This window comes from Theropithecus gelada, chromosome X (assembly GCF_003255815.1).
Source record: "Theropithecus gelada isolate Dixy chromosome X, Tgel_1.0, whole genome shotgun sequence".
In the NCBI taxonomy this organism is placed as follows: domain Eukaryota; kingdom Metazoa; phylum Chordata; class Mammalia; order Primates; family Cercopithecidae; genus Theropithecus; species Theropithecus gelada.
Window position 1 is genome coordinate 24,937,702 of NC_037689.1, and position 72,089 is coordinate 25,009,790.

Genomic DNA, 72,089 nt, shown 5'->3' on the forward strand with positions numbered 1-72,089 from the left:
CTGCATTGCTCAATATATATATATATGTATATATTGAGCCAGTTAAAATTGTGCATTCAGAGTACATTGTCTGGAAGGTCATCCATGTTGTTGCTTTTCATTATGACTGACATGCAGGAACCACACCAGAAATCCTAAAGGTGATAATAATTATCATTCACTATGGAATAAACCTAAAACATTGTTGAGATTTGTTGTTTACAGGCAAGAGTGCAAAACTCAGCTTCACCTCTTCCTAGAAGTGCCACCTAAAACTAGTTCCCTTCTCTCCCTCAACTTGGGCTTGGGGCCATGTAGTGCATACACACCTCTGGGGTTTTCTGAAAGACTGTAGACTTCAGTGCAAAATGCCCAGCCCAGTGCCTAGCTCAAGATACTCAGTCAAGAGTCATTAATATTCTAAGTAATGTTAAGGAAAATATCAGAAAATACACACTAAAATATGGTTAAGGAAAATTCCAGAATGGAGCCACTTTATTTGACCCAATAGAGACATGACATGTTTAGAAGTCTTCTGTTTGCATGAACTATTGGGAAAGCAGCTACAAGTTGATGTCGGATCCTGTTTAAATGCTGAAGTACATATACTAATTCTCCTGTTTCTGTGTCAGACTCTCTGCAGGAGGATCAAGGAGTAATAAAAAGAGCAGAATATCTGCAGCTGCCAAGACCTCAGCTCTAATTCTAGATTTGCAGCCCATGGCTGCACAATAGGCACAAGAATGAACCAATATCACCACCAAGGAAAGTGGCACAGCTGAGCTGTACCCACATCTGACTCCAAGGGACCAACTTTTGACAGCTATTCACATCATCTGCTTTCTGTGAGTCCCAATTCGCACACGGAAAACGGACAAATACTATCTGCTTCATCAGGCATTCCTGGGAACCTAGAGGAAGCACTAGTCAATATCATTCACTTAGCATACTGGAGTTATCTTTCCATTTTCTTAATTCAAGAACCCTTGCTCTTTTTGCCAATTATCTTAGTAGTTTTTCAATGATCTTTCTGCAAAAGCAATATATTTTGTAGCCTTATCTTTTGCAGAAATCACCTTATAAATTGTTTGATGTACAATTAAACAAAATCTTTATTTCTGCATTGCTCAAAGAATATATATTTCATTTGTTATAAAATATTATAGCATTCAGGTAAGTCTCATACATTCATTGATTGATTGATTGATTGATTGTTACTTTTTCTCTCCAACTTCTATTTTATGTTCAGAGAGTTCATGTACAGGTTTGTTAAATAGATAAATTGCACGTCACAGGGGTTTGGCGTACAGATTATTTCATCACCCAGGTAATAAGTATAGTATCCCATAGGTAGTTTTTTGATCCCCACCCTCCACCCTCAAGTAGGAGTTGGTGTATATTGTTCCCACCTTTGTGTCCATGTGTACTCAATGCTTAGCTCTCACTTATAAGTGAGAACATGTGGTATTTTGTTTCCTGTTCCATTCCTGTGTTAATTTGCTTAGAATAATGGCTTCCAGCTCCATCCATGTAGCCGCAAAGAACACAATCGCATTCTTTTTATGGCTTGATAGTGTTCCATGTTGTATATGCACCCACATTTTCTTTCTTCAGTCTGCTCTTAATAGGCATCTAAGTTGATTCCTTATCTTTGCTATTGTGAATAGTGCTGCAACGAACATACACGTGCATGTGCCTTTATGGTAGAACAACGTTTATTCCTTTGAGCATATACTGAGTAATGGGGATTGATGGGTCGAATGGTAGTTCTGTTTTCATTTTTTGAGAAATCTCCAAACTGCTTTCCACAGTAGCTGAGCTAATTTACATTTCCACTAACTATGTATAAGTGTTCCCTTTTCTCTGCAATCTTGGGAGCATCTGTTGTTTTTGACTTTTTAATCATAGCCATTCTGGTGTGAGATGGAATTCCATTGTGATTTTAATTTGCATTTCTCTGATCATTAGTAATATGAAGTATTTTTTCATGTTTGTTGGCTATGTGTATGTCTTTGTTTTAGATGTGTCTGTCCATATCCTTTGCCCATTCTTTCTTTTTTTTCTTTCTTTTCTCTTTTTTTCGGAAATAGTATCTTGCTCTGTTACCCATTCTCGAGTGCAGAGGCATGATCTTAGCTCACTGCAACCTCTACCTCCTGGATTCAAGCAATTCTCCTGCCTTAGCCTGCCATGTAGCTGGGACTACAGGCATGTGTCACCACACTTGGCTAACTTTTGTATTTTTAATAGAGACAGGTCTCGCCATGTTAGCCAGGCTGGTCTCAAACTGCTGGCCTCAAGTGATCTGCCTGCCTCAGTCTCTCAAAGTGCTGGGATTACAGGTGTGAGCCACTGTGCCTGGCTGTTTGCCCATTTTTTAATGTGGTTGTCGAACATTTCTTTGACATCAACACTGTACACTGCAACAATATCAGTAAGTGTTTATATATATTATTTTGATTTTTTTTGCCTTAATAATGCTCTCTTATCACTTCCATCATAGGATTCCCTTCTGTCTGTCTGAATGTTTTCTTATCCAGGCTTCATCTGGTCATGTGTTGTTGCATGACTTTTGTTAAATCTTTTAGTATCCTTGGTCTACGTGGCTTCTGTCATTACACATCTTCTAATAAAATGAGAAAATTATAATGAAGGGTTTTTCAAATCTTACGGCAGTACTTCTTGTTCTGCCTGACCTTCCTTTGTGCTCCCATGGTTACAGTTACCGAAAAATAAAATAAAAAATCTGATGGACTGCAACTGCATACAAGTATATAATTCATCTCGACCTCTTACTTTACTAGTGCACTTACTAGAGATTTCAGCTCCAACGTGATTCATTCTATAGGCATGTGGAAAGAGCTTTAAAGAGATTTGGGAGAAGTGCAAGCTTTTGTGGGCTCCACCCTTAACACTGAAGCCATGCACCAAGCCCGAACGGGTCCAGCTTGCTTTATTTATCCTGGCAAATTAACTGGCAGTGGGCAGTTGTTTTGTGGGCATAAGGGCTGCACCAAGATCAATTAAACCTTTCAACTAATGAGAATTTCCTTCATCTCATTGAACATATACCATTCGTGATGATGAAAACTGAACACATTGAGTCTCCCCTCTCTTGAAAAGCAAACGTGATTTTTTTTAACCCTTCTTAATTTTTCTTGTGCTAATTTTGTGGCTCACAGCGGAAGAAGCAGAGTCTGAGTCATGTCCATGGACTCAGTAAAAGCTGCACCCTGAGGTTGTCTCCATACCTCTATGAGTCTTTGTTGTGAATACCTGCAGGGAGCCATTATTTCTGGGCTTTCCTTCCAGTGGGCTGCGGTGCCCCCAATTCCTGCTGGATGACCCCATGGGCCATGAATCACAGTGGGGTCTCAGCAGTAAAGGGTGCAGTTTTGCAGGCCAGCTGGGACTGTTCTCTGGCCTGTGGTTCTCTAAGCTGATTTGAGTGCACTTTTTGACAAAGGCAGATTTTCTTGTTTGAAGCTGCATTGCCTCAGTTTGGGCTAATAAAGGAAGGTTTTACAGGAAGCTAATAAACCTTTCAGCAACTGCAACCAGCGCACACTTGGGGTTATAATAACTGGATCTCAAAACCCAAATAAAAATTCCCAGTGTACTTCCTTCAACAGTTTGCTCTGTGTCTCCAAATCCTTTTTGTACCTGGCTACACTTTCATTTTTGTCCTCATACTCTAAGCTTTCTTCTCTTTGTGTCTTTGGCTTCGAACATACTAATAAATATTGAACAGTCAAGGAAACTGAACTTTAAAATAATGGAAAAGAAAAATCATTTTAATGTGATTGTTTCTGAATCTGGTGATATTGAATGGATATCTGTCTTTGTTATTTTTAATTGTTTGCATGATACCCTCAATTCATTATCTAGAAAAACAGTCCCCCTTTCAACATCCCCACCCTGGTTGAATGAGACCTGTTACTCATAGTCACCCAGGTTCAAATATTTTTTGAAACTTATATTTCCTCTTTTACAAGCAGACAATCACCAAATTCTAAGAAGCTCTCTTATATTTTGCAACTATTTTCCCCAATTTCTATTTTCTCTAGAACCACTTTATATCAAACTTTTATTAATCCTTGTCTAAATCATGACAATCACCTCCTAACTAATTTTGACCAGGTGATCAATTAATTTTGCATAATGGAAATCAATCCAACTCAATCCCCTATTAATTTTCGTGAAATTTCTCACTGATCTGACAAGCACCACCTAACTAATTTTTATGAGGAAGCCAATTAATTTTGTCTAATGCAAATCAATCAAAGTCGCCATGCTTAGTTAATGTTATTTAATGTTGTTTAAATTCCTTACTGATTACATATTCCAAAGTATCTTGCTAAACCAAACAAAAACCCCACAACTGTTCCATATTGACTATCCAATTAATTCCAATATGGAACATGCTTTAAAATGCAGTACAGGGACTGGGAATAGTGGCTGACAGCCATAATGCCAGCACTTTGGGAAACGAAGTTGGGGTTATCTCTTGAGGTTAGGAGTTTGAGACCAGTCTGGGCAACATAGTAAAATCCTGTCTCTACAAAAAATTTAAAAAGTTAGCCAAGCATGGTGGTGTGCACCTGTATTCCCAACTACTTGAGAGGCTGAGATTGGAGGATCATTAGAACCAAGGAGGTCAAGGATGCAGTGAACTATGATCACACCACTGCACTCCAGCCTGAGTGAGAGCGAGAGCCTGTCTCTAAAAATAAATAAGTAAAATAAAAAAGTAAATAAAATGCAGCACATCATGTCCAGCATTTTCTTCTACCCCAAACCCCATACAACCCATCTTTAAGCCAAACTGAACCACTCATTCTTTCCCAAAATCACCCTAAAGAACCACATCCCTGGGTCTGGCTCAAGCTGACAATTCCCTTCTAAAGGGGCTTGTACAAATCAAAGTCATCCTTGAGTGACTTTTCTTCTAAGACCCCGTTTCTAACCCAAATTTATTCCCTTTATAGTTCCCTCATCTACCTCTGCTAATGAGCGTATAGGAGGTCATCTAGCCTGTCAACACTCACTGGGGCGTCTGTCTCATTTCTTCCACCAGATGGTGAATCATGTTCAATGGTAGGTATTCACCCAATATGGAAAAGTGTAAATGACTGAAACTAAAATATATGGAACAACATTGAATTATCACATCCCTTTTTGTTCAAACTGTCATGCAAGGCCAACTATACTTGGAATTCTGTCGCTAAGAACTAAAGTTTGAGTTCAATTAAAAACAACTCATTCATAAACATGTTGTTCTGATATTTCATCAGCTATCTTAACAGCAAATACAATAGAAAAATGGTGCTTCTATTGCATAAAGGGAACATGAATAATGCTTGGTAAAGTAAACCCTGTTGGTACCTTGGGTTATTGACAAACTGAAAGCAAAAAAGGCAGTCATGGAGGGGGGAAAATTCCAAGAACCTACTTAAATATGTATGTAGAATTAATTTGGGTGGAAAGTTAGAGAATATGAAGAACTCCGAGTTATATTTTTATTTCATTTCTTTTCAAACCATGTGAAATTCATTAGTTTTTTTTAACTTTTATTTTAGGTTTGAGGGTACTTGTGAAGGTTTGTTGCAATGGTAAACTTGTGTCACAGGGGCATGTTGTGCAGATTATTTCATTACTCACATATTAAACCCAGTACCCAAGAGTTATCTTTTCTGCTCCTCTCCCTCCCTCCCTCCCTCCCTCCCTCTCTCATCTCCTTCCTCCCACCCTCCCCCCTCAAGTAGACCCCAGTGTCTGTTGTTTCCTTCTTTGTGTTCATAATTTCTTATCATTTACCTCCCACTTATAAGTGAGAACATGCAGTATTTGGTTTTCTGTTCCTGTGTTAGTTTGCTAAGGATAATAGCCTCCAGTTCCATCCATGTTCCTGCAAAAGACATGATCTCATTCTTTTTTATGGCTGCATAGTAAGCAGAAATTCCCTTTGACCCAGAATCCCATTACTGGGTATATACTCAGAGGAATATAAATCATTCTTCCATAAAGACACATGCACGTGAATGTTCATTGTAGCACTATTTACAATAGCAAAGTCATGGAATCAACCTAAATGCCTATCAATGACAGATTGGATAAAGCAAATGTGGTCCACATACACAATGGAATTCATTCTTTTTATTTTCTGGGGAGCAGTCTGCCACACAGAGAGAATTATGTATCTGAACACCAAACAGCAAAACTTGGTGGTCACTTTATTTGTGAGAAAGCAAACCTGGGAAGTCTTGAAATGGCAAACCCTTCAGAAGAGATGGCAGAGACTCTCCTGCATATTCTACTCTCAATGCTCTATCTTGTTCTTTCCATCTTAGATCTCCCTCCTGCCAGTCAATCCTGAGACCTGGACGTACCCACAGAAGTGAGTTCTATTGATTGCGGTAAGCTATTAAAATAAAATATGCTTTCCTTGAATGTGATGCAGGTAAATCCAGTCAGGAAACAACTGTTTATGTATTTATGAGATAGACCAAGAGTCCTGCAAAGTGGCATGGTCAAAGTCGACACGTCATTTCCTAGGGGAAATCTTGCATCAGATTTCACCACACATCTGTTTTATAAACTCTGACAGCATCTGACTTTTATAGTACTGATCATAACTGCTTTATCAATTGGTTATTGGCATAATTATTCATTGAAACTTTGCCTTAATTACTGAAATTTTTATTAAACTCTTTTTACCTTGTTTGGCATATAGAATATGCCCCTTATTAAATAAAGGCATGGATGAGATTATCTATATAATAGGTGATGTACTAAGCAAACCAGCTCTCAAAATACACACACACTTATTAATGGTGTTTGCCAATTCCCATGGTGTAAATTCTCCCACTATGTTCATTTCGAGCTACAAACGGTTGGACAGATGGCTCACACAATTCCTGGATGTTTCATGGTTAGCTCCTAAAAGTCAGAATGAGCCCATTCCAGAGCACTGCTCATGCATAAAGGTGTGAGGATGCCCTTGCTCAATTTCAACAACCTTTCTCAAAAACAGAGTACACTTAGTAATCTAGACTTGGGAAGATTCTTCTTAAAGGCGATGAACATTTTCTTTTGGCTACAGGTTGCACATTTTCTTCAACACAGAAGTCCTTGTTGTTTCATTTTTTAGACAATCTGCTAAAATCAGAACCAGAGTTCTGAGCATTACCTACAAAAGACTGTCCTAGGGACATTTTTCTTCTCTAAGAATCAGAAACATTGCCAACCACAACTTTGGAAAGTGGCCAGTAGAATAAAACAAGAAAAAGAAGCCAGAGATATAACTATGGGAAGAGAGGGAAAGCTATATTTTTTCACAGGCAATATGACCAATTAAGTAGTTCAGCCGAAAAAGATGCAAATAAACAAGACCTTCCCAAGAAAGTTTAGCAAAAGCGTTCAAGGCTTCTACAAAGATGCTGAAAACCTGGAAACATATATGTCCCTGCATGGGAAAACACAATGTTATAAAGAATACATACTAAAAATTTGATTCATCTTTTAGAAGAAATCCAATTAAAATCTCAATGATTTTTGGTGATAAATATTTAGTAAATGAAATTTATTTATAGACAAAAATTAGTGTGAACACATATAACAATATGGAAAACATAAGAAAGCTTGGGTTTTCACACTAAAATATGTTGTAAGACACCCTACAATAAAGCAGAAAACAGAAACTCACATGGGTATTTAATGTGAGTGACATTTATGGTCACTGAGGAAATAATAAATTACTTACTACATGGTGTGATATGGTTTGGCTGTGTCCCCACCTAAATCTCATCTTGAATTGCAGTTCCCATAATCCCCACATATCATGGGAAGGACCCAGTGGGAGGTAACTGAATCATTGGGGGTGATAGTCTTATAAGGAGTTTTTCCTCCTTTGCTCAGCTCTCATTCTCTCTCCTCCCGCCCTGTGAAGATGTGCCTTCCACCATGATTGTAAGTTTCCTGAGACCTTCCCAGCCATGCAGAACTGTGAGTCAATTAAACCTCTTATAAATTATCCAGTCTTGGGTATTTCTTCATAGCAGCATGAGAACAAATTAATACATGATGTTAGAATAATTGGTTTAATATTCAGGTAAAACAAAGTTAGATCTTGATTTCACACCATATACTCCAGTGAGTTCCAAATGCTTTCAGTTTATATACATAATATATAATACATTATATATATATATATATATATATATATATATATATATATATATATTTTAGAAGCAAGGTCTTGCTTTACCACCCATGCTAGAGTGCAGTGGCACAATCATAACTCAATGCAGCCTCCAGCTTCCGGACTCAAGCAATCCTCTTCCTCTGTTTCCCAAGTAGCAGGGACTACAGGCATGCGCCACCACACCCATCTAATTTCTAAAAAAAGTTCTTGTAGAGATGGTTTCACTGCATTTTCCAGGCTGGTCTGAACTCTTGGCCTTAAGCAATCCTCCCACCTTAGCCTCCCAAACTGCTAGGATTACAGGTGTGAGCCATTGCACCTGACCAAATTCTAATATTTAAAGATGAAAAATATTATAAAAGTACGTGAGCAATATCTCATGTCAGAAAGAAGAGTGACTTTCTAAACACAAAGAGTGAATAACAAAGGAAAAAAACTGAAAAATACAGCTACAAACAATTTAACACTACTGTACCTTCCAAAAATGCAGTTCCATAAACAAAATAGAAAAATGATAACTGTGAACAAAGTATGTGTTATATTTAGAACAATATTAATGCCTTCTTATGTATTTGCTGTATTTAAGGCTTGCTATGTAGATTAATTCTTACTGCTCAGCAAACTAAGGCTGAACACCTCAGTATATAGAGGATACAAAATTACAGCTAGAAAGGAAGAATAAGTTCTAGTGTTCTACATCCCTGTAGGATGACTATAGTAATACAAATATATTCTATAGTTTCCAATAGCTAGAAAGAGGGAACTGAACGTTCCCCACACAAAGAAATGATATGTGTTTGAGAAGATGAATATGCTAATTATCCTAATCTGATCAGTATTCATCATATGCATCAAAACATCACTATGTACCCCCTATATTATCCTATGTCAGTTAAAAACTTTTAAAAAGAAATGTAAGGACAAAACAAGAAATAAAACTCTTCCAAGAGATGGCCAAATTAGGTTGTTTGGCAAAGAAGAAGGGGATCGGGAGGAGGAGGAGTAAAAAGAAAGGGAGAGAAGAAAAGAAGAAGAAAGGAAGAAGAAGGAGGAGGAGGAAGAGGAGGAGGTCATCGAGACAGGTGACTTTACAAAAGGTGGGGTGTGTCTCAGTGCTGGTGTGCATAAAATAAGTTGAGGCAAAGTAGGGATGTTGATGGCTCAACTCAGCATAGTGATTGGAATTTGGGGGTTTACTCCTACCATTTGGGGGAATGAGAGGTTGGAGTAAGATTGCATCTAAAGAGTCAATCTAAGATTTCATCTTATAATAAAAGTAAGGAAGTAGAGTGAAGTCTACAGAGACACAAGCTAGAACAGCAGTACTCAATCTTGGCTGAACATTAGAATCACCAGGGAGTTTGCACAAATACCAACACCCAAACAAAAAATAACCAAGATCTCTTTTTAAGTTATTATTTGTACTACTGCAAGAAGAGGAGGAGGAGGAGGAGAAAGAAGGAGGAGAATGAGGAGAGTGAAGAGGAAAGAGAAGAGGAGAGGGAGGAGACAGGAAGAGCATACCGCTTTGTGGCTATCAAATTACGAGTTGTTAAAATGATAGTAATTCTTGGGAAGCGTGGAGGTAAAATGTACACTCTCATAGGCTGTCACGGAGACAATACAAACTGGAAAAATCTCTTTGAAGGGCATTTTGGAAATGTTTTGCAAGAGCCTTAAATATGCTCATACACTTCACTGTGGCCATTCCATATCTCAGAATTTCAGAGACTATGGGGATTGTTTGCAGAGGTGGGCAAAGTTGTGAAACAGTCTAAGTGTCCCCCAAGATAGGATTAAATATTTAATGACATATCTATACATCCGTAGGATGGGGCTGACTAATGTTGAGCTATGCAAATCACATATTGGGGTTTTGGGAGGCGGAGGTGAACTTTAAATCACATGATCTGATTTATAATCCAAACTGCAATTACATAGTGTGCATGCACACTAACCAAAATCTGGACTTGTTCAGAATATTTATATTTGAGGAATGAGATTGCAAATAATTTTTATTTTTTCATTATCTTCTATTCTAATATATATTACATTATACAGAATATCATATTCTAATATATTTCTATGTCTTGTTATTTATAACAGTTACACTATGAAATAAAGGCTTTTCACAAAGTCAGAGGTTAGTTCCAGCTATGTGTGTGAAGATGCTGGAAACTTGTTTTTCCTCTCCAAACAGGGGCCGATTCTCCTCCTTAAATGCCCTTAAAAGAGGTTTTTATTTTCAATTTATATTGTCACTATGCCAGCCTATGAGAGTGCACATTTTACCTCCACGCTTCCCAAGAACTGCTATCATTTTAACAACTAATTTGATAGTCACAAAGGGATATACTCTTCCTGTCTCCTCCCTCTCCTCTCCTCTTCCCTTTCCTTTTCCCTCCCCTTCTCCTCCTCTTTCTCCTCCTCCTCCTTCTCTTCTTCCTCCTTTTCCTCCTTCTCTCCTCCTCCTTCTTTCTCCTTCTCCTTCTCCTCCTACTCTTCCTCTTCCTTTCCTCCTCTTCCTCCTCCTCCTACTTCCCCTTGTCCTCCAGCCACCTGGCTGCAGGGTGGGTTTTTGTGCCTGCTCTTGTTTCAGCAAGGAGGACATCAAGACAGATTATCTTTCCCTGTTTAAGAATGTATTAAATTCAGTATTTTCTGTAGCAAAATATCAGTGGGTTTTTTTTCCTATTAGTTTAAATCCTTGCCTAATAAAAGTCTCACTTTTTCAGAATCAACACTAAAAAAATAAAACTGCAGTGGGTTTTAATCCAGTCATCTGAAAATCATTTTTTATCTCTTCCTTTAAGTACTTACTTAAAATGAACCTCAATCTCCTACCATCATCTAGAAAGTAAGATAGAAAATGTTTATACACATAAGCTATTTTTATAATGATTCAAAGCCAAATCTTGAGGAAAAACTGTAAACTTCAACCCCTCAGCCAAGCCCAGAAAATGTGTGATTGCATTATGTTGACATATTTCACAAAAGCTTATATAACATAAAATAATGAAAAAAGACTGTGTGAGCCTCCTGCTATACATGGAAACTCTTAGATTTTTTGTTTGCTTGTTTTTCTCTTATTGTCTTAAAATTCATGTTGCTGGACATTAATGAAAAATAGCTTTGCTTTTTTTCTTCCAAAAGCCACATGTCCATATTTCTTTCTCACAACAGAAAGTTGAAGCTAGATTCCACTAACAATGCTTCCCTATTCCCCAACCTCTTTATGGTTTTTTTAAAACATAAAATATACTTGTTTAGAAATCTCTTAGATGATAAAGAGGGCTAAGAGTCTTAAGATTGTGAATGGGGACTTGTAGAAAATTGTAATGTATGCTGTGATTAATAATTCAACTAAATTGTATCAGGGACACTTGCCTGGGCTGCAGACAACATTTCTCTATCACTTACTTGTGGGGAGAACTTAAGTTGGTACATAATCCCATGAACCTTAGTCCTCTAATCTGGAATAAAGAAATAATGTTCCACCTCCAGTATTATTATACCCTTTAAATGGCAGTATAAGGGAATGCTTTTAAAAAATTACAGTTCATTGTGTAAATTGGAGTTATGCCATTAATACCATTGCATCAAAGAAATAATAATAATCATCATCATAACAATAATAGATGGTATTTACATATCATTTCTAGGGGAGGCTTTCACAAATATTATTTCATTCAAACATGACAACATTTTGTGGCTCTGTGGAAATATACTATGGGTAAAATAAACCTCAGTCTAACAAAGGCATACCTTGATAAGTATTGCTTTCTGATGTCAAGAGCAAGAGTGTTTCTCAAGAGGTATGGCAGCAGTAAGGGTAAGAAGATAAGGTATAGTACGATAATAGAGAGACTTTGTGGACACCCATTGAAAGTGCTCTGAATTCATTCAAGAACTCAAGTTCTTCCCACCTTGCCTTCCCCATCCCCTAGTGCCTTATAATCCCTTTATTGAGTGGGGAATGAGAACAGAGAGGTAGAAAAGCGTCCTTGCTTCTTTACTCCTGAGCCAAGAAAGGACACACACCATTGACGGGAATTCATCACATCACCCCATTGGCGGGAATCCATCACATGACTCCACCTCAGAGCAAGGGAGCATGGGAAATGTAGTCTTTGCCTAGGGATCTACGTTCAATATCGCAGGAAGTGCGTGGCGCTTGGTGGACAGGTAGCCACCTCTGCCTCAGGGCAGTCACATCACCATCAATGTTGCCGGTCAAGGAACTGGGCAACTCAATAACTGGGAGTCAGATGTAGGTCCAGGCTAACATTATGGCAGAACTGCTTCTTTAACACATGTTTTCTTTTGCACTCAAAAAGGAGGAATGTGTCAAACAAAAAATAACCAAGATTTCTTTTTAATTTATTATTTGTACTTGAAAATGTCCCCCAAATTATGTTTTCCCTCCTACATGTGACTGTTTGGATTATCCATCTCTCCACTTGGAATCCCATCTCTTCATTTCTCCATCTGTTATTCCATAACTTCCAAAGAGAAATAGAAAAAGACTTTTAAAATAAGAATGAACAATTTAGGCTACATTAAGATGTGTCCGAGAACTTGGGTAATATTCATGAGTGTGGTATTCTCTTTTACACATAGGAAGCTTTTTATAAACAGATGACAGACATGCTCAAATGAAATTCTTTAACTGGGTTTAATGAATCCTAAAGGTGCAAGGTATGCTATTTTTATGGTGTGGACTAAAACAGTCAGCAGTAATTACAGTGTGAGATTTGGGTAAGTGTTTGTGTAATAAAGGATTTAGCAGGTTATTTTAAAATGGATTTAATTGCAGTCTCAAAAATGAGTCCCTCAATCTTGAATCTATTGATACACACACATACTCATATATATAATTTTATGCTTATATTTTATATTTATGTGTTTTATATTATATACTATATATTCTATCTATCTACTTATCCCAGACTAATAATTATTTTTAAAATGGCTCAAATAACATATATTCTGAGGGTAGTTTCTCTTTAGAAGGAAAAAATACTATTTAAGTCAGTGCACTAAAGTGCTAAATAATTCTATTTGGAAAGAAACTTGTTCTTTTGGGAGAGTAAACTAAAATGTCAATGAGCCTTTTTGACTTTGCAAAGGGTGGAGTGTGTCCCAGTGCTGGTGTGTACGGAACAGGTTCAGGCAAAGTAAGGATGTTGATGGCTCAGCTCCGCATAGTGATTGGAATTTGAAGGTTTACTGCTACCAGTTGGGGGAACAAAAGGTTGGAGCTTCAAGCAAGATTGGATGTAAAGTTCTTAGAATGAAAGTAAGGAGGTAGAGTGAAGTCTACAGAGACGCAAGCTAGAACAGAAGTTCTCAATCTTGGCTGATCATTAGAATCACCAGGGAGCTTGCACAAATACCAACACCCAAAACATTCCCCAAACTAATCAAATCTGAATTGCTAACAGTGGGGTAAGGGAAAGAGAGAGATGTTATCAGACATCAGATTTATTAAACTCTTACAATGATTTCAAAGTGCATCCAAAATTAAGAACCACTGATGAGGAGATTTATCAGGGTTTGACATTTCCATTGCCTTAAAGAGTGGTGATATTTGAAGTTTTATTGTCCCCATATGCCCCATCCTATATGATATTGCCTTTCATTATCTTCTAACCCACATTCATGTGACAAGATTGTACAGAGGTTAAGATAATGGAATGTAGCGCAGAAACTTCCTAGGTTCTGAAGTTCTCATAGAACAGAAGAGGAACATGAATATAAAGCACAGTCTTTCTAGATTTAAAGTTCTCATTAAGAAGGTAGGAGGGTGGAATAGTAATTGTACCATTTTCGAACTGAATGACCAAAGGCAAGCTGTTCAAACTCACTGTGCCTCAACTTCCTACTAGGTAAAATGGGAGCAGTGGTATCGGCACCAACTTGCAGGGTGGTTGTGATAATCAAATGAGTAATATATGGAAACTGGCCAAGACTGTCAAGACTCTACATAGATACCAATTATTATCATCAGTATTGAATTTTGGAAGATGAAGGAGAGAAGTTGAATACGAGATTGGGACAAATTTACCCAGTCATTGAGACAGAAGCCTTCCGTGGTCATACGTTGGCAGGTAGAATTGATGGAGAATTTTACCAGAAGCTGGAGACCGAAGCAAGAGGAGGCACATTGCAACTCAGTGGCTATGAGAACAATTATTCGCCTTTCTCCCACCGAAGCACCTCAGAATAGGAAGTAGCTATGGGCTTTCTGTAGTCTTCGGGAGAGTACCTAAATCATTCTACCGGCATGTTTAAGTGAAGGGCAGAGGGAGAACTTGTCATTTGGGTGACATATAATAAGCAAAGGCAGTTTTTGGGAATTCTAGAGGCAGTAAAAGTCAGGAATGTAGGGGAAAGTGGTATAACAGGGAATATTCGTTTTTAAATCACCATCATAGAAAAGTCAAAGGCCATAAATATGTGAAGGGATAAAGACAGGAGATAGAAAATGATGCACCTGAGTGTTATACACTTAGCTGCTCACCGAGCCTGGAAGACCCTCCCCATACCCAGCTTCTGAAAAAAGTATAATAATAAAATAAACTTTCAAAAAACAGAAAATAAACCAGTACCATTTTTTTTACATTTATCAACAACTGATAATTCTCATCTAATTGTTTTCATAATCTTTGTCCTTTGTACATACATCATTAGATGCTTACCTTATCATGTTACAATTAATGTCTGAATCTACAACTTGCATTATAAGTTAACTGGGATACAGGAATCCCATGCAATTCACTTTTCATTCCACTGTCTGACTCAGTGCTTATCCCATGCTACATCTCAGTAAATGTTGACCAAATTCTGAGAGAATGGTGAGAGTAAGAAAGACAAAGAAATCTTTTACAAGGTCTATGATTTTCATTTCTAGTTTACCAAGTATGTTTCAAAGAGGCAAAGCTTTATTTCCAAAGGGAAGCTTTTGCACAATTTTACCTCTGCTGATGTCCAGTCTAAGACTGCAGGGTGTGAAAGTGTGATGGTGAAAGGGAGCGAGGAGTAAGAGGAGTGACCTTGCAGTTGATAAACAGGATGATGATGATGATATCAATAATGATGGTGATCATGGTGATGGTTGTGATGATGATGATGATGCTAGTGATGGTGAGAAAAGTCTTTGATAGAGGGTCATAAATGTTTGGGTGACAATAAGAATCCTTCTTGTGTTAAAAGATGGAGTAAAAAATGAAATGGAAGACTTGAAAGGTAGCTGAAGCCCTTGTTTACTAATCCAAAGTGGTGGAGTTTATTATGTAAATTTGAAGATCCAATCTGAGGCTTTTTGACTGAAGTAGCATGACTGGAACTCTAGAGCATAAGACTAGCTTAGCAGTATTGTGTGTTGAATGCATTAAGTTGAAGACTTTAGTAGGCAACATCAGCAATAATCCAAGTGAGATCTCAAATTTGGCATCAGCTCCAGAGCAGTGATAGACCAGGAATAGGGAGAAATAGAAGGATAAGATCAGTGTTACAAAGGTGTCTCAACATAGTTTGGTGAGTGATTGAAAGGAAAGCAAGGAAGAGTAAGTATCATAAAACATTCTAGCTTTATGAACTGAAAGAGGTGGTGGCATTAACAGAAATAGCAAAGGAGGAAAAGCTAAATTTGGAAGAAAGATGGTGTATATGTCAGCTTCTGCTGCAGTAACAAATACTCCAATTCAAAAATAAATGTGCTTGTGTGATAGGAAGGTTGCAGGTCAGCTACAGCTCAGTTGGGCTCTGCTGGGTTCAGCCGGGCTGGGTTCCTATTTTGGAGCCAAAAGAAACATTTCCTTTTGCCCTCATGGTGGAGGGCTGGAGGTACAGGGTTAAGGAATGTCTTGAGTCCTCTGCTTGGATAAAATTTACATCATATCCACTTACATTTCACTGGTCTAAACATGTCATATGATCATGAGAGAATCTGTATAATTTCCTTCTTATCTGAGGAAGCAGCTCATTGGAAACATGATCTAATTTGTCCCAGATGGTGAATGCAGTTTGGAACACAGTGGAATATTCTAGTGAGTACAGAGTGAGAGAGAGAGAGTGGCAGAAAGTTGCAGAAAAACAAGAAGAAATGGAACTCAGGAAAAAGAAACATAAGTAAAATCCCTTAATATATAAAAGTTATGGTTGAAGCTAGTGGGATTTATGAGTGAGGAGAGAAAAGAATGGATTGAAGATAGAAAAGAATAAAATTGGGTAAATAAAAGTTGAGGAAGAAAAAAGACATTGCAGTACAAAGAAAATCAGCAGTGGCAGTTATGGTGGGACCCTACCCTAGAACAGATATAAAGAGTAAAGGAATATGTAGAATTTCCAGATTGTTCTCAAAGGTCCCTTGGTCATAAAAAGCTTAGACAATATCATGGATGCTTGCATCATGGTTATACTCACTTGCCCACACATGCACAGAACTGGGCTACCGTGAAAAGCTCGTATGAAGATCACCCTTGCTTTTCTTACATGCTGTAGTTCATTTGAGTGGGTTTCAGGTGGGAAAGGAGAGATAATAAGGGCAGGAATCATTTCCTATCCTTATGGCATTCTACAAGCATCACAAAAACCTAAAAAAAAATTGTATCCCTGAAGATACCCAGCAGATAAAGCATTACATTGGGTTAAATGGCAGTGGATGCTTTCCTGGAATCAAAGAAAAGATGATAGTGGGAAAGGAGCATCCTTATTTATGAGAATCCATGATGAGGCAGACATGAGATAAAGGTTTTATACCCCTATCTAAGGATTTTCCGTTTCGCCAGCCTTCCAGGGACTATCCTTAATTAAATGACGGCATACATTGAGTCAAGTTGAGTGTCAAGCAGATTTGCGGTCTTTCCTAGTACTTCAAATAGTCCACAGGCTCTGTTTACTTTCTTCATCTCTATCTCATTTTGATAATCTCTCAGATCTTTATATTATGTTTATTCAGGTTGCTGCTTTTCCCTCTCAAAGTCTTCATCAACAGAAGAGAAAGCAGCCATCTTTCTTCATGCCCCAACACACCACCAACCCAAGGTTGCTTTGTGTCACAGAACTTTACTAAAGTTTTGCCAATATTGGAGAATGAAAATTGTGCGTAAGTGGGAACAAATTAAGAAGTAATTATAAATATAACAGTTCATGTGATCCTTATTACTGCCATAAAGCTCAGAATTCAAGGCTTTCCCCAGAGGAAGACAAAATGAGTCAACTTCAGAATCATCTCCCAGCCAAAGAGAAAATTCAAATACCTTTATCATAGCCACTCAAGACATTTTTTAGTATCTACCATGTTCCACGCACTGGCCAGGTCAATGCACACACAGCACTGAAGAAACTAGACACATCTTCAACCAGACATTGTGAGTAGTGGTTCTCTTCTATACCAGTTTTCCTGTCACCCGTTTCCCTGGTCTACTTCCTATATATCTTCAGCTCTGCATGGCAAGGAGGACGTTCCCAACAGAGCTTCTATCAGCTGGCTTGTTACTGAAGTCAGCAGTGGGACCGGTTAGCAGGAGTTTGGAGGAGAAGTGGGAGGAATGGAAGGTGGGTGCATCTCCTCTGTTTCAGCCTTGGGCAGCAACGTTGCAGCAACGTGATACATCGTGACTCTGCAACTCACTCTCTGGGATGCCTACTGCTCTAGTTGGGCTCCTCAGCCCTTCCTTTCTCTCTGCAGACAACACCATATAGTAATTTCCCTTGACTGAAAACACTGACTAGCCCCTGAAGTTTTTTCTATTTACATAATCAGAAAGCATCATAGAGTGTTTTCTAAAACAAAAAAGGTACTTTTTCTTTCAGATAATTTATACTACCCTACCAGGGAGTGGACACAGCTTCAGTGTTTTTCTTCTTTTTTTAATGGAACTTTCAAGTTTTGTCCCACCAGCTATATGCAGTGGTTTTCCCAATGACCCGGTAAAGTGAGTGGTGTCATCCCCATTTGACACACACAAAGAAACAGAAGTTTAAGTAGATGACATCTACATTCCCACAGCTATTCAAGAACAGGACCTAATTTCAAGCTTGTGTCTCATTCACTTGAAGTCTTATTTGGTCAGCCATGTTTTCCCAAAGCTCCCCATTCACCCAAAACCTTGTTTGATTGGCCATGTTTTCCCAAGGCTCTTCACTCACTCAAAGCTTTGTTTCATGGACCATGTTTTTCCAAGGCTCCTAATCGACTCAAAACCTTGTTTGATCAGCTATGTTTTTCCAAGGCTTTTCATCCTCTCAAAGCCTTGTTTGATTAACCATGTTTTCCCAAGGCTCCCATTCACCCAAAACCTTGTTTGATCAGCCATGTTTTCCCAAGGCTTTCCATCCACCCAAAAGCTTGTGGATCAGCCATGCTTTTCCAAGACTCCTCATCCACTCAAAGCCTTAATTGGCCATGTTTTCCCAAGTGTCCCGTCCACTCAAAACCTTGTTTGATCGGCCATGTTTTCCCAAAGCTCCATGGTTAGGCACAACACAGCACAGCACACACGTTGGTTCTAGTTTTGGTTTCTAGTTCTGGTTATGCTACATGGCTTAGGATGCATAAGCTGCAGCTGAAGTTGGATGGTGTAGGATTGGACCTACACCAATGCTCCAATCTTACACCATTATAGTGGTCATATCTAAGCACCCTTCTTCAGAATTCAACTCTCCCAAGAGTGGTTGTGATTCGTAACTTGAACACACTTTGAAAACCATTGCTCTTCAAAATACTGGAGAAATAATAGCAATAAATATGAAAATAACCAACATATACTGAGTACTTGTGATTGGACAGGCTTTGTTCTAAGAACCTCATCTTCTATTTTCACAATGGCCTTATGAGGTGAGTGTCCTATAAGTTTCCTCTTTCCCACAAATCTGAAAACAGAAGCATGCAGAATTTCAACACCACACCAAGGTTCTAATGTCTTCATGGGGGGAGGTATCACACAATATGGTATAAATTAGCACAATAAGTTGCCCCATAGAGGGTTAAATAATAAGAAATATGTGATGGATCACAGTATAGTTTTGCCAAACCACTTCAGGAACAAATGAATTCCAGCGCTAAAGATGCCACTTCCTCATCACATTCTTGCTGCACTTTGTACTCACCCAAGCTTCTCTCTCAGAGATTCTGATTTGTAGGTCAGAGTCTGGTGTAACAGGTGGAATGGTGGCTCCCAAAGATGTGTCTATCTATGTCATAACCTGTGGAACTTATAAATGTGAACTTATTTACATAAGATATAATTGTCTTAAGTATCTCAAAATGAGATCATCCTGGATTAGATGAGCCCTAAATCTATGGACAAATGTCCTTATAGTAGACAGAGGACTGGGAGGCTGAGGCAGGAGAATCGCCTGAACCTGGGAGGTGGAAGTTGCAGTGAGCAGAAATCACGCCATTGCACGCAGCCTGGGCAACAAGAGCGAAACTCCGTCTAAAAAAAAAAAATGGGAGAGAGAGAGAGAGACAGAAAAGGAGACACAGAGGAGAAGGCTACATGGAGATGGAGGCAGAGACTGGAGTGATGAGGCTACAAGCCCAAGGATGCTTGGAGCCCACGGGAGCTGGGAGAGGCAGGAAGGATCCTCCCCTAGAGCCTCCAGAAGGAACGGGATACAATTGTAATGGATTGAACCATGGTCTCCCAAAAAGATATGTCCACATCCTAACCCCAGAACCTGTAAATGGAACCTTATTTGGAAATAAGGGCTTTGCAGATATACTTAAATCAAGGATCTCAAGATGAGATCATCCTGGATTAGTGTGGCCCTAGAGCAAATGACAGGTGTCCTTCTAAGATACAGAAGAGGAGACACAGATGGAGAGGAGTAGGCCACATGGAGACCAAGGCAGACACTGAATTGATGCCGCCTCAAGCCCAGGGATTCCTGGAGCCTCCAGGAGCTGGGAGAGGCAGGAAGGATCCTCCCCTAGAACCTCCAGAAGGAGCGCAGCTCTGGCCACACTTTGACCTCAGACTGCTGGTCTCCAGAACTGTGAGATAATCAATTCCTGTTGTTTTAAGCCACCAGTTCTGTGGTCATTTGCAATCGCAGTCCCAGGAAATGAAGACACTTGGACATGAGGATGTTTAAATCAATCCAGGAGATGATAACATAAAGCCAACAAGAACCAAAGGTTAAAAAGTACTGCTAAAAAGGAAGCCAAACAGCCTCTCTGGATGAAGGTAAACCAACGTTTTTTTTTTTTTTTTTTTTTTTTTTTTCCAAAACAGAGTCAGTTCATGCTGGCCATCCAGAAACTCACTAACACTACCCCTCTTAGTTTCATCATTAATCTGTTACTGAACTTCCACCTCCAAAAGACTTGGGTCCTTTTCTTATTTTTGGAGACCGTCTTACGCTGTCACCCAGGCTGGAGTGCAGTGGTGCGATCTCGGCTCACTGCAGCCTCAACCTCTCGGGCTCAAGTGATCCTCCTACCTCAGTCTCCAGAGTAGTTGGGACTACAGGCGTGCACCACCACACCCAGCTAATTTTTGTATTTTCTGTAGAGATGGGATCTTGCTATGTTGCCCAGGCTGATCTTGAACTCCTGGGCTCAAGCGATCTGCAGGCCTTGGTCTCCCAAAGTTCTGGGATTACAGGTGAGACTTGGGTCTTAAATGACAAAAGTTCAGAAAAGGATCTTGTGGGGTTCAGTGTCTTGCAGACTGAATTCAACAGCAGGGTTGGGGTCTTCCTCATCTTGTCCCACATTCAGCCAAGCTTCATTGAAACAAGAGCTGCCTTTGCAATTACAAACCAGACTTCAAGGACTAGAACCTGGTTGAAGTTTTGTTTTTCTGTGAGGTCCTGAGAGTAATTAATTGGTAACAGTGGACTGTTAGCTAGGGATTTTGCTTGTGTCCACAGGTTTACAAGCACATATACTAGATGGCAGAACTTAGCCATTTAGGGAGAAAAAACAACTATCTTCCAGTTAGTGTATTATTTACAAATAATGATACAGCCATATGTGATTCTGATTAATGATCTGCTCAAATCACACACCTTCGTGTTCTGGACACACTGGTTTAAATGGCTCTTATTTTACCTAAGTCATGAGGTGCTAAGTATCTCTCATCATGACCATCCCTACAAGAAAATTTAAAATATTTGCATTTATTTCTTAGGACGTCTGTAACCAATCACCTCAAAATAGGGGCTTAAAACAACAGTAATGAATTCTCTCCCAGCTCTGGAGATGAGAAGTCTGAGATCAAGGTATCTCAGAGCCATGCTTCCTCTGGAGGCTCTAGGGGAGGATCCTTCCTGCCTCTTCCAGCTCCTGGGGGCTCCAAGAATCCCTGGGCTTGTGGCCATGTCACTCCAGTCTCTGCCTCTGTCTCCATGTGACCTCCTCCTCTGTGTCTGTGTCCCCTCATCTGTCTCTTATAGTGACACTTATTGCATTTAGGACCCATCCTTATCCAGAATAATCTCATTTCCAGATCATTCACATGATCACATCTGCAGACTCTTTTTCCAAATAAGGTTGCACTGACAGGTTCCAGGTAGAGATAATTTTTTTGCAGAATGTTGTTCAACCAATTACAATATCCTACCATGTTCAACCCCAAATGAAACACATTAGACTGTAGTCCAAATATGTCTATTATTTTTTAAAAATTAATTATTACTTTTTAATATTCAGAGACAGGGTCTCACTTTATCACCCAGGCTGTAGTGCAGTGGTGTGATCATAGCTCACTGCAGCCTCAAACTTTTGGGCTCAAGTGATCCTCCTACCTCAGCCTCCTGAGTAGCTGTGACTATGGGCCTGCACCACTATTACATTTTATCTATCACTAGGCCCAAGGTCTCCTTGCTTGAGGCTCGAACTTTTTTCATGATGTTTTTGCTGCCAGGAGAACACGTCCCCCGATTTGTCCATATCATTCTGCCCAGCCATTCTTCTATTCTTGGCTCCATGAAAATGCTATCTCAGCCATCAAAATATAGCTCTTTCTTAATGGGACTACAATCCCACCTGTTTTTTCATCCCCTAGAATCTGAATGCTCTCTGAACCACTTTGAATGTTTCCAAATGCCTCTTCAGCCCATCACCTCATGTGAATGCAGAAATTTGGGTTGATAGGATGTTTTTACCATTTTTTTCCAGGTAAAATTTCACCAAGGTATGTCCTGCAGAAACATTCTCTACCCCTAGGAGAATTTACCTCCCCAGATCTCAGTTTCCGCATCATTCACTGAAGCAGGGAGTCCAAATGAATGTGTTTCTAAAACCCTCTGCTGCGTGTATTTATCTAGCACAGTGTTTTCTAACCAGGGATGGTACAGCCTCATGGGGAGAATGTGACCATGTCCAGAGACAGTTTTGGTTGTCACACTGGGGTGGTGGATGCTCCTGGCATCTGGTGGGTGGAGCCCAGGGACGCTGCTCAACACCCTACAGTGCACAGGACGGTCCCACCACAGAGAATCTTCCAGCCCCAGATGTCCATAGTGCTGAGGCTGAGAAATCCTTAGCATGAGAAACTCAATCTATTATCTATCTATCTATCTATCTATCTATCTATCTATCTATCTATCTATTTTCCATCCATCCATCACCCATCCAACCATCCATCGTCTATTTTTCTATCTACCCATCTATCATCTACCCAACTACCTATCTAATCCACCCAACCATCTCTCATCAGTCTATGTATGTATCTATCCATCTATTGATCATCCATTCAATGATTTATTACCTATCATCTATCTATAATTCATCCCAACATCCATCATCTATTTATCTATATACCTATCTATCTAACATTCACCCAACCATCCATCATTTATCCATCTGTGTATCTGTCATCCATCCAACCATCCACCATTTATCTATCAATCAATCATCCATCCAACCATCTATTATCTATCGACCTATCTTACTCCTTTCTATATTTATTATCTATTTATATCTATAAATCATCTATCTGTATCAATCATTATTTATGTCTCCTATCCATATATATTATCTATCTGTCATCTATCTACCACCTATCTATCACTTATCTATCTATATCAATCTTCTGTCAGTTATCTATCTACCAATCTAATCTGTTCTTTATGTCAGTGGCTCTCAGCTAGGAGCAAGTTTGCACTCCCTAAAGGGGCATTTGGCAATGTCCAGAGACATTTTTGGTCATCACAATTTTGGGGGGTGGAGGGGTACTAGTATCTGGTGGGTAGAGCCCAGGGATGCTGCTCAATACCCTACAAAGGACACCCCAGCCCAGAGAATCATCCAGCCCCAAATGTCATTCATGTGCATTTTGAGAGACCTTGCATCATCTGAAGAGCCTGTCTATTGAGGATAAACACTGCAAGCACCACCTCCTCCTCCACCTCTCTGCCTCCTCAGGCCTCTCTTGATATCCAACACACAGTAAGGGCTGTGCAGATATATTTAAGCAGATAAGTGGATTGATGAATGAGAGACAGGCTCTTTGCCTCCCACAGAGTTTAAAAAAAAATGCATTCTTTAGTTTCCATGACCGACATTCTTTAACAATTGGCGACAGTGCATTTCTTGAAATGCTGACAGTCATATTTTTCCCAAATGTTTATCTTGTCTGCCTTTTTCCTTCCTCTCAGGGGAAGCAAAAGAAGGACAGTTTTGCATATTTGTGGAACACAGTACATGTATTTCCAGATGTCTCTTTGACAAAAAATTAAAAAAGAAAAATCCTGAAGGATTTCCTAGAACACTGCTTCTCAGTCCCCACACTGTCTTGCTGCATACCGAAATTGTCGCTACATGCAAGTGACACTCATACTCTGCCTTCCTGCCTGCCAAATCTGTCATCAGAAGCATTACCTTTGACTCAGTTTCCTTGCCTGTTAAAAATGTGTAGAGAAGATAATCATTGAGAGAAGGTGAATGAAAGCAGTTTTTTCAACCACGCTGATGGAAACCCAAATTCATGTGACTCTCTTTTGTTTGAAAATAGCATTGTCATCACTGCCTGGTTTTTGGGAGAATATTATTTTATTATCAAATGTACAGTATATTGACCTTAAAAATACAGTACAGCAGTCATGGAAATAACAAGTCTTGTATTATTCATGGGCACAGACTGACTCATGGCTGGGGAAGAAGCAGCCACCTTAGACTGGATGGACAGCTCAGATACTGCAGAGAAATTTCTGAACTTTTAGGAGAAGACTCTAGATTCAATTCTGTAAAGCTATGATGCAGTTTTCTCTTTCCTTTCCTCTCACCTCCTCTGAGCACAGCTTTCAACAAAAACTTTGCATACAAAGAAATCTAATATCGCAGCCTTCCCCACTGCAGGGTTCCTGGAGAAGGTAATATAGCAGTGGTTACTGAATTTGAAGGAGGTTGGAGAGGAATTTTTTAAAATTGTATTTCCATGTCTGCTGTAATGTATCCAAGTCTTGTAAAGACCAATAATTTATTAATTTTAATGAGACAGAAAGTATTTCTCCTTCTAGTCTCATCGTCTGATTTGAGAGGAAAAAAATATATAAAACATTATATAAAAGGTGAGTTCCAGGAAGAAATGGATTTTTTCATATAAAATGGTAGCTGTATGTATGTAACTCTGAATTAAAAATATATATATATATCAATCACTCTGGTTCTAAATCCTTATTGGGCAAGCTGGAGTTTTGAAGTGACAGAGGAAATAGCTGAAAGATGACTTGTCAATCTGGAACAAAGTCTATCATGTAAAAACTGCAGCAGGTTAACTAGGTGATGCGTCTTTAATGGGGTAGTGGGGGATTGTTCGTGTCTATGGTTTATTTTTGGTGAATGTTCTGCAGATATCCTATGGACGCTTATGAAGGCAGTTGAGTGGCATTTGCAAAAAAAGAAAAATTGCAGTCAGAGCACAGATACCGCGAATGAAGCCTCTGGAATGATGTAAACACAAAAGAAAGTTCCCAGCGAGGCTGAGCCCTCTTTCTGGTGTCTGTATTGCTTCCTTTTCCCAACAATCGTAGATCAAGTTCAACCTCAACTTGAAACCCACAGGGGGCCACCATGCACTATGACACATTATTTAAGAGCTCCGATTCCCCAGCCTGACTTCCCGTACAAACCGCGCTTTGTTGTCAGTTCCTAAGCAATCATTCTGGAATCCACATTTCAGAAGACATGGATGTAAGTTGTTTTGGAGTCACTGCCGAGAATGTTTTTTGCCATGCACTTGTAGAAGCCGGCGTCTCTCTGTGTGGCATGCTGGATGGTCAGTGATCCCTGCGGGTGAAGAAATCTGTTTCCATACAGACGAGCCTGAACCCCTGCCTTCAGATGCGACTTATCCGGCAGCTCCCACGTGATGTCAGCTTTGGGAATCCCCATAGCCATGCAGTTCAGTTTCACGGTGTTCCCGGGCCGGGTGTAGATGACGGGGGTGGGCTCGCTGGTGATCCGGGGAGGATAGGCGATCACAATCACGGGGATGCTGGTGACCGAAGGGCCGTACTCCGTCTCCATCCTGCATACATAGGTACCCCTGTCAAACACCGAGGCCTCGCGAACCGCGAGGGTGCCATTGTCCAGAAGGGAAATGCGTCCCAGGGCTTGGGGGCCCTCCAGACGCATGCCGTTGGGGAGCGTCCAGGAGAAATGTCCCTGCGCAGCCCCGGGAGGGGTGCAGGGGAGCTTCAGGGTCTCACCGTTGATGATGCTGACCAGGTTATGATACTGCTTGTTTGCTTCTGGTGTGAGCCCCACCTTCAGGGAGACCAGCCTCTCCGTGTGGCCAGCGGCGTTGCGGGCCACGCAGCGGTAGGCCCCGGCATCCACCGAGGAGAGACCGCTGATGTGGAGCATGCCGTCAGCCTTGTGGTAGAAGCGCTGCAGCTGCTGTCCGCTCTGCAGATCGGTGCCATTGGGAAGGACCCACACCAGGCTGGGTGTCGGGCTCCCCGCGGCAGAGCAGTTGAGGCTGATGGTGTGGCCCGCCATGGCCGTGATCTTCTCGCTGATCGGGTCGTGGAAGATGGGTTTCTCCATGGGCTCCAGGACAGTGAGCTGCACGATCAACCTGGCCTCCCCTCCCTCGTTGCGCGCCATGCATACTAGCTGAACGGAGTCGCTCTTCCTCAGACTCCTGATGTCTAGGGAACCGTTGCCATGGACAGTGACCCGATTTCCATAGTATGGAGCTGGCAGAACCACACCCTCGGGAAAAGCCCATAACACCCTCGGGGTGGGGATGCCTTCAGCTCTGCAGTCAATCAGTTTCCGACTGCCCCCGGCTGCTATCTCCCGCACAGTGGTGATGGGGTTGGGGCTACCGTTGATTTTGGGTGGCTGGACATTGACGTGAATCCACACCGTCTTCCTATCCTCTCCGGCGCTGTTCCTGACCAGGCAGGTGTAGTTGCCACTGTCAGAGCGCTGGGCTTTCTGAATAAGGAGAGTGCCATCTTGGTATATCTGATACTTCTCAGAGGAGGTGGGGATCACCCGGTTGGTTGGGGACAACCAAGTCACCTTGGGCATGGGTTCTCCTTTGGCCTCACAGGCTACAGTGGCCACGTCTCCATAGGGCACCTGAACCGCCAAGTAAGTCTTGTTCCGGATGGTGGCAGGCGCTGTCACCACCTTGACTCTGACTCTCATCTCGTCCTTCCCGACCTGATTTTCGGCAAAGCAGGTGTAGTCTCCTTCCTCCCTCATCCCCACTTCATTAAAGTAGAGCGTCCCATTGTTGAAGACGACATAGCGCTTGGTGCGTCCACCGCTGTCATCTGACTGCATGAAGGAGTTCACCAGACTCCCATCCGGGAGGCTCCAGGAGATCTCAGGATTGGGAAGCCCGGTGGCCACACAGTCCACTTTCAGGTCACCCCCATAGAAGACTTTGTGGTCGTTCTCCTCCTTGTGCTCAATCTTGGCCGGTTTCATCACCACATTCACCTTGAGCACCACGTAGTCGTCACCAACCTTATTTCGAGCTACGCACAGGTAATCTCCAGCGTCTTTGTCCGTCACTGATTTTACCACCAGGGTCCCGTTGGCAAACACCTTGATTCTACTATCAAAACTACAGAAAAAAAGAAAAAGGAGTAGATGTCAGTTTCCCAAATGCTCTACTGTGGCATTAGGTCACTGGAATAACACAAAAATAGTTGGTTCTGTGATGCATCAGCCCAGATGGCTACTATTGCAAAATGCCCAATGGTTTGATCCACACACACTTGCAGGAATAGGATTGACATCTTCGACTACGTTTCATGCCCTTGAACCCATGGTCAGGCCAACCTAACATCAGATTCAACAGGGAGTTCTTATTTGCAGTCAATCACTTTCCACAACCTTCTCCAGGCTGTAAAAACCATTGGGCAAGAGAGGAGGAAGCTAAGTATTTGTTAAGAAGTTAGGTATTTCTTCTGGATCCGAGTTTAGAGGGACAACATTTCATTGCATAAAAATCACACACTGGGCCAGGAACAGGGGCTCAGGCCTGTCATCCCAGCACTTTGGGAGGTCAGGGTGGGAGGATTGCTTGAGGTGAAGTGTTCGAGATCACCCTTGGGAACATAGCAGATCCCATCTCTACAAAAAGTAAATAATGATAATAATAACAAGCCGTGCCTCGTGGTGCGCACCAGTAGTTTCAGCTACTCAGGAGGCTGAGGCTGGACGATCGCTTTAACACAGAAGGTTGAGGCTGCAGTGAGCTATAATCACACCACTGCACTCCAGCCTGGGCAACAGAGTGACACCCTGTCTCTAATGAATTTATTATTATTATTAGTTGAGATGGACTGTCACTCTGTCGTACAGGGTGGAGTGAAGTGGTGTGATCTTGATTTACTGCAACCTCCACCTCCCGGGTTCAAGCAATTCTCCTGCCTCAGCCTCCCGAGTAGCTGGGACTACAGACACTTGCCACCACGCCCGGCAAATTTTTGGATGTTTATTAGAGACAGTGTTTCACCATGTTGGCCGGGCTGGCCTCAAACTCCTGACCTCAAGTGATCTGCCCATCTCGGCCTCCCAAAGTGCTGGGATTACAGGCGTGAGCCACCGTGCCCTGCTAATTAATTTCATTTAATTTTATCGGATGCAGGGAGCAGTGTGCATATTCATCCTGAAAATGGACTCATATTCGTTGGGGCCACCAGCCCAGCGATTTACAGGAAGCCACGCAGAGCCGCCTACCTGAAGAGCGTGTCGATCATCCTCTTGGAGGGCAGCCTCCAAAGGATGCGCGGCCAGGGGTCCCCCGAGGCGCTGCAGTCCAGCTTGAGGGTCCCTCCGTACCTGACGTCCGTCCTCCGCGGAGAGGTGCCCGTGATGCGCGCGTTGGCTGCTGCACGCTGCACGTTCAGCTGCACCGTCCTGCGTGCGGAGCCCACCAGGTTGGCGGCCACGCACTCATAGCGCCCGCTGTCCTTGGGCGCGAGGTTGCGGATGTAGAGCGTCCCATTGGGGAAAACGAACAAGTTCCCGTGGAGGAACTGCGAGGGGCGGATCTGGGTACCGTCCCCGAGCACCCAGCGCACGCTGGGCAGGGGCGCAGCCTTGGCAGTGCAGTGAATGTGAATGCTGAGCCCAGGGGGCAGCGAGATGTTCTCCAGCTTCTCCTGGTGGATAACCGGGGGCAGTGCCGCCACATGCAGGCGGATGGCCAGGCTGTCGGCCCCGGCTGCATTGCTGGCCACGCACTTATAGACACCTCTGTCTGAGAAGGACGCCTCCTTGATGGAAAGGGTTCGGTTTTCGTGCAGGGTGATGCGGCCCTCCACGGGGGATACAGTTTGCCACACCCTCCTGTCTGGGAAGATCCAGGAAATTTGGGGGGCTGGGGTCCCTTTGGCCAGACACTCCATTGCAATGGTGTCTCCCAGGTAGACGGTGACGTCCTGGTAGTGGGAGGCTAGGATTTGAGGTTGCTGCACGGTGACCGAGAGCAAGACCACCATCCGGTCCAGGCCGTGCAGGTTGCTGGCGGTGCACATATACTGGCCTCGATCTTGCACTTGAACCTGCCGTATCACTAAGGTACCGTTCTTGAGAACCTCAAACCGTTGTATCCTGGTATTCGGAGTCATAAGAGCTCCTGGAGAAAAGTAACACAGTCAGCTTTGGCATAAACTGTGCCCTTTTGATAATGCTCAAACGAGCAGTATTAGTTAATCTAATTCTCCACTTTATCACTCAGACAGCAAAAGCAAATGTAGAAGGTAGAATGTTTTAGTGTTTTTTAAAGGTTTTTTTATGTTTATTTTATTTGTTAGAGATAGGGTCTTGCTCTGTCTCCCAGGTGAGGGTGCAGTGGTACAATCATAGCTCACTGTAGGCTCAACCTCCTGGACTCGGCCTTCTAAGTAGCTGGGACTATAGGTGCAGGCCACCACTCCTGGATAATTTAATTTTTTTTTTTTTTGTAGAGACATGGTCTTGCTGTGTTGCCCAGGTTGGTCTTAAACTCCTGACCTCAAGTGATTCTCTTGTCTTGGCTACCCAGAATGCTGGGATTACAAGTGTGAGCCACCACACCCAGCCTGTTTTGGTCCTAACCGTTAAAGAAAGGAAAAACTGAGATATCATCTCATGCCTGCTGGAACGTCTATTATCAAAAAGACCAAAAACAACAGACACTGGTGAAGATGTGGAGAAAAGGGCGCCCTCGTACACTGTTGGTGGGAATGTAATTTGGTACAACCACTATGGAAAACAGTATGGAAGTTCCTCATAAAACTAACAATAGAGCTGCCTATAGTCTAGCAATCCCTCTACTGGGTATTTAGACAAAGGAAATAACGTCAGTGTGTTGACAAGACATCTGCACTCCCGTATTTACTACAGTGCTATTCACAACAGCCAAGATATGGAATTCAGCTAAGTGTCCATCAATGAATGAATTGATAAAGAGAATGTGGCATATATGCACAATGAAATACCATTCTGTCTTTTGTTTTTCTTTCTTTCTTTTTTTTTTTTAAAAAAAGAAGCGCCACTGCACTCCAGCCTGGGCGACAGAGCGAGACTCCGTCTCAAAAAAAAAAAAAAGGAAATTCTGTCATTTGCCACAACATAAATGAACCTGGAGGACATTAGGTTAAGTGAAATAAACCAGGCACAGAAAGACAAATACTGCATGATCTCATTTATATGTGCAATGTAAGAAAGTTGAACTCACTGAAGCTGAAGCAGATAGTGGTATGGTGGTTACCAGGGGCTGGGGATGGGAGTAAAGGGAAGATATTAATTAAAGAGTATGAAGTTCAGTTAGGAGGAATATGCTTAAGTGGTATTATACTCATGGCAACTATAGTTAATAACAATTTAGCTTATACTTGAAAATTGTTGAGAGTAGATTTTGTGTTGTCATCACACACATATGAAATAAGTATGCTATAAAAAAAAGGATAGAGAAAAAGAATGTTTTGTTTCTCTTTTTCATTTTTACACTAGTCCCAGAAACAGGGCCATCTTCAGGCAAAGGAGGGCAAACGTGGGTTTAATAGAGAATTCTAGAAGCAGGCATGAGTCCCAGCCACTTCCAAAGTGAGCTAAGATGGCACAAGCTCAATTACTAGAGACACAGCCTCTCCTTTATTTATTTATGCTAATGCTGTTCTCCTGAACTCCTCGGGCTAGCTGGCTGCATGGGCATGCCAGGCTTGCAGTGGCCAGCCACCCCTGCCCAGAGAGGCCCTTGAGTCCATAAGAAAGGTGAGTTAATCCTAAAGTAAGACTCCAGTAACTCTCTCCTACACAAACTCTGGTTAAAGTGTAGATTGGGTACATATGGACATTAAGATAGGACAAATAGACCCTTGGGACTACTAGAGGAGAGAGGGAGGGGTGGCAAGGGCTGAAAAATCTACCTATCGGGTGCTGTGCTAGCTACCTGGGTAATGGGATCATCTGTGCCCCAAACCTCAGCATCATGCAATCTACCCATGCGACAAACTTGCACATGCTCCCCCTGCATCTAAAACAAAAGCTGAAATTATAAAAATAACAATAAACGCTTATTCAAGTAAAAACAATTCCCCAAATGTGTTATAAAAATTTCTCCTAATGTGCTTATGTTGTTCAACACATGCTGTTTTAATGTATTATATTGCTAGCCAATAAAATAAAAATTGACCAAAAAAAAAAAAAAAAGTAGATGCTTAAACATCTTACCTGTGGAAACCTTTGTCCAAGTAATGAAAGGCTTTGGTTTTCCTGTTGCCTCACAGGGGAACACAGCATCTGTCTCGGCAGTGATGGACACAGTCTGTGGGGACTTGGTGAGGATCTGGGGCTTTTCCCCAAGAGACCAGAATTTGGATGCAGGCGGTCCTCCTGCAAAGAACTTTGAGCTGCTCTGGTGGAAGCTTCCTGAGGACTGGACAGAAGATGTTATAAAGGAGACAGAACTCTGGGTGGAGGAGACCAGAGGGGTATTCTGTAAGTTAGTTGAGGGTGACCCTGTGGTCCGCGGAGTGTGCAACAACGGAGGTGCTGGAGGGCCAAAGTCCAGATGGAAGGTGCTATGGGAATGTATCCTGTTGTAGGAACCTGGATTAACTTTTCTCTCTCTCATTACTGGGGCAGGAGAAGTGGGTATCTGGGGTCTCAGGGTGACTCCCAGCTGTGGAAAAGAAAGAGTCCTGTTGGTAAAGAAAGGGAATCTTCCATTGGAATAATGAGGAATTCTTGGACTGGGAGGCTTTCCAACTGGGTTTCTTGCCTCAGGGATGTTGTTATTTCCAAACACTTTGGAGTAGCCATTGAATTGGTCAGTTCTTCGGTCAGCAAACTTACTAGGAATGCCGGGTTTGGACATGTGCAATGGGAGAGGAGTTGTTGTACTTGATAATCTTGGAGTTGTAAACTGCTTGTTCTCTGGTAAAGACCTAGAAGGATATGTAGTTATTTCTGGTTTGTTGGTCCAGTGATGACGTGGCTGGAAAGTTACAAAGTATCTGGAAGCACTTTGTGTGGACATTTCAGGCAGCCTCACTGCTCCTGTTGGTAGGAACAGTTTGGGTTTGGCAGGGACTCTGGTTAGTTGATGAGAAGCATGAACTCTTCCATCCTGGTGGTGGCCATCTGGGCCATGTGGTAGACTCCTATTATCAAATACTTGCTTCTCCAATTCCAGCTTTATAGACAAGTTAAATGCATCCTGGTCGGAAGAGGGTGTTGATAATTCATTTGGCCCTGACATATGCTGTGTCCCTTCATTGTTCACTGGGGCTGCTTTGGTTTCTGGATTCCTCACATAATTCAAGAAAACATTTTCCTTGGAATCTCTAGATGTTTGAGATGTTCTTGGACTGAGAAGTGCTGGCTTAGTGGTGGTGGTTTCTCCCAAAGACATGAGAATTGTGGGTGGGGACGAGGATGCTAGCTCCTTCATCTGAGCGGCAGTAGGGGTGTGATTCTGTGGTCTAGTTTCAGAGAGTAGAATAGCTACAGTGGTTTCATGATGATCTTGATCAAGAGTGGTGGTTTCTGCCTGACTTGAAGACACCTGCACTTTTATGCTTGAGAGAGTTGTGGAAGAACCAACTTCTTCCTGTTGAAATGGTGTGGAGACTGTCACAGAGGATGAAAACTCAGAAGTAAAATCCACATCCTCGAGCTCTTTAAGAAGGGGAGGGTCTGTAAGGTTTTCCCCAGAAGTAGTAACAGGTATGTCTGTCTGTAGCCTCCCAGGCTGGGCTGTCCTTGAGGGATTCCAGGTTGGAGTTCCTGGAAAGCCTACAGGAGAGGATTCTTCCTTAAATTCTCCCGTAGTGGAGACCAAGGAGCGAGAAGTTGGTAGGACATTAGTAATTGAGTCACCAGTGACTAAAGTGTCACTTTTATGTTTGTCGACATTTGTGGCATCATCATCCTTAATTTCTTTTCCATCTGTTGTGGGTTTATATGTGACTGGAAGTGTCTCTTGGATTTTATGGTAAGATGAATATATTTTTCTGGTGGTTGTCATGTAATCTAAGGAATCATAAGGGCCCTCAGTTTTCAGAGAAACAGTTGTAGGCAAAAGTATAGTTTCTGAACTGGGAGTAACAATGTTTCTATGTTTATTTTCTGGAGAAGGGCTGGGCTTAGATCCGGAAGCTCTTGAGCTCACTGTAGAAGGGGTATATCGATGTTTGTTTGGCCTCTTCCCGTGTTTTCTCCGTGGCGTTCCCTTGGATATGGGTTCTGCATTCTTCTCCATTTCCAACTGTTTGGGGGTATTAACTGTGTTATCCACCCAAGCTGTAGGAACCGGAGAACTCTCCACTTGATTTGAAATCTTAATTTCAAGTGCTTGAGTTGGTTGAGTAGAAAAAGTCTCTGATGGGGCAAAAGTTGTGGGTGGGGTTTGCTTGTGTCGGTGGCGGAATTTGTGGGGGCGTAATCTCTTTCTCCCATTGGGTCTCCTTCGAGGAGGGTGAGTGGTCATGGTGGATGACGAAGCAACTTTTTGCCTTGGAGTTGTTGTTGCTGTTGTGGTGTCTTTGTCTAGCAGGGTGCCAACTGTGGTTTCTGCAGGCTTCTTAACTGGAGACACACTGCTCATTATACCCAGTGTGCAGTCAGGCAAAGTGATGGATTTGCTCTCTTGGCCTTCACTCTCAGAACTTCTGGAGTGTGTGGGGTCTCCTGCTAGCATATCTCCTCCCTGTAGTGTCTGAGACTTCTCTTTCATACCTGTTTTAATCAGTAAGGTGTCTTGAGTGCTTAAACTACTTTTCACAAGCTGGATGTTCTCTGTCGGTCCTTGTAAATGTGATTTGCCTGGGACACCTCGTTCGCCTATAGTAGAATCCTCAAATGACTTTGATGTACTAGAGTCATTAACCCAGGTGGTGGGGATTGGAGTAATGTGTGCAAAGGTGTATTCTTTCATGTTATCCTCATGTGTTTGTGAATTAGTCTCCAAATCTGGGTCAAAGTATTGCGCAGGCTCAGACTCAGCCAAGGAGACAGCTTCTAATGGAGGCTCATACTCACTGGATGTGGGCTCTGGTGAGGATCCAACATCTGCTGCAGACCAACCCTCTGTTGCCGTCTCTTCATGGGTGGGCTCTTCATAGACTGTGTCTAAGGTGTGCAGAGTAGGAGATGGTTCATAAGGCTCAGATATAAGTGTAGGGGCTGCAGTCCACTTCAGGTCGCCTTCAGTGGAAGTTATCTCCTCAGTCTTCTCGGAAAACTCATAAACAACTTCTTCCAAAGGTGTGCTTGTTACTTCAGGTTCAACAAGAATAACTCCATTGTGGTTGTGTTCTAGTCCCATGCTGGCTGAGGAAATGGTACTCAAAACGTGCTTTTCTTCACCAAGTAGAGGTACATCTGCTGAGGATTCTTCAGCACTGGTCGCTGTCTGCATAGGAGATGCTGACGGGGGAGAAACAGCAGGCAAAGGTGGTGTGATTTCTAGACTCAAGGATGGAAGACTTGTGGTTTTAATCACTGGGGGTACTTCTGTGCCCTTAGGGAGATTTTTCCCACGGACTTTGGCTAAAATGTCAGCCCAGCGCTCTGGATTAATCTGTTTGTTTGCCATGTTTATCCTTCGTCTGGATTCAAACACTCTGCGACCTTCTGCAACATTGGTCTCTGGTTCTTTTTCCGAATGCTTCCAGAGTTTCAGCTTTCTTCTCCCTTTCTTGGCTTTCTTATCTCCGTTGATGGCATCATCCTTTGTTTTGAGGAACACCTCTTGGTCCTTTGGATGCACAAGTCTCCTTGAAGTGTTCTCTTCATCTCCCATGCCTGAGCCCCCTTCATCCTCCACGATGTCTTCTCTCACTCTGGAAAGAGCCTTTGCACCTGGGCGTCGGCCTCTTTTGGATGGCGAGCCAGACCCTTTCTTGGTCACTGTGATTCCCACGGTAAAATGGTCTGCCCCTTGCTGGTTGACAGCCACACATCTGTAGTAACCACTATCGCTGACTTGGACCTTTGGGATGGAAAGAGTTCCATTTGGCAGCATGTATACGTGTGATGTGTTAGTCAAATCATTAATTATCCTTCTGTTTGGAAGAATCCAGCTAAGGTGGGCTTCGGGTATTGCTAAAGCATTGCAAGGCAACATCACCGGCTCTCCTGGGTTCTTGCCAATTGTCACTGTGTCTTTCTCGGCTGGCTGAGTGGAGGGAGACTGCACAAGTACCCTATATACCACGCGGTCCATTTCATCCCTCACTTGAGCAATGCACTGGTACAAGCCCGAGTCAGATGGCTCCATGGACTTGATCCTTAGCCAGCCACTGCTGAGAATGGAGAACTTGCTGTCTGGGTCATCCATGGGCGCTTTCAGGATGGAGCCATCTGGAAGCACCCAGAAGATAGACGGACTCTCAGAAGCTTTCACATTGCAGCTCAACTGGCATGGACCCCCTTCCAGGACAGTCTGATCTCTTTGCACAGCTCCACTAGGCTCAATCATTACCCAGCTTCTGCCCCGAGCCTGCCTTGCATCTTTGGGGGATATTGTTTGAGAATACTGAGTGTAGTAGGAAAGTAGCACCTTCTTGGCCGTACTCTGACGTCGGTTCAGCTGGATATCTATGGATGGCTGCATGACCCATTCTGGTTCTGCAAGAATCTGGGCTCTCACGCCTGTGTAGTAAAGAGCTTCCTCATCAGCATTCTGCCTGTACTGGTAGCTGACTCTGGGGTCTTTGCTGAGCATCAGCTCTCTGTGTAGCTTCACGGGAACTTCACTATAGTATGCTATCAATTTCCATAGCTTTTCATAGTTTTCCCGGGTCATTGGACACTCAAAGTCCAAGGCAACTGTTGCATTTATGTCAATATCTGGAGGATCCGTTTGGTTCAAGTGAATTTTGTACACATCCATTGGTTTCTTGATGTCACAGACCAAGTTCACCATGTTCCCGTGCTCGTCAGTCATGTTCAAAGAGACACTCCACTGGGAGAGTTGGAATTTCTCCAGGATGAGCTGGCTGTCACCATCCTCTTCTTGTTCTTGCTCCTCCTCAATACTGCTGCTCCTGTTCTGTCTCAGAGGAGACTCTATGGAAGGCTTCAGACAAGTCATGTCCTTCAGCTTGTGAATCTCATGTTTGTACAACTTCTTTGGACTGAAGCACATTGCACACAACTGACCACCTTCGTAAGCTTTGTCCTTTTTACACTTCAGAATTCCTAAAACAAATAAGCAAATAGACACTCAATAGCGTAAGGAGCCAAAGAATGGCACGCCTTACACATGGCCAGAGGATAAAGCCTATGTTTGTGTCTTTATCACCCAGCTGTAATCCCATAACCAAGGAATCCTATACATGAGTTGCCTTTGAGGCTTCATGTTAAACCACAGTTTTAGCACACTGTGTGGTAACTAACGGGTGCTTTATAACTGCTTAACCATTAATAATAATTTTTACTTAAAAATACCTTAAAATACTTACTAACAGGTATTTAAAAAGCGTTTCTAAGTTAAAGAAAGCAACTTCACTCACATACATTATACAATGTACCTTCTGTGAAAGTTTAGGAGAATCTATATAAATAACTGCAAAGTGGGGAAACATTTCTAGGTAAAAAGATGAATCTTTGCATGTATCACATCATATCTAGTTTTTGTTGTTTTTTCATCTTGATATATATATATACCAATATATATTTAAAAATCTTGAAATATATCTATCTCAATATATACAAATATGTATCTATCTTAATAGATATATATTTATATAATATATACATAAATGATATATTTTATATAATATATAGATATATATCTATCATAATATATAAACATATATTGATATATCAATAAATATGTATTAATATGTAGATATATAGACATATAATCAATGTTTATATATGTCTAAATATATATAAATATTATATAAATATATATGGATATAAATATATAAACCTGTGAAAGCATTTTCAGATAAAAGGAAGAATCTTTGGCATGTATCACATCATATTTACTTTTTTTAATTGTTACATAAAAATATATAAATGTATAGATGTATCTATATTTATAAATAGATAATCAGCCTATTTATATTATAAATAATTTATAAACATATAATACATAATTTATATGTTTATATAAATATATATAATCAATGTGTATCCAGGTAGCTATGTCTATATTTATAACTCTCTATATATTTATAAATTTATAATATATAATGTATATATAATCAACATGTATGTATCTAGGTAACTATATATAACTATATAAATTTATAACATATAATTTATATATAATCAATATGTGTCTATCTAAGAACTATATATTTATAACTATATATGTATAAATTTATAATGTATAATCTATATGTATGTATCTAGGAACTGTATCTATATTTATAGCTCTATATATTTATAAATTCATAATATATAATTTATATGTAATCAATATGTATGTATATAGGTAACTATATCTGTATTTATAACTCTCTATATGTATACATTTATAATATATAATGTATATATATTATATATAATATATACAATATAAATATAATGTATGAATAATCAATATGTATGTATCTAGGTAACTATATCTATATTTATAACTCTCTCTATAGTAAATACTTCGCAGAGGGTTTGCTTTTGAGTTCACATTGTCCTCTTAGTCTCCTGGATATGAAATCCTCTGGAATTTTCTTCATCCTTTCTGGCCACAACTCAGTCTCAGTCACTGCTTGCTCTTCCTCCTCTGCCTGAATCTTTGCTGACTGGGTCCTCCTTGACTTGGTCCTAAGCCCCTTTCTTTCCTAGTCTGCTTCAGCATCAATGGTCTCTCCCACATGTGTGGTTCCAATTACCATCCACCCGCCAGTGATGACTATCTTATGTGCTTCTCTAGTCCAAACACATTCTCTGAGTTCCACACCCCATTGCCTCTTTATATGTCTTTTTAGATAGCATGAAGGCTCCTCGAACTGACATCTACGAAACAAACTTATATTCTCTCCCTGACCTAAATGTAGAGTCTCGTGCCTGTTCTATCTCAGTAAGTGATGGCATACTCTCTCTGCTTGGGGAAACCGGAAGACCAGGAGTTTTTCTTAATAGTCCTCTGCCTACTTCTGCCTATTCACATTGGGAAGAAGCCAGTCCAGTCATACTGCTTCATCTATGACTTGGAGAATTATAAAACTCCTAACTGGCTTTGCCATCTTTCCTTTTGCCCTCCTGACCATGGTTTTCTGTGTGACTTTCAAAGTAAACACCTCAACATGCAAATAGGATTGTTTTGCACGTCTGCCCCCAACACACATACACACACTCACACTCATACCCACACACATACATGCTGTGAGACAAACCAGCAAACATCAGCAGCATTTCACAAAATCCCTTGGCCAGCTCAATTTCAGGGTTCAGGGAATGAGCACAGCCTGTAAATGAATGCCCTGAAGATGATGAGCAGGATGGAGCACAGGTCCGCATGTCACTTGCCTGAATCACTGCACTTTTAGAAAAGATGAGTTCAATGCTCCTAGCCCCTGCCTCTTTCTGCACATAAGATAATGTCTGGCAGGATTAAGGACTATGCCTCTGTAACCTGTAAGCAGATGTCCCCTGGCACCCAAACTTTGATGAGAATCAGCTCTAATGTAACCTCTGAGCACATCTGATGTGAATTCTGACCACATTTGATGTGACTTCTGAGCACCTGCAGAAGCTCCACCACCTGTGTATAAGCTGTGGGCTGAAACACTGCTATGGAACAGTCTAACAGAAACTCTCTGAAAGATTCTGGGATTGCAATCTTCAGAAAGGCTCACTATATAAGACTAACTTTAATACTTTAAAATCTTGGGTTTCTTTCACATACATGCAAATCTACACATATGCAGATGTACACACATGCACACAGACACATAAATGCATAGACATGCACACACAAAGACATGCATGAGCATCTCCAGACAGTAGCAGAGATGGTTCTTTGCCCAGCAAAGTTTTATGGGTCCACATCCATAATGTAGTGCTAATGCTACAAAATAGCCATCCAAATGCATTTTCAGGCTCCCTTGCATTCACTGGGGTGTGAGGGCTGGTTCTCACGAATGGAATATGAGTGGAGGAGGTGTGTGTCTTTTCTGGTTAATACCATTCACAAGTGGGTATACCTCTGTCTTTCCTCCATCCATTGCTTGATGGTCTCTTGGAAGGAAACTCTAAAAGCTAAGAAAAAGCAAGCCTCTTGAACGTCTAGCAGTAAAGACTCCCAAGCAGGCAATTGAGCAAATCTAATGATGTTGAGTTGGAAATAAGTTTAGAAGCTGCAAGGAACAGACGGGAAGACAGTGTGGCTAGAAATAGATGAATAAGTAGAACAATGGGACCACCATGCTAGAGGATAGTGGGGACAGGTGGAGCGACCATTGTGTGGAGACTTCTTGGAGGGAATGTGCAAATGTGCATCTTATCCTAAGAGCAATGAAAATCAGTTACGCAGAGGTGTGGCCTGGCTGGATGCACATTCTGCAAAAATGTTCTCACTGCTTTGTAGAGAGTGGATGGAAAACAGGGCTGACAAAGCCATGGGGACACTTGTTTAGAATGCTCCCCTTTCCTACCAGAGAGAGAAGGAAAGGAGCCTGATCCAGGCCAGCGGCTGTGAGAATGGAGTTGAGGAAATAGATCCAGGATATGGTAAACACAATGCAATCTGAGGATGGGGATAGGTTGCAAGGTAGGGCTTAGAGAAGGGGGAGAAAAGAAGGAAGGAAGAAAGGGAAGAAAAGGATGGAGGGAGGGAGGGAGAAAGGGAGGGATGAAAGGAAGGACAGAAGGAAGAAAGGAAGGCAGGAGAGAAGTCAGGAGGAAGGAAGGAAGGAAGGAAAAAAGGGAGGGAGGAAGGAAGAAGCGAGGGAGGGAAGGTGGGAAGCAGGAAGGGAAGGAAAGAATGATGGAAGGAAAGAAGGAAGGAAGGAGAGAAGGAGGGAATGAAGGAAGGAGAGAAGGAAGGAGTAAAGGAGGGAAAGTGGGAACCAGGGAAGGAAGGAGAGAAAGAGAGAAAGAAGGAAAGAAGGAAGGAAGGAAGGAGAGAAGGAGGGAAGGAAGGAGAGAAGGAAGGAAGGGGGGAAGGAAAGAAGGAAGGAAGGAAGGAGAGAAAGAAGAAAGGAAGGAAGGAGAGAAAGAAGGAAGGAAGGAAAGAAGGGGAGAAAGGAATCACAATCTACTTTGTTGCAACTGCTACATATAAGTCCTGGTTGTTGCCATAGCTCTCTGGATCAATACTGAGCATCGCTTCCCTGTCCATAAAATAACGACCTTGTAGCCAGTCCTCACCAGCCTGCTCTTTTCTAAGCATCCTTTGTAACTTTCTCATGGAACATGCATTCACAGCCCCTCCCCAATCCCAGTTTCCCACATTAAGCTGCAGTTCAAGGCTGGCATGATTCTCCAGATACCCATTCCATGGCAACCCACATCACCTGTATGTAACTGATTACATTGAGCACTACATTTCACTAAGGGATAACTGCATTTGCATTGGGGAATGAAGGTGGCTTAACATTTAAGTGGTAACGTTTAAAGTGTGGGTTCCTATCTTACTGATTGGGTGCTCAGATTTCATCCAAGGCAAGATGAATAAGTCAATATAAGAACCTTGGAGAAAGGAACGTCTCCAAAAAGATAAAAGAATGTGCAGCTAGGAGTGGTCTACTCTCCTCTCTTCTTACCTCTGGATTTTGCATCCCATTCCAAAAACCATCTCATCTCACAATCACAGGTCCACGGATTTCCCTGCAAGTAAAGATTCTCCAGAAGCGGCATGTTCTGAAGCATGCTGGCAGGAAGAGTTCTAATCATGTTCTCCGCTAAGTAGAGGTGCCTTATGGTGGAGAGTCTGAAATCATCCAGAAATGTGAACGTGGAGAAGGTGCTGGGGTGCAGCTGGTGCAGCAGATTTCCTTCCAAATGGAGTAGCCTCAGGGACGTTAAGCCGTTGAAAGCCTGTGGGTGGATAAACTCAATCTTGTTGTGGTCAATGTGCAGCCTCATTAAGTTAGAGAGACCCTGGAGGGTCTGTCCTGTGATCACTCTCAGCTTGTTGTAGCTGAACTTGAAAACCTACAAGGGCAGGGGAAAACAAAACAAAACAAAAGGCTCCTGTTTATAGTTTAAAAGCCACAGCCCCAAGTAGAAACCAGTACAAAGGGCTGGAGAATAATAACATGGAACTTGTCTTTCATGTCAAAAAATAGCCGTTTTATTGATCATTAAGGAGAATGACATAGTTTCCATTCTTTATTACTGGTCTTAGAGGATGCAATTACTGACACTTAGAAATGCCGCGGGTTTACCTGAAGAGAGCTGAGGTCTCTTAAAGCTCCGTCGGGGATGCTTGGGATCTCATTGCCGTGAATCATAAGTAACTCCAACTTGGTCAGTCCTGCAAATGAAGTTTCTGACAGGGCCTGTATGCTATTAAACCTAAGGAATAGTAATAATAATAATTATTATTAAGAAAATAAATAGCAAATGCTTAACTCCCACATGGGAAACATTCTCTAGCCTGCCCAAGAGCAAATTAGTACAATGGTGAGTTTATTTATTTATTTATTTATTTATGACAATCTTACTCCGTCACCCAGGCTGGAGTGCAGTGGTGCAATCGTAGCTCACTGCAATCTCCACCTCCCAGGCTCCAGCAATCCTCCCACCTTAGCCTCCCAAGTAGCTGGAAGTACAGGCACAGGCCACTATCCCTGGCTAATTTTTTATTTTTTATTTTTGTAGAAACAGGGTCTTGATATGTGCCCAGCCTGGTCTGGAACTCCTGGCCTCATGTGATCCTCCTGCCTGGGCTCCCAAAGTGCTGGGATTACAAACATGCGCCTGGTCACTGCACCTGGTCATGAAATAGTGATTCTGAGGTTATAGGGGTGCCATTCCGAAAGATGTTTATCCCTTTGTGTCCCTATCTCTGGGGTCAAGAAAAAAGTGACACATATTTATTTGTCTTCGTTCTGTTAAGGAACATTCACGGAGAACTTCGACTTGGAATATGCTAATGTGATCAGGAGGCTATTTGGTGTCCATCAGTAGGATTTAGAATTCAACATGAGGCTGTTCCACACGTCTCTTTCTTGGAAACTCTGTGCTGAAGTGACAGTAATAAGAAGGGACACATGGCTAGCAGGGATGGGAAAATCCACAGCATTGGAATTTGCTTTGCATATGGCAAGAAAGGAGAGAGCTTCATGCTAAGGGCCAAATAGAAACGTTGACCACAGACACCGACACTCTTATTTCCCATGGACAGGTTGCCATGTCTGACGGATGATCAAAGTTACTTGTAGACACGCTAGGTTTCTTTTTTTGTTTTGTTTTTTCCTGTAACCTGTCCTCAAGAGGAGTTCTTTTTGTTTGAAATGTTTGGCTTTTTGTTGTTGTGTATATAATTGTCAAGATGCTTTCTTGCCGAATTCAGAAATGTCTCATTGCCATATTGGTAATAGCATACAACAATGCTTAAACTTGATCCCTGAATAAGCAATTTGAAAAATGAATAGAGAAGCCTGCATGCTGTTACCATAAATCACTGTTTCTGCTGAGATATAACACATCTAGCCTGATATCATCCATTGCTTCTCCTTGTCACTTAAATAAAAGGAAATCAATTAGCAGAGAACATAAGTGAATAGCTCATAGCTAAATGCAGCAGAGGCTAGCATGGTCCAACTTTCTCATACTCATGTGTGCCCAAACCTGGACTACAATTCCAAAGTCAACAGAAATACCAGGTTAGCTGTGACTCCCCTAAGACCCAGCCTTAGGAAGCTCCTTTCAGCTACAAATTTTTGAGTGCAGGAAATTTATAAACTCTATTTTCAAAAACCATTCACCTTGATTGCATCAAACTTTTCAAAGACCTCCTTTCATAATTGCATTCTTCTCTTTAAGAACAATTTATGCAAAGAAAACATCAGATGGAATGAAATGCATCCCACCTTATTGAAATAATGTATAGATTCAATATGGCGCATGGGGAAAATATAGTAGAAGATGATCCTATTTCCTGTTCATCATTTTGACTCATGTAGTCAATGAACAATCATATATAGTGGTTCTCTCTTCTGCATTAGATGACATTTCCACTCTTCTTTTTAGTGCATTACTCCAGTGTGTTGTCAGCTAAGCTCTGCTTTATTTAACACTGCTGAGAGGTAAAATATTAAAAGAATTCGGCTCATAGCTATTTGTGTACCTTATGAGCATGCTTTGGATTCCTAGAAGGTGGGAAACTTAGCTGGAAGTGAGTCTTGTCCTCTTTGTATTGCTTTTTGCCCTTTATCACCTAAACCCCATGAAGCAGGCTAATTTTCCACAGCAGAAACTGAGATTCAAGAAAGTTTCCAGGCTGGGCATGGCAGCTCATGCCTATAATCCCAGCACTTTGGGAAGCTGAGGTAAGAGGATCACTTGAGTCCAGGAGTTCAAGCCTGGGCATCATAGTGAGACCTAATCTCTACAAAAAATACAAAAATGAGTTGGGTGTGATGGTGCATGCCTGTGGTCTCAGCTACTGGTGAGGCTAAGCAGAGAAGACCACTTGAACCCAGGAGGTCGAGGCTGCAGAGAGCTGTGATTGTGCCACTGCACTCCAGCCTGGGAAACAGAGCAAAACCCCATCTCAAAAAAAAAAAAAAAAAAAAAAAAAAGTGAGAAAGAAAGAAAAAAAGAAACTTTCCAAAATTTTTCAAGGAATAGGAAAAAAGGGGGGTAAAACCATGCAATGTTCCATTCCAAAGTTTTTTTGCTATTACCTAGTGGTATTTTGGTCTTATTAAAACAAGATGGGAACTTAAATATTCCACAAACAAACACAGTAACAACAATAATGTCCCCATTACTGAAGAGGAGACTCCCAGAAGACATTGAATGCATTCAAGAATACAGTCAGTGAGAGTGAAATCCAGGCATCTTGAGACCAAAGCTTCAACCTGCGTTCAGACACTGTTAACTGAAGCAGGAGAAGCTGTCAATATCAACTTGACGTTGTATTTTATTTAGTGAATTCAAATGTATGGAATCGTGGTACAAAACTCCCCGAAATATAATGCTGCAGAGATAAGTGAAATTCAAGGGCATGACGTTTTATTTCATGTTAAGGACCATGAACCTCCTCAGTGGGTAAAATTCCACGTAAGAGAAGAAAGAGGTGCATTTTTCCAATCATGAGCTCAGCAGTTTCCTGCGGAGTGTAATAAAGGGGAAGGAAGGTGTTGGCTCCTGCAAGCTGCGTGGGGAATGGGGGTCCCAGTGTGTAGAGCTGAGATAGAAGCATAGAAAACTCTCTCCTGCTCTCTCGCTCTCTCTCAACAGGGTCTGGCTCTGGTGTCCAGGCCAGAGTGTGGTGGCACAGTCTCGGCTCACTGCAACCTCTGTGTCCTGGGCTCGAGCCATCCTCCCACTTCAGCCTTCTGAATAGCTGGGACTACAAGCACACACCACCACACCTGGCTAATTTTTGTATTTTTAGTAGAGATGGGGTTTCACCATGTTGCCCGAGCTGGTCTTGAACTTCTGAGCTCAAGTGATCTACCCGCTTCGGTCTCCCAAAGTGCTGGGATTACAGGTGTCAGCCACCACACCTGGCCAGGCCTCATGTTTTGAGGTCAGGCACACTTCAAGTTGCCTGCTGGTTATCCCAGAGAAGTTACCAAGCTTTTTGGAAGCTCAAATTCTTCATTAGTAATGTTGCTGAGGATTCTTTTTTCAGAGAGCCATGTGTGGGTTAAAGGACATAATGTCTGCAGCCACTCAGACATTGCTCTGTGTCAAGGACTGCTACAGAGTTTCTGGAGGGAATAGGTACAACAAAGCTGACACCAGGGAGATCAAAGGGAAAGTCACAGCCAAGCAAGACACAAAAAGAGACATGATAAAAATCTGTGAGTTAAAAATGGCAACTAAAATGTAGTTAGGCAGGGGAATAATGAGCAATATATTATATGAATAAAGACATTCAATTAAAACATATTCAGATGTTCAAAAATTTATATATAATATGAATAATGTAAAAATCATACAGGAATCATACTATTCGTAAACACGTCCATTCAATGATTCTTCTCAGAGACACTCAAGTGACCAATTTCAGACCTGATTTCAGCTGACTCCAGAGTAGAAATCTACCTGATACATTTCTAATTCATTCTTTGCCATGTTATGTTTCAAGGAACTTTGCAGCCTGATTACATATGTTTCAACTCACTAAATAAAATAAAGTGTCAAGTAGATATTGATAGCCTCTCCCGCCTCAGTCTCTGAACGCAAGGTGAAGCTTTGGTCTCAAGATATCTGTATTTTACCATAGTGACTGTGTATTCTTGGATGTATTCAGTGTCTTCTATGAGTCTCCCTTCCTCTATAATGGGACATTATTGTTGCTGTTGCTGTGTTTGCAGGGTTTTTTTGTTCCCATCTTGTGGGTAAATGAAGTGCCAATCATGCATAATGACCATACTAAGTTGCCATTTTTTATTTTTTATTATTTTTGTTTTATTTTATTTATTTATTCATTTGAGATGGAGTCTCCCTCTGTCACCCAGGCTGAAGTGCAGTGGTGCCATCTCAGCTCACTGCAACCTCTGCCTCCAGGGTTCAAGCAATTCTCTGGCCTCAGCCTCCCGAGTAGCTGGGACTACAGGCGTGTGCCTCCACCCCTGGCTAATTTTGTATTTTTAGTAGACACATGGTTTCGCCATGTTGGCCAGGCTGGTCTCAAACTCCTGACCTCAGGTGATCTGCCTGCCTCAGCCTCCAAAAGTGCTGGAGTTACAGGCATGAGCCACCGCACCCGGCCGCCATTTTTATTTTTAAAAGAAGACCTTATTTCTTCTTATTTAGACACAAGCAAAAATGATCCAGCACACAAGAGGGGGCCAACAAAGTCTTACAGGATGGGTTTGCCGATGGCATCCTCAGAATTGTTCACAGGTTTTTGCTTGACTGAAATACCAACTATGAGGAAAAATGCAATGCACGTGAGTGAGAAGCAAAGAGAGTCTAAATGTATGTTTCAGAGTCACCGACTACAGAGTAGAAGTCTACCTGACACATTTTCTCATTCACTCTTTAAATTGATTTTCTGCAAAATCACTATGCAGTGGCAATATTCATTGCTCAAGATGCACACTACAAAGAGGAATGAAGCTCTGACACAGGCTACCATGTGGGTGACCCTTGAAACCTGTTGTTCACTGAAAGAAGCCGTTACAGGTCACCTGTTGCAGTGGTCCTCGAACCCCGGGCCACAGAGCAGTACCGGACCGGTTAGGAACCAGGCTGCACAGCAGGAGGTGAGCAGTGGGTGAGCCAGCAAAGCTTCATCTGTATTTACAGCCATTCCCCCTTGCTGGCATTACTGCCTGAGCTCCATTTCCTGTCAGATCAGCGACGGCATTAGATTCTCAGAGAAGCACAAATCCTATTCTGAACAGCGCATGCGAGGGATCTAGGTTGCGCACTCCTTATGAGAATCTAATGTCTGATGATCTGTCACTGTCTCCTGTCACCCCCAGAGGGAACTGTCTAGTTGAAGGAAAATAAGCTCAGGGCTCCCACTGATTCTACATTATGGTGAATTGTAGAATTATTTCATTGTATATTACAATGTAATAATAATAGAAATAAAGTGCACAAAAATGTAATGCACTTGAGTCATCCCAAAACCACCCCCTCCCCAACCCTGTCTGTGGAAAAATTGTCTTCCATGAAACTGGTCCCTGGTGCCAAAAACGCTGGGGACCGCTGATCTATTGTATGATTCCGTGTATATGAAACGTTCAGAATAGTCAAATTCATAGAGACAGAAAACAAAGCAGTGGTTCCCAAAGGCTGGAGGAGGAGACGGAGTAGAGAATGACTGCTTAATGGATATGAGGTCTCCTTTCGGGGTGGTGAAAATGTTTTGAACAAGATAGAGATGATGGGTACACAATAGTTTGAATGTACTAAATGGCATTGAGTTGTAGAGTCTACAAGGGTGAATGCCATATCATTTGAATTTTACTTTAAAAAATTGCAAAAACATTGTACAGGTCAGCTTTGTATGTGCCTTCAGGATGTAGTGGGCTCTGAAAACAAGCTCTAATGCTTTTAGAGATGGAGAAATAAAAGGAAAAATAAGGCAGATGCTGTTTGAACTTCCCTCAATATGAAACAATGTCTGCTACAGATTCTACATGCATGGATTCATTCTGCAACGCAATCACAGCTATAATTTGAGCTTTGTGTGTCTGCAACTTACTATTCTGGGTGGGTCAACCAAATAGGCAAGGGCTCAGCTCTCTTAGCAAGAAGGATGACTAGAAGGGTAAAAATAATGAAAAAGATCATTTCCGGTAGTTGTAAATTTCATAAGAAAATAATTAAAGCACAGGAAGGAGAGTAGAAGGGGTTTGGTGGGCCAATGTCTAGGGCAGTGCTCTCTGGGGAGCTGAGATTTGAAATAGGGCTTAAGAAACAAAGGGATGTGACCGTGTACACCTCTCTTGGGGCAAGGCATTCCCAATGGAGGAAGACGCCCAGAGATTTTCATTGCTTTATACAAAAGCCCACTGTTTGGTTTGTTGACCCTGATTAGGAACTTGGTTTGGGTGCTGCCTCAGTGTTTCACTCCATTATGGGTTGACTTATAGTCACTTTCTTAACTCTCAGCTCCAAGATGCCTCCTTCTATTTCCAGTGATTCATTCTTGGTCCACTTGGGCATGGCCTCATCATTTTAGAAGAATATTCCATAGTGGACAATTAGTTAGCTCTCTGGTTTTTGCTGTTTGCCATAAAGTTCAGAGTTATTGGCCATCTTTCTGTTCCTTAGACTCACCAAACTTGCCCGCTTTATGGCACAGCCATTGATTTGTTCTCTATAGAGATGCTGCTGAACATCCTGTAGTGCACATGACAGCCCCTACAACCCAGATTGATTGAGTCCTAAACATCAAGATTGCAGAAATTTGGTAACCTTACCTTAGCATGTGCAAATTTGTCTATCTGTCTCTCTGTCTGTATCTATCTATCTATCTATCTACCTATCTACCTACCTACCTATCATCTATCAATCTATCTATAATCCTCTCTATCTCTCTATCAATCCATCTATCATCATCCTATCATCTATCAAGCATCTATCTATTATCATTTATATATCAATTATATATCTATTCATCCATCATATCTATTTATCTTCTATTATCTATCCATCCATCACATCCATCTTTCTATCTATCAATCATGTATCTATCATCCATCACATCTATCATCTATTATCTATCCATCGCATCTATCTATGTATCTATGTATCTCTGTATCTATCTATCCACCTATCTATCATCTATCTATGTATCTCTATCTATTCCATCTATCTATCTATCATCATATCATCTACCTACCAACATACCTACTTTTCATCTATCCCTATCATCTATCAGTCTATCATCCTATCTAGCTATTATTCTATCATCTACCTATTATCCTATCATCTATCTATTATCTCTCTATGCATCTATCATATGTCTATTCATCCGTCACATATATCTATCTATTTATCTATCATCTATTATTGTTCCATCCATGGCATCTATCTATCTAATATCTATGTATCCATCACATCTATCTATCATCTATTATCTATCCATCCAAGACATCTATCATCTATGTATCATCTTTCTATATATGTATAGCTATTCTATCTATCATCCAATCACCTACCTATCAACATACCTAGCTTTCATCTATCTCTATCATCTATCAGTCTATCAGTCTATCATCCTATCTAGCTATCATTCTATCACATCTATCATCTATCTATTATCCTATTATCTATCTATCAACAACCTACCTATCATCTATCTCTGTCATCTATCAGTCTATCATCCTATCTATCAATCTATCACTCTATCATTCTATCATCTATCTGTCTGTCTGTCTATTGTCTATCTATGGCAGTAGTTCTCAAACAGGGGTAAATTTGCTTCTAGGGAACGTTTGTCATCATGTGTAGACATTTTTGGTGATCACAACTATGGAAGGGGGTGCTACTGGCATCTAATGGGTGAAGGTCAGGGAAGCTGCTCAAAGTCTTACAATGCACAGGACAACCACATAAAGTAATGATCCTATCCAAAATGGTAATAGTGCCCCAAATGTCAGTTATGCTGAGGTGAAGAAACCCTGCTCTAATCATAGATAATCTTTGGGCAGATGTGCTTTCTTTATTGTTATTTAGGATTCTAGATTTAGTAATCTATCTGGAATTTTGAACACACAGAAGGGAACTGATGTCAGCATCAAAATCCTCTTCCATTTCTTGGATGCTGACATTTCACTAGATACAGCAAGCAGGGGAAATAATGGTATCAGGTGAGTAGGTGAGATTGTCAGGAACCAGGTTAACTAAGAGCTGAGAAAACATGGGAAGGACTATGTTTTCTTCACACCAAGTGCAAAAGGGAGTGATTGGAGGGTTTAAGTAAGGGAGTGACGTGAACTGAAGTATGTGTTAAAACAGCAATGTTGGCCACTACCTGGAGAACGTGTCAAAGCTGGGCAAGAGAAGGAGGCAGAAATGCAGTGAATCCTGCAGAGATATTGAGGGATGTTGGATTCATGACCAGGTGTGGTAGTAAACATGAAGGCACACAGAACATTTCAAAATGTACTTAGAGGAAGAGCCAGCAGGCATTGCTGAGTGGTGGGAGTGAGAATGAGGACAAACTTGGGGGAAGGACTTCTGCTTGGAGGGGAGCAAGTGGGTGGATTCTACCATTTGCTGGACAGCAAAGGCTGGAAGAGACAGGTGTTGGGGAAAGAATTCAAAGCTGTGTTTGCCATGGGATGTTTGAGAATTTTGTAAGAATCTAAGGGGATAATAGGGCTCAAGACCAAGATGGAGACCCAAGATACACGTTCAGGCAAGAAGACCAATGGAATAGAGCTCTGGGAGTAAATAATATCACCTGAACAGAGCCCAGAAGAAGGAGACAGATCTTCAGACAGAGGAGATAGGGTTCTGAGGCTCAGTCTCTGAAGTGGGTCAGAAGCAGCTGGATGTTCCTCAGCACATTTTACTTCAAGGGTGTGATATGTTTTCCTTCCATAGTTGTGGTCATCAAAAAGGTCTCCAGATGTTGCCAAATGTTCTCCAGGGGCAAACTCATCCATTGTTGCTAACTACTGTCATAGATAGATGATAGATAGATAGATAGATAGATAGATAGATAGATAGATAGATAGGCAGGCAGACAGATGATAGATACAATAGATAGATAATAGATAGATAGGCAGACAGATGACAGATAGATAGGCAGATAGGCAGATAGATGATAGATAAGTACATAGATACATAGATAATATATGGGCAGACAGATTGATAGATGATAGAGATAGATGACAGGTACATAGATGATAGACATGTGATAGATGATAGGTAGGTAGGTAGATAGATAGATAGATAGATAGATAGATAGATAGATAGATAGAATACATGATAGACAGAGATAGATTGATTGATAGAGATGATAGGTAGGTAGACAGATTATTGATAAATTGATGATAGAGAATAGATAGGTAGATTAATAGATGATAGATAGACAGATAGATAGATGGATAGATAGAATAAGTACATCAATAGATAGATGATAGAGATACATGATATGTAGGTGATAGGCAGACAGATGATACATAGATCAATAGATTGATAGATAGATGATAGGCATGTAGAGAGATAGATTGACTGATGATAGAGATAGATGATAGGTAGGTAGATAGGTGAGAGGCAGATGCATGACAGATAGATAGATAGATATAGATATAGGTAGAGAAGAAATAGATTGGTTGATTGATGATAGAGACAGATGATAGGTAGGTAGACAGGTAATAGGCAAATGATAGATAGATAATAGAGAGAGAGAGAGAGAGAGAGAGAGAGATATTGAGAAAAACATAATGGCTCATACTAAAGCCATGGATAGCTGAATGTCAAATTTAACCTGAGAAATTTGATGACAACTATCAAGGTGGAGAAGAAGGGAAGATAGGAACAAAGGATCAATACTGGTTCATTTCCCTTCACATCTGAATAAATCCCCCAGTTCGGGAAGGCACCCAAAGTCTGGAACGGGCTCCACATCAGCTCAGTAAACCTGTCTGACCCTGTCATCTTCCCCCTGCTTGTTTGTTGTTGTTGTTGTTATTTGTTTTGTTTGAGACGGAGTCTTGCTCTGTCGCCCAGGCTGGAGTGCAGTGGCGCGATCTCGGCTCACTGCAAGCTCCACCTCCCGGGTTCACGTCATTCTCCTGCCTCAGCCTCCGGAATAGCTGGTACTACAGGCGCCCGCCACCATGCCCAGCTATTTTTTTGTATTTTTTAGTAGAGACGGGGTTTCACCGTGTTACCCAGGATGGTCTCGATCTCTTGACCTCATGATCCGCCCTCCTTGGCCCCCCAAAGTGCTGGGATTACAGGTGTGAGCCACCGCGCCGGGCCCCCCTGCTTGTTTTTAAGGGGCATTAGAGAGCTTGTAGATGCAGATGCCAAGGATGCCAGACGTGAGAATGGGGTAGATATTCTGGAATAGACCGAAGCCTGGGGAATCACCTGAGTACCCCCTTTCAGAACCCGAGGGTATACATGTCCCCTTCTTGCATCCTTCTAAAAATCAGCAGAGAGTCTGGGAAATGAGCACCACACTCAGGGAACAGAATCTAACTGGAGACTGGGATGACCCTGCATGAAGTGCAGTTCGGTGGCTCATTAGCCCTTTGGCTTACATTCCAGACTACCTTCATCACTACTGATTGGCAATCACTGAATGTATAACCAACTCTGTAAAATGTTTATGGCAGACAATATTTGCAAAATTATGTCAAAGGTTCCGGTTAATATCACAAGGCAGAACTTAAAATAAAATAGGCAAGTATGGCCCTTGTCAAAGCTGCAGAAAGGCATCATCAAAACCAGTCTTTTAATCAAGAGAAAAAAAATATTTAAGAGTCTGTAAATCCATCTCTAAGTGGATGCTATGTTGTTGGCTCCTGGAAAAAATATTTGGAAAGCAATTTTCAGAAATGCTTTTAGTTTGTCCAAGCAGGAAACAGCAATACTGACAAAAAACCCTAAAAACAGCTGTGCGGGAATAGAAGGATTCATGAACACTTGGCCAACAATTCCTTATTCCTTGAGAGTCTTATATTTTCTCCAGACTGCTAAAACACAGATCAGTCTCCGAGTTTTATCTGTTAGACATTGCTCTTGCTTCAGGTTTTTCCCCCAAAAAGATGCAAGATGCCAGACTCATTCCCTAATTTGAGGTGGATTTTTCTAAAACAATGCTGCTATGATATTATTAGTAATTTTTTCAAGTAGTATATTAATTCATGTTACAAATTAAACTAGATGGAGGTAATAGATGTTGATACAGTGAAGTGATTCTCTAGGGTTTTTATATTTTTCTTTTCTTTTTAATATTACAGAAAACTGTCTCTAGATATTACTGGCATCAATAGGAAAAAGAAACATTAACATGTTGGTTTGTCTGTTTTATTCCCATGTTAAAGTCAATCTTTATTGTGAGTTGTTTAAAATGAAACCATCAGAAACGGTGTTGTGATTTAGAGGTTAGTTATGTTTTGCTCTCACAAAGTACTTCAGTTTAAAAATGAATGGGAAGAAAAGCATCCCAGAAACTGTAAATGAGATGCAAACAACTTCAGAGGTAATAGTCTTATTGGTGCTATGAGTCTCAAGCCATTAAACAAATCACCTCTTTGGGGAGGGTGCATGCAGGGACTGTCCCCACCCTCATTTCCAGCCTGATAGCCCCCTTCCCAACACGCAACACAAACACACAAACCTGCTGTGCAGGAAGTACCTCAATATATATATATATATTTCTGCATCAGCCCCATGCTTTTTAGAGGGTTCCACCAAGTCCTGGCTGATGGCGCCCCCAGCATGGGACCTGCCAAGGTGCCAGGTTTGAGAGACGAGGTGGCTAATCCCAGCATGTGGGACCATGTGTTAAAATGGTTCATGTATAAAAAACAATTCCTAGACAGAGCCATTTTGCACCCCAAGGGCGGAAGAAAAAGAAGTTACAGTTAAAGCTCCACTTTCTGTTCTGCAAATATCACATGCACCATCCCCCAGGATTCAAACAGGCTTTAGCAGACATGGAACCAACACAAATGCCCACCAATGATAGACTGGATAAAGAAAATGTGGTACATAGACACCATGGAATACTATGCAGCCATAAAAAGGAATGAAATGTTGTCCTTTCCAGGGATGTAGATGAAGCTGTAAGCCATCATCCTCAGCAAACTAACAAGGGGAAGAGAAAACCAAATGCTGCATGTTCTCACTCATAAATGGGAGTTGAACATTGAGAACACATGGGCACAGGGAGGGGAACAACACACACTGGGGCCTGCTGGGGGGTGGGGGGTGAAGGGAGGGAACATAGAGGATGGGTCAATAGGTGCAGCAAACCACCAGGGCACACATATACCTGTGTAACAAACCTGTACACTCTGCACATGTATCTTGGAACTTAAAGTTAAATAAATAAATAAATAAATCAAATGGGCTTTAGCACCTCTTCCCTTTTTCTTACTTCCATTACACAAGAAATGTGTCCTGATAAATTACAAGATTGTGAAAACGGAAGCTGGCTTACATGTTACTATTCCCTCCTCTGGCAACGCCAGGCTGTTTTCCCCAATGAGCTATCATTGTTGTGGTTGGATGTTCAGATGGCCAACTCCTAGAGTCTAACAGCATTTCACTGAGAAACCTATTTAATCGTCTGTTGCCATGGGTTAGGGAAATTATTATCTTATTCCCTCAACATTTTGTTCTCTTGTTCTACCACTGTCAATAGGGAAGTTTCCATTTTACTCCCTCAATGTTTCATTCTGACTCTACCACTGTCAATAGAGAAATTTCCATCTTATTATGTCAGTGTTTCATTCTCTTCTTCTACCACTGTCAATAGAGGAGAGTTTTTTTTTTTTTAAACTTTGTTCTATAAGATGTCCAGGTACATTTACAGTTATTTTGCATTGGCTCAAATCTGACCATTTTATTTTTATTAAAACATCTCCATGGTGGATATTTCTCAAACACTAATTTAATCGGTTGTTCTGGGGCTAGACGCTAGAAAGTAGCTAATATATTTTGTTGAAGAACTCCAAATGATTGTTGACTATTAAAATTGCAGTTGAGTACCTGTAGATCATAGCGACTAACAGTTAGGTCCACGAAACATTCGTGTGTATAAAATGAGACCAATATATTAAAATTTTACCTGGCACCCCACATTAAAATATGTTTTAAAAAAGATGTTGATATTTTTAATAGCCAAAATCTGCAGGAATTCTTTTACTGCCTCAAAGTCACAATTCTATCATCTACATGACTTATAAAATGGCACAGATGTTCTACTTATTTTTATTATTCTTAAATCGTTGCTGAAGTCTGTTTAAATCATCTTCATATGTTTAAGTGTGTGTCTCATTCATTCACCTTAACAATGTATTAAAGAAATGGTATCAAGGGAATTTTTCAACAAACTCTAAAGTTGTTCATGCTGCTCGTTGATAGACCTCACAGCAGTGGCAGCTGATGGATATATTCAGATAATCATCGAAAAAGCTGCGTTTAGCATAACTAAAAGGTTTCCTCTCTATTCTGCCCATCTGCAGCTCCATAATTCTCGACAGAGCTACACAGAGGAAATGCACATATGAAGTTAAGTAAATGCACATACACACATGTAAAAGCAGATCAAGACGCACGCACTAACAGTGGAATGGTTCGGGAAGAAGGTGGTACAAACCCCAAATTGATTCTTTCCACGTGTTTAGCAATGCCAGCAGGCACGGAAGCCAGGGATCGGAACGTGCAGTGGACCTCGCTGGGGACGTAGCAGGCACAAGGATGCGGGCAGGCCAGCGCCATTCGCGGATGGCCCCAAAGCAGGATCAGCACCACGGAGAGGGCCCCCCAGTGCGCGCGCTTGGGCATCTTGTCGGGGTGCCTGATTCTCGGATACCTGAGGTAGAACAAGGAAAAGAGATGCGCTTATTCACAGGTAGCACCGACTTCCTGTGGGCAATTTTTAAATTTGAATTGTGCATCAGGGTTTCAAGCTTCCCAGGACTTCACACGATGTGTTGTAGTGATGCTTAAACCATGGGAATTGAGAAAGATGAAACATGGTTTTTTCTAAACTTTTCACCATTCACTTTAATCATGACTATAGAATATAGTCTTGATTCTTGGCTTGGGTACTATGATTTGGAAATCTATCTTGCACTCTGTAATTGTGGGTATGAAATAGAGAGAGGAGAGAGCGAGAGAGAGAAACAAGAAAAAGAGAGGTTTATATTTATGTTTCTATAATAAAAGAAATAATAAAATATTATGTTTCTGCCTCCAGCAACGACTGAGCTATTATATATTGCATATATTTGAATTTAAAACATCCCAAGAAAAGTGTTTATTCGTATTCTTTCCTTTAATGATATTTCTCAAACCTTTAATTCTAGCTTCTTGAAGAGCTTAAAGAGGCATTTGCTAGGAGGATATTCATCCTGTTATTTCTGGGTTTATTTACTATCTTTATTTTATTTTATTTATTTATGTATTTATTTATTTATTTATTTATTTTTCTTGGAAAAGCCAGCGAGTTTTTGTGATGATTTAGAGTTGCTGTTAATTGGGGAGGAAGTTTGGGGGAACCTCTGATCATTCAATAAACAGGAAGGGACTGCTTATGAAATATATTCAGGCAAACAGAAAAAAAAATGGAGTCACTAAAAAATGGAAAAGCTCGGGTAAATGCTAGATTGCATCAGCTACTTCATTTAGAATGGCGGTGATCATTTTCTTCGTGCCCTGGCAATGCCTATGTCATCTAACCTTTTGTCATCTCTTGAATGGCGTTCACTTAAAAATAGTGGCACACATGGAAAGTAAATAGGGATACACAACAAACACGCGCCTGCCCATTCGCCCGGGTTCTGAACGAGCGCGAACTGCTGATTAAAAATTCTAAAATCCAGGCCGGGCTTAGTGGCTCACGTCTGTCATTCAGCACTTTGGGAGGCCAAGGCGGGCGGATCACCTGAGGTCGGGAGTTCGAGACCAGTCTGACCAACATGGAGAAACCCCGTCTCTACTAAAAATACAAACAAACAAAACAAAATTAGCCGGGCGTGGTGGCGCATGCCTGAAATCTCAGCTGCCCGGGAAGCTGAGGCAGGAGATTCGCTTGAAGCCGGGAGGCGAAGGTTACGGTGAACCGAGATCGAGCCATTGCACCCCAGCCTGGGCAACAAGAGCGAAACTCCGTCTCAAAAAATAAAAATAAAAATCTAAAACCCTTCCTATAAGAGAGGAGCATCCCAAACCTGCAGCTTTCCCTGCCTTTAAGTGGCCTAGAAAAGGTTATCCTCTTAAGCCCGGGGGCGCGTCTCCCTTCAGCTGCCCATAAAGAACTGATTGCACGCAGGTAGCTTTGCAAAAAAACAACTCCGGGCTCCGCCTCTGAGCGCTGGAACAAACCGGCTCCTGCAGCTCTGCAAAAGTCCTCGGAGTTTCCTCTCTCGCCAGAGCCCGGGCTTTCCCCGCCCCTGCCTGCGCGCCTGACCTCGGCGGTGGGCTGGTTCCAAGGGCAGCCGCGCCAGTCCCCAGCGTCCTGTGCCTGCGGGCGGACTTGGCCCGGGCGTTCCAGAGGACTCTTCAGCCCCAACTCCCTGTCTGGCCTCCCTCCGCCCCCTCCCCGGCACCAACCTCTCGGGAGACCCAGGAAACTCGCCCCCAGACAACCCTAATCCCAGGGACGCGGGGTCGGGTCTCTCCGCCGGGGAGAAAGCGGCCACGCGCCAGTTAGGCCGCCAGAGACGGTCTGCGAATCCCGTCGGGAAGCAGGGGTGGGGGCGTGAGGCCGTCTACTTTCTTTTTGGCCCGGGGCGGACAACCTGGAGTGGCCGGGCGGGCAGCCCTGAGCCCCTGGCCAGCTTCCAGAGTCCGCTGAGTCGCGTCGAGCTGGCTGCGGGGTGAATTACGCGCTTTCCCGGAATGCGGCTGGGGTGGCCCTGCGAGTCCCCGCCGCCCGGGACTCGGACATCAAACCCCTTCTATCTGCGTGATGACTGTCCCGGTTTTTTTGCATGGCTCAGCTCACTCTAGGCGTTCGGTTGTCCCCTTTCCAGGGAAAGCCTGGGTAAGGGTAGGAGGAAAGAGGCGGGGAAGGAGTGGGGGAAGAGAAGAGGGAGAGGAGACGAAGTAGCCACAGACTGAGCAACTTGGAAAGAGGCTCCTCAAGTGCCCTTTCCCCCACCGATTGCAAGAGCAGAGTGGGCTTCACTTAGGAATTCCGTTGGCAGCTTCCCAGAAACGCGGGATGGCCGGGTTGAAGGTCTCCAGAGAGAGCGAGGGATGGGGAGCGCGTTGGGGAGAGGGAGGAAAGGAGGCATGGGATGTCTGGGCTTAATTAGACCTATTCAGTGCATCCTCCTTCAAGATCCGGCTCTCCTCCCTAACTGATCTTTAGTTACTTAAATTTGCAGGAATTCAGGTATCCTGATTTCTTAGCAACTTCAAACAGTGCTGGGGAACGGTGCAACCTACCTGCATGCAGGTCCTTTACCCCCAGTTTTCCCTTGGGTGTCTCAAATCCCTTCACCCCCTGCGGGCAGAAACGGCAGCCCTGGGGCGCCCTGGCCACCCTGGGTCCTCACCTGTCCTTGAGAAGCCGCCGCACACGGGAGCGGTGCGCCGAGAGCATCCACCGAGCTGGGGCGCGCGAGTCACGGCCGGGAGTCTGCCGGGGTCATGCCCTTCCCGGGGCCAGGGGTGAGGCAGCTCGGCTTCCCAGCGCGGCACAGCGAGCCGGCGCCCTTTTATTCCCGGCACTGCAAGGCTTCCCCAAGTCCACGCCTCGGCACACCCCCACCCTGCCCCACCCCGGGGAGACGGGGCGCGGGCCCGAGCCAAGGGACCCTGGCCGCGCCGCTCTGCGCTCAGCCTTCTTCTTGCGTCTTCATTGCGCCTGGGCCCGGGTGGGCATGCCTCCCCCACTCCCGCTGCAAGAACCGCAGGCGGCTCGGGGAAGGAGGGCTCTTTGTCAGACAGAAGTCTGGAGACCCAGGAGAGAAGGGTGAGATGCAGGGAGCGCGGTGAGAGCCGCAGTTGAGTCCGCGCTTGGAGAGCGCCTAAGCAGCGCTGGGAACGTTTCCGTTCCTTTCAGGAGAGAGAGAAGGAGCAGGGTTTGCGCTTCTCCCGGCCAGACGGCGTTTTCTCTGGCAGCTCTTCCCAGCCCGTGTGCAGGCAGGAGCGGGCTGGCCCCGCCGGCATCCAGCTAGCTGCAGGCAGGGCTGCAACGTGAGAGCCGCCGCCACGCCCTCCCGCCTCTCCGGGACTCCCCGGCGCCCGCCTCCCTCCCCCTGCCAGTCTTCTAGCCTGAAAGGTGGAACGGCTCCCTTCCGGCGTGGGGAGCCTTCGAGGGGCAGGGCGAGGGCTGGGACGTTCGGAGAGTCTGATGGTATTGTCCGGGGAGGGGAGGAGGGATGGGGGGAGCGACCTGGCGACAAGGCAAAAAGTAGAGGGTGCAGAGGGTAGGTCCCTATTCCAGGAGGCAGAGGAGGAGGAGGAGGCGGTTGTCTGGCTTCCTGGATAAGTCAGACCTGGAATGGTGGGGAGAGGTTAGGCGAGGATCTTCAGTCAGCAGAGCCCACCTGGGGTAAAAACATGGAGCTCAGACAGGTGTGCAGGGCCCGGAAAGGCACCATTGCACCAGCTTGTCGCAGGGTGCACCAGCGACTGCTTTTCGTTGTTCCTCCGGTTAGCCGCATTCCTCTCCCTGAACCAGCATTTTGACAACACGTCCTTAGGGTGAGTGTTTGCCTGTTGTGTTCTTTGATCTACAAAGGACATCTGTGAGCATAAAAAAAAAAAAAAAAAATTATTTTTTTTTACAAGCCCAGTGGTACCATGTACTTGTACAACACATCCTGTCTGCTGAGATGCCCCTGAAGCAGGCTGATAGCATGCGATATTTATTTATTTATTTATTTATTTATTTGAGATGGAGTCTCGCTCTGTTGCCCAGGCTGGAGTGCCAGTGGTGTGATCTCGGCTCACTGTAACCTCTGCCTTTGAGGTGCAAGCGATTCTCCTACCTCAGTCCCCCCATGTAGCTGGGACTGGAGGCTTACGCCACCACGCTGGGCTAATTTTTGTACTTTTTTTTTTTTTTTTTTTTTTTTTTCAGACAGGGTCTCACTGCGTCGCTCAGGTTGGACTCAAATTTCTAGCCTCAAGTGATCCACCCACCTCCGCCTCCCAAAGTGCTGGGATTACAGGCGTGAGCCACCGAGCCCAGCAGGCATGCAGTTTTTCGAAGGCAATGCATGGAAAAGGTATAATTGAGAAGTGTCTGCTCTTGAGGTTCAGAAGTCCTGCCCCACATCCAGCACTCTGTCAGGGGGCTTTCAGGAGGAAGGAAGGACTAAGCCTAAGAAATAAGTTGCTTCCCCTGCATGGAGCCTGGACCATCTTAGCTCCTCCAAAGAAACACAACGTCTGGGAATTCCTCACCACCTGCCTCCCATGCCTAGGGGGGCTTCCACAGAGTTGAGAGTCAGGAAACACTGGTTCATAAATGGGAATTCATTCCTTCTCTAGCTTTCGTTTTCAGTGTGTGTTGACATAGTTCCAGGGAATAGTCAAATAATACCCTTAGGTAGCCTCTTTCTGGGCATGCCCCAAATCCACTGATTAAATTACAAAACAAAACAGAAAACAACTGTCTCTTGAACACGTCTTTACCTCTGTTAATGATGTTGCCACCCATCTCGTCAGCTAAACTAGAAACTCAAGCCATCGTTGCCTTCTGCCTCTCTTTCATGTCTTCATCACAGTCAACTGGTTGCCAAGTTTAGATCCTGATGCCTAAGAATCTCTGGGCCCAACGTGCCATTCTCTCCACCTCTCTCACTGCAGTTGCATAGATATGTCTTAGATTTTGACAACTTCTTCCTCCACCAACTCCTTCTCATTCATCCCTTCCAGGCCATCACTGAAACTTAGAGGGGTGCCATCATCCTCACACCCAAGGCTGAAGTTTTCCATGGGTGGCCGGTGCCATGCCCTGTGCTCCCCAGCCTGCCTGTCCCTGGGATCTTCCTTTTGGTGATAGGACTGGCTTGTCAAGATCAGGTAGCACATCCCTGATTTTTGTTGTTGGTTCATGCCACTGTTTTGACAAAGTTCTCCTCAGTCTCCATTGTATAGTATTTCCTTACCTCTGTGCCCATTGCTAATGTGGGCTTTTTCCTGCATTGTGGACAATCACTCACCTTCTATTTATGCCATCATAGCTTCTTGACACCTGGAGTATAGCACAGAGCTTGGCATACACTAGGTGTTCAATGGAATGAATGAATGTGTGCATGACTGAGGTTGAATTCTATTAAGAAATGTCTAGATTTGGCCAGGCACAGTGGCTCACGCCTGTAATCCCAGCACTTTGGGAGGCCAAGGTGGGAGGATTGCTTGAGTCCAGGAGTTTGAGACCAGCCTAGGCAACATGGCAAAACTCTATCTCTACAAAAAAAAAAAAAAAAGCCAGGCATGGTGGCATATGCCTGTAGTTCCAGCTACATACTGGGGGCTGACAAGGGAGAATTGCTTGAGCCTGAGAGGCAGAGTTTGCAGTGAGCCAAGTTCACACCATTGCATTCCAGTCAGGGTGACAGAGTAAGACCCTGCCTTAAAAAAAAAAAAAAAAAAAAAAAAAAAAGTCCGAATTTCCCTGCAGTAAGGAAATCTGTTTATACTACCTTATCCAGGGGGATTATTATTGGCACATTTAATAGATAGTATCTATTAATACCTCTAAATACTTGTGCTACCTGTACAATCTGCACCCCAAAAGTGGTTTATCGAAGTCTAGTTAAAGGCGTAGGTTTACGGAAATGAGATGGTTAACTCAAACACAACGGTTTTAATTCCTTACAAGTGTGAAGTAAATAAAATGCCAAGTCAACTAATTCAATTCTGCTTTGAAAATTTCATGCATGGGATGAGGGGGAGTGAGCAGTGGAAAGAGACGGCTGAATGGGTGCAGGGTTTTAGCTTGGGGTGACAGAAATATTTTGGAACTACATGTTGGTGATGGTTGCACAACATTGAGGATGTACAAAATGCCATTACATTGTTACTTTAGCATGGTTTACTTTATGATGTGAATTTCATCTCAATAAATTATTTTTTAATAACACACATACTAATAAAAATAAATGCCTAGACTAGAAAAGTCCCAGGGCATAACTTGCACAATAAATCCACAAATAAAGCATTATGGAATCTCGTCATTCCGTCCTTTCTTAAAATAAAATGCATATTTTGCTGCATTTAGTCTTTTTTTGTTTTGATGTTTGTCCTGCTAATGTTGCCTGCTTGCTTGGTTATGTGTTCCTAGAGCAGGGACCATGTTTTATTAATTGTCGAATCCCTTGAAGTGCCAAGAGAGTTCCTTAAATACAGGAGGTTTGGAGTACATGTTGGCTAAATTAAATTCATCTGTTTGCTAATAATTCCACCATGTGGAGGATGAGGAGGGATGATCAAATGACGGGCAGGTCAGTCCTTGTAGCTACAGAATGTACTTCAAGCAAAAGAATGGTACTGAGCTCAGTGATTAACAAAAGGTCAGAGCCTTCCTAATCGCCAAATGCCATGGAACCTGACGGATTGCAGTTTGTTGCAGGATGCACCAGTGAAAGTGACTTTTACCAGCCACTGCTTTTCACTGTTCCTCTGGTTAGCAGCATTTCTCTTCCTGAGCCAGCATTTTGACAACGTGTCCTTATCATCAGCGTTTGCCTGTTTTGTCTTTGATCTACAAAAGACATCTGTGAGTATTAAAAAAAAAAAAAAAAAAAAAAAAAAAAAAAAAAAAACCTTTTTTTTTTTGACAAGCCTAATTGTTCCATTTTCCTTGTGTAACCAATCCTGTTTGCTGAGATGCCCCTGAAGCAGGCTGGTGGCATGCCAGTTTTAAAAAGCGATGTGTGGGCCGGGCGCGGTGGCTCAAGCCTGTAATCCCAGCACTTTGGGAGGCCGAGACGGGTGGATCACGAGGTCAGGAGATCGAGACCATCCTGGCTAACACAGTGAAACCCCGTCTCTACTAAAAAATACAAAAAACTAGCCGGGCGTGGTGGCGGGTGCCTGTAGTCCCAGCTACTTGGGAGGCTGAGGCAGGAGAAAGGCGTGAACCCGGAAGGCGGAGCTCGCAGTGAGCTGAGATCCGGCCACTGCACTACAACCTGGGCGGCAGAGCGAGACTCCGTCTCAAAAAAAAAAAAAAAAAGCGATGTGTGGAAAAGACATGATTGAGAAGTGCCTGCCCTTTAAATTCAACCCGCTAGACTGATGCATTCAGAAGGAAATCCAAACAGGTTTGCTAGTTCACTTCCCATTACCCAACCCTGACCCTCCACAGAGACCCTCTCTCCTCTAGAAATGTATAGGGAAACTTGCAGCCCAGGAGACCCAGGAGGCCCTTACCATGGGGAAGCCATCATCCCTCTGCCTCCGTCATAAGATCTTTAAAATCCACTTTTCTTGCAAGGCTTTAACCAACAGCAGAACCATAGGTGGTTAAGTCAGACAGATAGTAGAGCTCAAACCACCTCCTCCTACTACTCGCTATTTCTTGGCCAGAGGGCCTAGAACACACTATTCTCCCTTCCTAAAACCAGATTTCTCAGGGGTACAATAAGGGTAATTTTACCTCTTGGAGGTGTCGTAAAGACAGAATGCAATGCTGTATAGAGAGAACTGAACATACTACCTGCACCACATCTGTAGTTAATATTTATATATAGGATCCAGTGAACCTACAGTCATTTTTTCAACTTTATTGCTGTGTCTTTCATCTTCCTATCCATGTTTTACCCCAATGCAGTCTCTGGAGGTGCACTGGCTGTTTTGTGTATGAAGTGCAGTTCCTGGCGATTCTGATTTCAATGTGAAAATGTAATATTCTAAAGGACTCTGTGGATCACTATGTAATTTTCTTAACAGGGGTTGTAAAAGTAACTTTCTTAGTCACATGCCTGCAAACCCCACTGCTTCCCAAACTCTGTAATCAGGAGAAGGGCTGACCTAGTGAATACCCTTGGATGACTGGAGGGGAAAAAAAATAGTCTACACAGGAAATCTCTACTTCAAACTCATGGGCTTGCATAGCTCAGAAATCCCGGGGGCAGACTAATAGCTAGTGGGGTTGTATCTTTATTTGAGCAGAAACAGACTTTCAGGAATTTTCCATGGGAACTTGCCCTCATCCGTCTAGGGTAAACCTTAAATGAAAATACGGGCTACTGGCCACCTCAATGAAAAGGAGGGGGTATTTTTGTTTTCCTTCTTATCCTCTTAGCACAGTCAGGAGGAATACCCTGTTCTGTTGCATGTACTAAAATGTTCCCAGATTTTCTCAACAGCATACTTTAAAATAGAACAGCAGCGTGGAAAATAAGTAAATAAATACAAAGAACATGTCAGAGAAACCCTCTAGATCTCCTGAACACAGTTGAGTTATCTCTGCAAATTAGGCTGGAGAAAATTCTGCTTCGCATGGTGCACATCAGCCTACAGAGAAAACACGTCGTGGAGAAGTGAACTTGCCTGACTCAGCTTGGGCGGACGTGCTGATGGGGATATCTGGGCAAAATGAAAGCTGTTTATCTACTACTGTCTCTTACCGTGACCAGCAGCACCTAGAACATGGAACTCACAGACACAAGCTTCTCCGCTCTGGATCCCTAAAATTTCAATTGGTAGAAAACCAGCTGCAGAAGATGAGATCACAGAAGGTTGTCCCATTCCTCCCCAACCCAGACCACACAGGCCAGTGAATTGCAGACAGGGAAAGGCAAGGAAATGTCAGCAATTATTAATGAATCCCTTCAAAGACCTCAATCCTAGATGGGTAATTCAGCAGAAATCAAGACCTAGCTCACTTTTTTTTTTTTTTTTTTTTTTGAGATGAAGTCTTACTCTGTTGTCCAGGCTGGAGTGCAGTGATGGAATCTTGGCACACTGCAACCTCCACCTCCTGGGTTCAGGCGTTTCTCCTGCCTCAGACTCCCAAGTAGCTGGGACTGCAGGTACGCACCACCATGCCTGGCTAATTTTTGTATTTTTAGTAGAGACGGGGTTTCACCATGTTGGCCAGGCTGGTCTCGAATTCCTGACCTCAGGTCATCCATCTGTCTTGCCCTCCCAAAGTGCTGGGATTACAGGCATGAACCACCACACTCGGCCCATCTCACTTTTCAAAATAAAAATGGCACAGGGTCTCTTTTTCAACGTGAAAGTATTCATTTCAGAAAGATGTTCTATAAATGATGAACACTTACAATTCTGGAGTTCACACCAAGAGGGAGCCCTAATGAAAACTACGGACTTTGGGTGACTTTGGTGTCTCTGTGTGGGTTCATCTGTTGTAACAGACGTCTCACCCTGCTGAGAGATATTGATCATGGAAGAGCGGGTGTGTGTGTAGGAAAGGGATATATAAAAATTGCTGTGCCTTCTGCTCAATTTTGCAGCTCAGACTGCTCTAAAAATAAAGTCTAGTTTTTAAAAGTCTATATTTAAAGAGTTGAGACTCTTTCTTTCCCGTGTTCTGTTTTGGCTTACGTTTTTGCTGATTCGTCTTCTTTCAGACAAGCTGCCTCTTGGAATACAAACCAAATGGCTTCTAGGGGATTCCACATGGAAGCTACCCTAGAAGCTTGTGAGGAAGAAGGAAAGAATGTCACTGAAACTAGTCTGAGCACTAATGGCTGGTGGAGACCTTGCCCTCGAGTGGCATGGTCTAGAAATCTCCTAGGGCAGCGGTCCCTAATGTTTTTGGCACCGGGACCAATTTCATGGAAGACAGCTTTTCCGTGGAGCAGGATGGGGGTGGGACATATGGTTTTGGGATGATTCAAGCACATTACATTTATTGTGCGCTTTATTTATATTATTATTCCACTGTAATATATAATGAAATAATTCTACAACTCACCATCACGTAAAATCCATGGGAGCCCTGTGCTTGTTCTGCTGCAGCTAGACAGTCCCATCTGGGGGTGATGGGATAGACAGTGACAAATCATCAGGCATTAGATTCTCATAAGCAGCCTGTAACCTAGATCCTTCATGTAACCAACCAACCTGGCTGACACTTTGATTTCAGCCCCAGGAGACTCATTTAGGACTTCTGATTTCTAGAACTGCACGTGAATAAATGTGCATTGTTTTCAACCAGTGTTTTTGGTATTTGTTTTAGCAGCCACAGGAAACTCATACAGAGCTCTTGCACATATGTGCAGTTCACAATAGGGTTTCTGCTCCAGTAAGAATCTGATGCTGCTGCTGATCTGACAGGAGGTGGAGCTCAGGATGGGAAGCAGCTGTAAACACAGACGAAGCCTCGCTCACTGGCCTGCTGCTTGCCTCCTGCTGTGCAACCTGGTTTCTAACAGGCTGGTAGCAGTCTATGGCCTATGGGGTTGCAAACCCCTATCCTATGACATTCTTCTTACATGTGGATGGATTCCAAGACCCATCTCACTTTTCGAAATAAAAATGGCAAATGGTCTCTCCTTCAGCATGAAACTATTAATTCAGAAAGATGTGCTATAAATAATGAACACTCAGAATTCTATAGGACACCACGTGAAGTGCTTTCCGTTTTGGTAAGATGTCTTTTTCATGAATTAGAAGAAGCGGCCTTAGTTAACAGACCGAGGGTGACTCACGGAGCAAGTTTTAAGTTATTCTTAAAATACAGAAGAGGAAATTAGTTCTTATACACAGTGACCTTCATGTGTGCCTAATCATGAGATTGAAACATACTGAGATTTACTCGATTTTAAATACAGGTGTGTGTTGTAAGTGGACAAGCTTAGAGATTCACTAAAACTCAAACTAAATTCAAAGGAGCACTAATGTATTTTAAAGAAGTATCAAAACACTTTGGAACATGCACTTTAAAGATATAAATATAACTCTCTTATGAATAAAGTAAAAGAAACAAATAACTCAAAGCCGTTAGAAAGCCTGGATGAGAAAATTCAGCTTGTAAATGTTGCCCTGAATACATTACAAAGAAAAAGGCAAATATAGTATTTAGCTTAAACAGAAACTGTGTGGTTTGGTAATTATTCCTAATTAACCTTCAAACGTGGGCACAATCTGTATGCATTTCCCAGGACTGCCACACAAACCGCCACTGAGTGTCTTAGGACAACAGAAATGTATGCTCTCCCAGTTCTGGAGGCCAGAAGACTGAGGTCAAGGTGTGGGCAGGGCTGCACCCTCTCTGGAGGCTCTAAGGGAGGATCCTTCCTCCCTCTCCCAGCTCCTGGGGGCTCCAGGCATTCCTGAGCTTGTGGCCGCGTCACTCCAGTCTCTGCCTCTGTCTCCACGCGGCCTTCTCCTTTGTGTCTGCACCATCTCCTCTTCTGTCTCTTAGAAGGACACCTGTCATTGCATTTAGGGTCGATTCCAGGATGATCTCATCCCAAGATCCTTAACTAAATATTTTTACATCCTCTTTCCCAGAGCCTATGAAAATGTTACCTTATATGTCAATAGGGGAATCAAAGTTGGAGGGAAAATGAAGTTTGCTCATCAGCTGATCCTAAAATGAGGAGATTATTCTGGGTTATCCAAGTGGACCCCATGTAATTGCAAGGGTTCTTAAAAGTAGAAGAGGGAGGCAGAAATGCAGGTTAGAATGATGAGATGTGAAACGGTCTCTGCTGGTTGTTGCTGGTTTTGAAGATGAAGGAAGAAACCACATTCCAAGGAATGCAGGCAGCCTCTAGGAGGTACAAACTGCAAGGAAATGGATTCTTTCCTGCATCCTCCAGAAGGAACCAACCTGGCTGACACTTTGATTTCAGCCCCAGGAGACTCATTTAGGACTTCTGATTTCTAGAACTGCACGTGAATAAATGTGCATTGTTTTCAACCAGTGTTTTTGGTATTTGTTTTAGCAGCCACAGGAAACTCATACAGAGCTCTTGCACAGGGTCTACCATCTCTCCTGATAATTGACACGTGATTTGTGAGCTGACTCCCTGGACAGGCGTGTGGTTGCTGAAGGGAAGATTTGACACTTCTTAAATTACCAAATCCACTACTCCTCTGGTAAGGAACTAGAGGAAAGAACCAAGAACCAACACATGAGGGTAGGTTTTGCTTTGTTTTTATTATTATGTTATATTGTATTTTTATTATAAGGCAGAGTATTTTACCCATGGGTTTTTATTTTGAAAATTATTACACATGATTGATTATTAATATTATCTTATCTGATAATATAATTATTAATGTTTTATCTAATAATATTATAATATCTTATCTAATGATATTAGATAAGACTAAATTATTATAAGATAATTGTTTATGATCAGTCTTTCCTCATTTATTTCTCAGGCATAATCATTGTAAAGATAGGCATAAGTATGAGTGTTATTCTTTCATTATTTAAAATATTTTAATTGGCACACATCTATATGTATTAATAAATGATTTGCTATATATAAAAATTCTGAGAAATTAAAACAAATTCCTAAAGGCTACTTTGTGTTTAAGACTGGAAGAAGAGAGAGGCGATAGACAAAAAGGCTTAGTACTGAATTTTTTTTCTTTTTTTTTTACTCTAAGCATTTTTGGTTTTATACCCAAAAGGGGGATTTGTCTGATTTAGAAAGAATGTCTTCTGATTTTTATGTTTAAAAGGACCACTGAATGTTTTATTGCCTTGACGTTTAAACTTAAAGCCATTAAGGAATATGAGGTTAACCTAGTTAAACGCCTAAAAGACCAAGGCGCATTGTGCTTTTCATCTCCTGGTTTTTCTTTTTTTCTTCTTTTACTCTGAAATAATCTTTTTTAGGGGGAGATTGAGTCTTGCTCTATTGCCCAGGCTGGAGTGCAGTGGCGTGATCTCAGCTCACTGCAACTTCCACCTCCCGAGTTCAAGCTATTCTCCTGCCTCAGCCTCCCAAGCAGTTGGGACTATACGCATGCACCACCACGCCCGGCTAATTTTTGTATTTTTAGTAGAGACAGGGTTTCATCATATGGGTCAGGCTGGTCTTGAACTCCTGACCTCGTGATCTGCCCGCCTCAGCCTCCCAAAGTGCTGGGATTACAGGCGTGAGTGACCGCACCTGGCCGAAATAATCTTTTAAAAAGAAATACTACTCGTTTAAATAAAATGTGTCTGAAGTTTAGTAATTCCATGAGTTTCGCTTTCTATTTTGGGGTAAAACTCATATAACATAAAATGGACTATTTTAACCATTGTGAAGTATGATTCAGTGGCATTTAGTGCAGTGGTCCCCAACCTTTTTGGCACCAGGGACTGGTTTAGTGGAAGACAATTGTTCCAAGGACGGTAGTGGTGGAGTTGAGGAGGTTGGTTCCAGGATAATTCGAGTATGTTACATTTATTGTGCACTTTATTTCTATTAGTATTCCATTGTAATATATAAGGAAATAATTCTACAACTCACCATAATGTGGAATAGGTGGGAGCACTGAGCTTGTTTTCCTACAAGACCGTCCCATCCGGGGGTGATGGGAGACAGTGACAGATCATCAGGCCTTAGATTCTCATAAGGAGCATGCAACCTAGATCCCTCACATGCTCAGTTCACAGTAGGGTTTGCTCTCCTATGAGAATCTAATACCACCACTGATCTGACAGGAGGTGGAGCTCAGGTGGTAATGTGAGCCATGGGGAGCAGCTGTAAATAGGCATGAAGCTTTGCTCACTCACCTGCCTCTCACTTCCTGCTGTGTGGCCTGGTTCCTAATAAGCCATGGACAGGAGTCGGTCCATGGCCTAGGGGTTAGAAACCCCTGCTATAGTGCATTCACAATATTATGCAATTATCATCACTATCTAGTTCCTAAACATTTTAAACATCCCAAAAGGAAACCCTATGTCCATTAAGCAGTCACTCTCCATTCTCCTTTTCTCCTAGTCCCTGGAAACCAATTATTTTATGTTTTCTGTCCATAGATTTAGCTATTCTTGAAATTTAATATAAATGGAATGATATAATATGTGGTCTTTTGTGACTGGCTTCTTTTACTGAGCATGGTGATTTCAAGGTTCACACATATAGTAGCCTGTATTAGACCTTCATTCCATTTCATGAATGAATCATATTAGACTGTAGGAATTGAACATATTGAACATATTTTGTTTATTCCTTGATCATTGGATGGATAGGTAAAATTATATGTCACGCTTTTTTTTTTTTTTTTTTTTTTTAGACAGAGTTTCACTGTCACCCAGGCTGGAGTGCAGTGGCGCCATCTTGGCTCACTGCAACCTCTACCTCCCAGGCTCAAGCGATTCTCCTGCCTTAGCCTCCTGAGTAGCTGGGACTACAGGCACGTGCCACCACTTCCGGCTAATTTTTTGTATTTTTAGTAGAGACGGGGTTTCACCATGTTGGCCAGGCTGGTCTTAACTCACAACCTCAAGTGATCCCTCTGTCTCAGCCTCCCAAAGTGCTGGGATTACAGGCATGAGCCACCATACCCAGCCTATAATGTTTTTTAGTAAAGAACCAAATATGTTAGCATCCATTTTCAATCTAGTGAAATAGGCACAGAATCTGCACATCATAAAATGAGCACCCACAGATATGATGCACAGAACATCTGAAAGCCACTGTGAAACCACACTTCCCATGTTTCTCCAGGAGCGTTATAATAGAACCCTTAATATAAACAATATTTGCATAGCAAGCACAGACTTCTTATTTATGAACTCTCAGCATACTCTATTTTTTTCTTAACAGGTACACTTATCTATCCATCCTCCATGTATCCATCTATATTTCTATCAATCTATAAATTGTCTTATATATATATCTATGTATCTGATCTCTATCAGTTGTCTAATTTATCACCTACTGATTGTTTCTCCTCTATCTCAGGGGTCCCCAACCCCCAGGCCATGGACTGGTACCAGTCGGTGGCCTGATAGGAACTGGCACACACAGCAGGAAGTGAGCAGCAGGTGAGAGAGTGAAGCTGCATCTGTATTGACAGTTGCTCCCATCGCTTGCTTTACTGCTTGAACTCCACTTCCTGTCAGATTAGCGGCCGCATTAGATTCTCACAGGAGCAAGAACCCTATTGTGAACTGTGCATGTGAGGGATGTACAGTTCGCCGCGTGCTCCTTATGAGAATCTAATGCCTGATGATCAGTCACTGTCTCCCACCACCCCCAGATGGGACCATCTAGTTGCAGGAAAGCAAGCTCAGGGCTCCACTGATTCTACATGATGGTGAGTTGTAGAATTATTTCATTATATATTATAATGTAATCACAATACAAATAAAGTATACAATAAATGCAATGCCCTTGAATCATCCTAAAACCACCTCTCCATCAAGTCCATGGAAAAATTGTCTTCCCTGAAACTGGTTCCTCATGCTAAAAAGGTTGAGGACTGCTGGTCTATCCATCATCTATCATCTCTATGGTCTATCTTTCTATCTATTTTCTATCTATCTTTATATCCACCTACCCATACTTGAGATAAGTTTGAACATTCATTTTTTATTAATTTCATAAAAAATAGCTTTCTTCAAAGGTTAGCTAGAATCATGTGTGATTATTTTTTTCTTCAATAGAATAAAATGCAGTTGTAATAAAATACAGTCTAAATTCTTTAGAAAGTGACTTTATTGTAATACTTTCATTTACTTTTTTTCTCTTGGCAAATGTGTGAGATTTTCCTAAAACACTATATAAACTTTTTGCATGCATGTATGTCTGGTTTTTGTTATTGTTGTTGTTTGTGCTACAGTGTGGGTAATCAAATAACAAAAATATTTGTTTTATTCTCATCATCCAGGCTTTATATAATTCTTGGGACTTAATTGATGAGTGATGTATCGGAGGTGTCTAAAAAAAGGGTGATTTCTAGTTCTTTCTTTTAGTCAATCCTTCAAAGTCCGTACATTCTCCTGTTTCCTAAGGGGTCAGGGTGTTAAGAAAAATAAAAAACTTGACTTGAAAGTGCTTGTACAATTTAAATACTGTGTTTGTTTGGCAGAAATAGTGTTTTAACAAGAGTACCATTTGTTTCTGCCTCACTGATAAGAATTCTGGAGATGGAAAACCCAAGGCTGGAGTTCTGGGATACCAGCACCTTCTTCCCTTAGCATGTGGACTCCCACGTTTAACAAAAGCTGTTGCCCAGGCGTGGTGGCTCCCACCTGTCATCCCAGCACTTCAGGAGGCCAATGCAGGCAGATCACTTGAGGTCAGGAGTTCAAGACCAGCCTGGTCAACATGGCGAAATTCCATGTCTACTACAAATACAAAAATTAACCAGGCATGGTGGCACACGCCTGTAATCCCAGCTACTCAGGAGGCTGAGGCGGGAGAAATGCTTGAACCCAGGAGGCGGAGGTTGCAGTGAGCCTAGGTGGTGCCTCCAGCCTGAACAGAGCCAGACTCCACCTCAAAAAAAAAAAAAAAAAAAAAAAAGACAAAAGCTGCTGACTCTTCAGCCACCCCATCTGTATTCCAGACATAAATCAGGAGAACAGGAGGAAGGAAGAAAAACAAACAAAACTAGACCCCCTCCAGGAGCTCCCAGCACCACTGAACTTTCACAGCGTCAATTGGAAGAGTGTTTAGAAAAGAATAAATTGTTCTGTTGAGCATATTGCATAGTGTGTGAGTATGTGAGTGGTTTTCCCTATAGCTGCTGTAACCAATTGCCACGCATTTAGTGGATTATAACAAGACAAATGTATTATCTTATAGTTCTGGAGCTCAGAAGTCTAAAATTAAGGTGCTGGCAGGACTGTGTTCCTTCTGGAGG

General features: G+C 42.3%; 1 protein-coding gene and 1 long non-coding RNA gene across 2 annotated transcripts in view; one reads left to right on the forward strand and one right to left on the reverse strand.

Annotated features, from left to right (window-relative positions):
- The window catches only part of LOC112616397, a 12,817-nt gene extending 11,703 nt beyond the window's left edge, over positions 1-1,114 (forward strand). The window contains exon 3 of the long non-coding RNA XR_003117628.1: positions 612-1,114. This is a non-coding gene — a long non-coding RNA (uncharacterized LOC112616397). The remainder of the gene's footprint in view (positions 1-611) is intronic.
- Positions 1,115-24,172: 23,058 nt separating this feature from the next.
- Positions 24,173-58,804, reverse strand: MXRA5 (matrix remodeling associated 5). Its single transcript, XM_025372780.1, has 7 exons — positions 57,893-58,804; positions 54,985-55,200; positions 41,441-41,570; positions 40,817-41,207; positions 31,326-36,299; positions 28,347-29,247; positions 24,173-27,225 (listed from the first exon to the last, which is right to left on the reverse strand). The coding sequence occupies exons 1-7, from the start codon at positions 57,937-57,939 to the stop codon at positions 25,317-25,319; spliced, it is 8,568 nt and encodes a 2,855-aa protein (XP_025228565.1). The 5' UTR covers positions 57,940-58,804; the 3' UTR covers positions 24,173-25,316.
- Positions 58,805-72,089: the final 13,285 nt, after the last annotated feature.

What these genes read in the sequence shown, in the direction of transcription:
- MXRA5 (XM_025372780.1), bottom strand. Translation starts at nt 57,939, where the DNA reads ATGCTCTCGGCGCACCGCTCCCGTGTGCGGCGGCTTCTCAAGGACAG. An exon ending in GAGACCTCAGCTCTCTTCAG is followed by an intron (nt 41,208 to 41,440) that starts GTAAACCCGCGG and finishes CTGCCCTTGTAG; the next exon opens with GTTTTCAAGTTCAGCTACAA. An exon ending in ATGGGATGCAAAATCCAGAG is followed by an intron (nt 36,300 to 40,816) that starts GTAAGAAGAGAG and finishes TATTTGTTTTAG; the next exon opens with GAATTCTGAAGTGTAAAAAG.